Consider the following 67,928-nt stretch of genomic DNA (forward strand, 5'->3'; position numbering starts at 1 on the left):
GATAGGCTTTCACCATGTCGGCCAGGCTGGTCTCGAACTCCTCACCTCAGGTGATCCACCCGCCTTGGCCTCCCAAAGTGCTGGGATTACAAGCCACCGTGCCCGGCTGCTAATTTTTTTTTTGAGACAGGGTCTCACTCTGTCGCCCAGACCAGAGTGCAGTGGCACAATCTCGGCTCACAGTAATCTCTGCCTCAAGGCTCAAGGTATTCTCCCGCCTCAGCCTCACGAGTAGCTGGGATTACAGGCATGTGTTACCACATCCGGCTAATTTTTGTATTTTTAGTAGAGATGGGGTTTCACCATGTTGGCCAGGCTGAGGCCCAGCTAATTTTTAAAAATTTTTTGTAGAGATGGGGTATTGTTATGTTGCCTAGGCTGGCCTTGAACTCCTAGGCTCAAGCAATCCTCCTGCCTCGGCCTCCCAAAGTATTGGGATTACAAGTATAAGCCACTGTAACCAGCCTATAATTTTCTTTATGTCAGTTTCTCACATTTTTCAGTAAAGATAAATATTTTATAGTAGTGTTACTGTTACCACTGTGAATGGAGAAAATAATAATCACAATAGCCAATATGTATTGAAGGTTTACTATGTGCAGGGTAGCTTCTGAATGCTTTACTATGTTAACTAATTTAATACTCATAATGACTTTATAAGAGCTATTATTTACATTCCCATTTTGTAGATGAGAAAAATGAGGCCAGAAGGGTTAGGTTCACAGTCCTAGTAAATGAATGAACAGGGCTTTAACATCTTGCTGTCTGGTTTAGCAGGCCATACTCTTAACTATCATATTATTGGGATTTTTTAAAATCAATAATGTCTTCTAACTGGTTAATCTTAGTATATGAGAAGCTACAAATTTATTTTATACTTATTTTACATCAAGTTACTTCTCTGCATTCTAGTATTAATTCTCATCATTTAAAAATGGATTCTTACGAATTTTCTATTTGTACAATCATATCATCTACAAATAATGATAAATTTATCTCTCCTTTCCTAAAAGTTGTAACCCCTTTTTTTCTATTTCCAATCTTATTATATTGGATTTTTCAGAATAATATTAAATAACTCAGTGACGAGACAGATATTCTTGTATTTTTTTTTTTTTTTTTTTAAGGAAAGGTCTCACTGTGTTGCCCAGGCTGACCTTGAGCTCCTGGGCTCAAGGGATCCTCCCATCTCAGCCTCCTGAGTAGCTGGGACTATGAGCACTTACAACCATGCAGAGCAGCTCATTTCATCTTTACATAAGTTTTTTTTTTTTTTTTTTTTTTTTTTTTTGAGACGGAGTCTCGCTCTGTCGCCCAGGCTGGAGTGCAGTGGCGCAATCTCGGCTCACTGCAAGCTCCGCCTCCCGGGTTCACGCCATTCTCCTGCCTCAGCCTCTCCGAGTAGCTGGGACTACAGGCGCCCGCCACCACGCCCGGCTAATTTTTTGTATTTTTAGTAGAGACGGGGTTTCACCGCGGTCTCGATCTCCTGACCTCGTGATCCGCCCGCCTTGGCCTCCCAAAGTGCTGGGATTACAAGCGTGAGCCACCGCGCCCGGCGATCTTTACATAAGTTGTTGATCTTATATATACACATATATGATGAATATCAACACTATTAAGAATATTTATGGCCAAGTGCAGTGGCTTATGCCTCTAATCTCAGCATTTTGGGAGGCCAAGGTGGGCGGATCACAAGGTCAGGAGTTTGAGAGCAGTCTGGCCAATATGATGAAACCCTGTCTGTAATAAAAATACAAAAAAAATTAGCCGGGCATGGTGGCACACGCCTGTAGTCCCAGCTACTCAGGAGGCTGAGGCAGGAGAATTGCTTGAACCCAGGAGTCGGAGGTTTCAGTGAGCCGAGATCGCGCCACTGCACTTCAGCCTGGGCAACAGAGCGAGACTGTCTCAAAAAAAGAAAAAAAAAAATTTATAGAAAATGCAGTTAACGTACTATGTTCTCTTCTTTGACAATTAACAACCGTCAAATTTTTTTGTTTGCTTTTTGACCTATAAAGAAATTTCCTAATACCTTTGTGTTAATTATTGGTATAAACCCTAATTGGTTGTATTATATAATTACTATATTAACATACTGTTAAGTTTTATTTATTAATCCTAAATATTTTAGGAATCTTACATTTATATATATAAGTGAGGGTCTATAGCTTTTTTGGGAGTGTTATTTCTTACAGGTTTTGATATTAGATGTGTTCTGTTTTCATTAATAAATTGGGTAGTTTTCCATCTTTTTCTATGTTCAGAACAGTTCCTGCTTTCTATTCATTTTGACAGATAAACACTGTATAATAGAGATGACAAAAAAGAGAATGCAAATCTGCACAGATTATTTTGCCTCAGTAACTCTGCCATTTTTATAGCTGGAGGACAGCCTTGATTGTGAAAAAGCAATTTGGAGCAGTAGGAGGGTCAAACAGGCCATTATTTTGGTGTTGAAGAGTGTGGCTGGCTGGGCAGGCACAGAAATGAGTGAAGGTGGGCCTGGGGAGGGAGGCAAGCGCTGAGGGAGGAGGGGAGCACCATAGAAGATGCAAAGAGGTTTCCAGTGGGCTAGAGGTGTTTAAACAAGGACAAAAGAACAAGATAAGGTGGAAGAATTGGTCCTGAAAGTGAGGAAAGCCAGGGGGATAACTGGGAGCATTATCTGGGAGTGGGTACCCCTTTCCTCCAGAAAGTCTCCAGTGCTCTGGCCTGTTGGTCATTGGCTCCTGTTGGAGAAAGTAACATTATTTCTCACCCAGGGTATTTGCCCTTCTGTCCCACCATTTCCCTATCTTCATCTCAGCCAAGGCAAAAGTCCCATAGTATAACAGTGATTCACACGCGTCTGGGCCCAAAAGCTCAGCATGCAGAGCAGAGCAAAGCAGAACATAATGTAGACTTCACCAACTTTGACTTAACACCTAGGGACAGGACCTGTTCAAGGTGCTCTATTTCTCTTCATTCCTTCCCTTCTTGCTCCTCAACAACTCATGTAGAGAGACCCACGGTTACACGCTGTGTTTTATGGCACAGGAAAGTGCTATAGAAAAGGCTGAGAGCAACGTTATATGGAGTTACTGACAACTGTTCAGCATGATGCTAGCCACAATGCCGAGGCCATTTGGAATGAAAAGACAAAAGACAACACAGACCAAAGAAATTCAGCCCATGTAAACTTACTTTAGGGTCAGTCAGGAATTCTAGGCTCTTTTTACATGAATCCTTTAGAAAATTACTTTAACTGATGGCAAAACTGACATTATTTAGTTTTACAGATTGTCCTCTCTCCCTGTCACCCATGATGGATTAGTTAACAACCAACAGAGCAGCTACCTGCTTGACATCAGGAGATGCCAGGAGCACAGATGGTCCACAATCTAGACAATTAGCTTAAAAGAAGAAAAAACATCTAACAAGTCTTCTGTGAATGCAGAGTTTGGTTGGGCATAACTAGGGCAGAGAACAAGCAGACCTCCTCAACAACGCTTTCTTTTACCTCTTAAAATGCCAGTGAAGGCACGGCGTCATGACACGCACCTGTAATCCCAGCACTTTGGGAGGCCGAGGTGGGTGAATCACCTGAAGTCAGGAGTTTGAAACCAGCCTGGCCAACATGGTGAAACCCCGTCTCTACTAAAAATACAAAAATTAGCCAGGCATGGTGGTGCACGCCTGTGGTCCCAGCTACTTGGGAGGCTGAGGCAGGAGAATTGCTTAAACCCGGGAGGTGGAGGTTGCAGTGAGCTGAGATCATGCCACTGCACCCCAGCCTGGGCGACCGAGCAAGACTCTATCTCAAAATAAAATGAAAAATAAAATAAAATATAAATAAATAAAATAAAATGCTGGTGGAGTACTCACCCACTTGCTGATAACAATCATTTATTGAAAAGACCTGGAGGGAAGAATTCCAAATAAATTCTGTAGATACTCCATCTCTAAGGAGGGAGAGCCCATAGTGACTTCCTTCCAATGAATACAGTATGGAAAGTTAGGGCTGGGGAGAGGGTGGGAGAGAATTACTTAACAATGGAAAAACTGGATAAACTACTTCTTGTCAGGTGATCAAGGTCAACATTAAGTCATAAATCATGTTGATAGTGAGAGGTGACACGGTGCTGGCAGTCCTCACAGCCCTCGCTCGCTCTCGGCACCTCCTCTGCCTGGGCTCCCACTTTGGCGGCACTTGAGGAGCCCTTCAGTCCACTGCTGCACTGTGGGAGCCCCTTTCTGGGCTGGCCAAGGTGGGAGCCGGCTCCCTCAGCTTGCAGGGAGGTGTGGAGGGAGAGGTGCGAGTGGGAACTGGGGCTGCGCGTGGTGCTTGCGGGCCAGCTGGAGTTCCGGGTGGGCATGGGCTTGGCGGGCCCTGCACTCGGAGCAGCTGGCCAGCCCTGCCGGCCCCGGGCAATGAGGGACTTAGCACCCGGGCCAGCGGCTGCAGAGGGTGTACTGGGTCCCCCAGCAGTGCCAGCCCACCGGCGCTGCGCTCTATTTCTCACCGAGCCTTAGCTGCCTTCCCGCGGGGCAGGGCTCGGGACCTGCAGCCTGCCATGCCTGAGCTTCCCACCCCCTCCATGGGCTCCTGTGCGGCCCGAGCCTCCCCGACGAGCGCCACCCTCTGCTCCACGGCGCCCAGTCCCATCGACCACCCAAGGGTGAAAAGTGCGAGCACACGGCACGGGACTGGCAGGCAGCTCCACCTGCAGCCCTGGTGCAGGATCCACTGGGTGAAGCCAGCTGGTCTCCTGAGTCTGGTGGAGATGTGGAGAACCTTTATGTCTAGCTCAGGGACTGTAAATACACCAATCAGCACCCTGTGTCTAGCTCAGGGTCTGTGAATGCAGCAATCGACACTCTGTATCTAGCTACTCTAGTGGGGCCTTGGAGAACCTTTATGTCTAGCTCAGGGATTGTAAATACACCAATCAGCACCCTGTGTCTAGCTCAAGGTTTGTAAACATACCAATCAGCACTCTGTGTCTAGCTCGAGGTTTGTGAGTGCACCAATCGACACTCTGTATCTAGCTGCTCTGGTGGGGCCTTGGAGAAACTTTATGTCTAGCTCAGGGATGGTAAACGCACCAATCAGCACCCTGTCAAAACAGACCACTCGGCTCTACCAATCAGCAGGATGTGGGTGGGGCCAGATAAGATAATAAACGCAGGCTGCCCGAGCCAGCAGTGGCAACCCACTTAGGTCTACTCCCACACTGTGTAAGCTTTGTTCTTTCGGTCTTTGCAATAAATCTTGCTATTGCTCACTCTTTGGGTCCACACTGCTTTTATGAGCTGTAAGACTCACCGCAAAGGTCTGCAGCTTCACTCCTGAAGCCAACGAGACCACGAGCCCACTGGGAGGAACGAACAACTCCAGACACGCCACCTTAAAAGCTGTAACACTCACCACGAAGGTCTGCAGCTTCACTCCTGAGCCAGCGAGACCACGAACCCACTAGAAGGAAGAAACTCCGAATACATCCGAACATCAGAAGGAACAGACTCCAGACGCGGCACCTTAAGAGCTGTAACACTCACCGCGAAGGTCCACAGCTTCATTCTTGAAGTCAGTGAGACCAAGAACCCACCAATTCCGGACACAAGAGTATGTACCCTTGATATGATGTGATTAAAATAGCACCTTTTTTTTTTTTTTTTTTTGAGACGAAGTCTCTGTCTGTCACCCAGGCTGGAGTGCAGTGGTGCGATTTCGGCTCACTGCAGCCTCTGCTTCCCAGTTTCAGGTAGTTCACCTGCCTCAGCCGCTGAGTAGCTGGTATCACAGGCGCGTGCCACCATTCCTGGCTAATTTTTGTATTTTTAGGAGAGACAGGGTTTCACCATGTTGGTCAGGCTCGTCTTGAATTCCTGACCTCAGGTGATCTGCCTGCCTCGGCATCCTAAAGTGCTGGGATTACATGCCTGAGCCACTGCCCCCGGCAAAAACAGCACTTCAACTCTGTGACCTTCCTTCCCAAAACACAGTCTAATCATGAGAAAAACAGACAAATTCCAACAGAGGGGCATCCTACAATATACCTAACCAGTACTCCTCAAAACTACCAAGGTCATCAAAAACAAGGAACATCTGAGAAACTGTCATAGCCAAGAGGATCCTAAGGAGACATAGCAACTAAATGTCATATTACATGCTGCATGGGATCCTGGAACAGAAAAATAGTAACGATAACAGTGGACAAAAGCACCTCCAATCCCTTCCGGCTTCATGGTGCTTTTTTTTTTTTTTTTTTTTTTGAGACGGAGTCTCGCTCTGTCGCCCAGGCTGGGGTGCACTGGCGCGATCTCGGCTCACTGCAAGCTCTGCCTCCTGCCTCAGCCTTCTGAGTAGCTGGGACTACAGGCGATTGCTACCACACCCGGCTAATTTTTTTTGTATTTTTTTAGTAGAGACGGGGTTTCACTGTGTTAGCCAAGATGGTCTCGATCTCGTGACCTCGTGATCCACCCACCTCGGCCTCCCAAAGTGCTGGGATTTTTTTTTTTTTTTTTTTGAGACAGAGTCTTGCTGTTGCCTCACTGCAGCCTCCACCTCCCACCTCCTAGGTTCAAGTGATTCTCCTGCCTCAGCCTTCTGAGTAGCTGGTATTACAGGTGCACACCACCACGTCTGGCTAAATTTTGTATTTTTAGTAGAGACAGGGTTTCTCCATGTTGGTCAGGCTGGTCTCGAACTCCCGACCTCAGGTGATCCACCTGCCTCAGCCTCCCAAAGTGCTGGGATTACGGGCGTGAGCCACTGCGCCCAGCCTGGCCTTCATGGTGCATTTTTTTAATTTTTTGGTTTTCCGACTTTCTTTTACTCCTCCCCGCCCCCCCGACATTATTTTGCTCTTGTTGCCCAGGCTGGAGTGCAGTGGCGTGATCTTGGCTCACTGCAACGTCCGCCTCCCGGGTTCAAGCAATTCTCCTGCCTCAGCCTCCCGAGTAGCTGGGATTACAGGTGCCTGCTACCACGCCTGGCTGATTTTTGGTATTTTTAGTAGAGACGGGGGGGGGGGGGGGTTACCATGTTGGCCAGGCTGGTCTCGAACTCCTGACTTCAGGAGATCCACCCGCCTCTGCCTCCCAAAGTACTGGGATTACAGGCGTGAGCCACCGCGCCCGGCCGATTTTCCAGCTTTCATTCTTTTGGGCCACTTGCATTGCACCCAGGGTTCCCCAGAACTTATCCTACCCCACACCCTTTTCGTATTTCCTATGGCTCTGTCCCCAACGAGCTATGGTGATCTCAGTCGCAAGGCTTCGGTTCTTTTCTTCTGGCGACCTCCATCTCATCTGGTTGAGATAACTGTTCATTCAACTTTCTATTACACAGCGCCCCCTAGACGTTCAGTTAAGCATGACCAAACCCAAATCCTGATTTCCCAAACCCTCTTTTCGCATTTCTCGCTCACTGCTGGACAGAATCCTAGGCAGCATCCCCGACTTTGCTTTCTCAGGACTCCCTGCAAGTCGTCCCTAAGTTCTGCCAGCGGCGCCTGCGTGGGGCCTCTTGTACCGTGTTCTCCTCTCCATCTTTGCTGCCGAGCCCTCAACACCAGTGGGGCCCCTGCCTTCAGGAGTTTCCATTTCCCTCCCTATGTCTTTCCTTGCTTCCTTCCTTTCCATCTCTAGCAGCTAATGACATGAGAAAATGTAGATTCTCTCTGGCCTCCATGCCAGCCAATTTCATGACTGCTGCCCACTGTAATTAATGAATTCCTTTTCTCTATCTTGAGGTGTGTGTGTGTGTTTAGGCGTTTATTTACACCTTTTGTGTTTGAAACACAAAACACTACTTCCTAGAATCACTAGGAAGTAGTAGCTGAGTTAGCAGTTTATTTTAATATGTAACATAGTAAGGTGACAAAGCTCATTTTAATAGCACCAGCCATTAACCCAGTTTTCTCAATGTTCATATGGACGTAAATAATGACACAAGAAAAACACTTTTGAAGGTAGTTACGGGAAAAGCTGACATTACATGGCTGCATAATGCAACCAACTTAGGACCTGATAGTGAAAGCGTGAAGATGATAAAGAAGCATCGAACTGCGAAAGGAAAGGAAAATTAGAAAATGTTCATGCAGCAAAGCTGCGCGAAGTCCCACCGAGCCAGCCAGGAGTCGAACCTGGAATCTTCTGATCCGTAGTCAGACGCGTTATCCATTGCGCCACTGGCCCTGAGCTGAGAGCAGTGCCCTCCGTGATGGTACTTCAAGGTTATATTGCAGGGTTTCATGGGAGGCGTAGTCTCTCAACGGAGTTCTGCAGATATACTAAGCATTCTGGGAGATTGAAGTTCGTCAGGAACCAGACCCTGAGATTGGTGGATCCACGCCGTACGCCACTGTGCAGCCCGCGGATTGGCGGGAAAAGCCACTCCCCATCCCTCCCGTTCGGGAGCTGTGGCAGACGCTCTGGTTGTTAAGGCGACTCGTCCCGCCTTCTGGGGCTCTAGTTTGACTTTGTGATTGGCTACTAGTATCAAGGAATCCCGGCGTGGACAGCGCGAGGAGAAAGATGGCGGCGATGGCGGTCGGGGGTGCTGGTGGGAGCCGCGTGTCCAGCGGGAGGGACCTGAATTGCGTCCCCGAAATAGCTGACACACTAGGGGCTGTGGCCAAGCAGGGGTGAGGGCCGGACCTCCAAGAGCGGAATGCGGGGTCCGAACTCGGGGACGGAGAAGGGCAGACTAGTCATCCCGGAGAAGCAGGGGTGAGGGGGTCGGCTAGGATGAGGAGGGGAGGAGCCTCGGACCCAGTAACGTGAGGAAAAGAACTTGTAGGGGGCCTGTGGTCACTGAGTCCCAAAGTTGGGAGAGTTGTTGGGTAAACTCTAAAGGGCCCTGGAGGTCGCGCTTATTGTCTGGGAGTGGGAGGAGGTGTTAGGGGGCAAGGGAGAGAAGAGGCTAATCTTGACGGGGGAGGCATGGGCAGAACTGGGGCAAATCTGGATGTGATGGTCTTGGAAACATAGTGACACCTGAGGAGAAAAAAATTCTACTTGTGGATTTCCATCGTTTTCTCCTTACTCATATTTCCCATGGCTGTGTTTTAGAGAGAAATTGAGGCACAGTACAGCAGAGTTGATATCCCCCAAGGTGGTCTGAACTCAGCAGCCTAGTAGGGTGAACTGATGGCAGCCGAAAGGGCTGTGCAAAATCAAAATAGCCTAAATCCAGTTGCTTGGCTCTCTGGCACTGCTGCTCTCTTTACATGATTCTGGGTCTGTCGCGGTTGTAGGTTTGATTTCCTCTGCATGCCTGTCTTCCACCCGCGTTTCAAGAGGGAGTTCATTCAGGAACCTGCTAAGAATCGGCCCGGTCCCCAGACACGATCAGACCTACTGCTGTCAGGAAGGGGTAGGGACCATCCCATATGCCCCTTAATTATTAGAGGCAATAACAACTTCTGCTTTATCGGGGCCCTCATTCTCCTCCTTTTCTGACTTGGATATATTTGTTAGTCCCTGGGATATAGATAACTTGTTTTCTCCTTGCTTCTCTATTCTGCATCAGGCTATCCCATGTCTATGTAGAAAAAACCTTTGTCTCTCATTTCTACTCTTGATTCCCAAAACTAAAAATTGAACAAGTAAAGTGCTGAACCTTATTCAGTATTTGTCTTTCTTGGGTGGGGGAGTGCAGACTGGAATACGCTAATTGTGGGAAAGCTTTCTCCATGGATTCGTCCAGACTCAAAAGTGGAGAAGATTCGCAGGAACTCCGAGGTGGTAAGACTGTTTGACTTCTCTGCTGGATTTTTCTAACCAAGCTGGGTGGGGAGAGTGGTCCCCTCCCACCCCCAATAACTTAGTAAATCAACTGATATAATGAAATTAAAGTTATTAGGCTGGGTGCCGTGGTACACACCTATAATCCTAGCACTTTGAGAGACTGAGGCTGTAGGATCACTGGAGCTCAGGAGTTTGAGACCAGCCTGGACAGCATAGTGAAACCCCATCTCTAAAATATACAAAAATTAGCCAGGCATGGTGGCGCATGCCTGTGGTCCCAGCTACTCAGGAGGCTGAGGAGGGAGGATCAGTTGAGCTTGGGAAGGTCAAGGCTGCAGTGAGTGGAGACTGTGCCACTGCACTCCAGCCTGGGTGACAGAGTGAGACTTTGTCTCAAAAAAAAAAAAAAAAAAAGCTGTTTGCTTGTTAGCTCAACCTTTTCCTCTTCATCTCCATTCCAGGCCATGTTACAGGAGCTGAATTTTGGTGCATATTTGGGTCTTCCAGCTTTCCTGCTGCCCCTTAATCAGGAAGATAACACCAACCTGGCCAGAGTTTTGACCAACCACATCCACACTGGCCATCACTCTTCCATGGTATAGCTGAGGGGCTCCTTTCCTGCTGCATATCATAGTAGTCAGATTGTGCTAAGTACCTTCTTGTGCCTAGCCATTCAGTGAAGGGTGTGTTTGGCAGAATTGAAGTATCAGTATTGCCGGGCACAGTAGGTCATGCCTGTAATCCCAGCACTTTGGGAGGCTGAGGTGGGCAGATTGCTGAGCTCAGGAGTTCGAGACCAGCTTGGGCAGCATGGTGAAACCCTGTCTGTATCAAAACCAAAACCAAAACAAAAAAACACAAATTAGCTAGGTGTGGTGTCACACGCCTGTAGTCCCAGCTACTTGGGAAGCTGGGGTGGGAGGATGACTTGAACCTGTGAGGCGGAGGTTGCAGTTAGCTGAGATTGCACCACTGCACTCCAGCCTGGGTGACAGAGCCAGACCTTGTCTCAAAAAAAAAAAAAAGGTCAGTATTGCGCACCTCTCCATCTAAAAGTGGTATGAAGAGAGTTTCAAAACATGTAAATGTAATTATTTTGGAAACTTACGTAAGACAAGGCAGATATTTACATAAGGATCTATATATAAGGTACATGTTCACTTACAAAATTACAAATTGGGAAAAGCATATAAAGGGATTAACGAGGTCTGGATGAAGTTTTTTTTATTGGGGGAAACTTTCTGGACCCAATGAGTTCAAAAGAGAGTTCTAAAAGGGTGACCGTTCATGTGCAGTTCTGGATGCGGGTACCCTTGGTGGCACCAGAGGACCTGAGAGATGATATAATTGAGAATGCACCAACTACACACACAGAGGAGTACAGTGGGGAGGAGAAAACGTGGATGTGGTATGTCTCCCTTTGCTGCTGTACCAGGGTGCAAGGGATAGGGTGAGGGGAAGTACAGGGTGCAACCTGTAGGGAGGTCTCCTTGAGCTGTGGTGATTGGTCGGCCATATCTAGTTGACTGTACTTTTCTGTATTTGACTAAACAGGTGGCACAACTTCCGGACTTTGTGTGACTATAGTAAGAGGATTGCAGTGGGTGAGTGCATGAGAATCCTGGGATGGGTGTTGCTTCTCTTACCTCCTGTGAATAAGAATCAGGAATTTTGTATATAGTATACAATTTTGCTACTTCCCCTCTGTCTCAGACTGCCTTTCTCTTAAAGAAGTAAACAGATTTTGCACGAAGCAAGGAAGGGTTTCTTGCCTGGCAGTGGTTGACAGTTTTTCTTTTGCCTCATGTAGCTCTTGAAATTGGGGCTGACCTCCCATCTAATCATGTCATTGATCGCTGGCTTGGGGAACCCATCAAAGCAGCCATTCTCCCCACTAGCATTTTCCTGACCAATAAGAAGGGATTTCCTGTTCTTTCTAAGATGCACCAGAGGCTCATCTTCCGGCTCCTCAAGGTGAGTGGTGGGAGGGTTCTAAAGGTAGTCCAGCTATACATCTTGCCTTATTTACCTGTGTATGATCGTTTTTTTCCTGTGAGGCTCTCTTTTTCTTTGGTTTCTGGGGAGCAATTTCAGTGAAGTTGGGAGTCTTGAGAACAAAAAGGTAAATGCCAGTAGTAGCCCTAGAAACCTTTCAGAACAAACCAAACCTCATGAGAACTTTGCAGAAGGTTTCATTTAGGAAGTTACAGCAAGGATCCATGAGGCTCTTTGGGTGTTGATGATACTTTTATGGCATAAGAGGGCTTTTTCTTTTTTCTTTCTTTCTTTTTTTTTTTTTTGAGACAGGATCTCACTCTGTCACCCAGACTGGAGTGCAGCGGTATGATCTCAGCTCACCAGAACCTCTGCCTCCCAGGCTTAAGCGATTCTTCTACTTTAGCCTCCTGAGTAGCTGGGATTATAGGCATGCACCACTACTGCCCGGCTAATTTTTGTATTTTCAGTAGAGACAGGTTTTACCATGTTGGCCAGGCTGGTCTTGAACGCCTGACCTCAAATGATCCACCCGCCTCGGCCTTCCAAAGTATTGGGATTACAGGCGTGGGCCACCACGGCTGGCCAAGGGGGCTTTTTGTAAGTTTACTGAAGCCTCATGCTGCCTTTGTTGGTATTGCGACAGATGCTAGAGAACTGTTGGTCTGGGCCAGGTGCAGTGGCTTACGCCTGTAACCCCAGGACTTTGGGAGGCTGAGGCGGATGGATCATCTGAGGTCAGGAGTTTGAGACCAGTCTGGCCAACATGGTGAAACCCTGTCTCTACTAAAAATACAAAAATTAGCCAAGCATGGTGGCACGTACCTGTAGTCCCAGCTACTTGGGAGGCTGAGGCAGGAGAATTGCTTGACCCTGGGAGGTGGAGGTTGCAAGTGAGCCAAGATCACGCCATTGTACTCCAGCCTGGGCAACAGAGCGAGACTCCATCTTTTTTTTTTTTTTTTTTTAAAAGAGAACTGTTGATCTGGGCCTTATTTTACACTAGGGCTCTTTGGCCATATACCATAATATTCCAGAATCTTGGTTTTGAGGGCTGTGTCCGATGGTCTGACTTTTCTTACAGTTGGAGGTGCAGTTCATCATCACAGGCACCAACCACCACTCAGAAAAGGAGTTCTGCTCCTACCTCCAGTACTTGGAATACTTAAGCCAGAACCGTCCTCCACCTAATGCCTATGAACTCTTTGCTAAGGGCTATGAAGACTATCTGCAGTCCCCGCTTCAGGTGGGTCTGGAGTGCACTGAGAGGAGGAAGGTGGGGTGGAAAATGTTTCTTGAGAATATATGCCTCCAAATCTTACCAAAGCTCAGAAAGCAGTGGAAAGTTTTTGATATTTTAGTGCATTGTCCTTTGGCAGAAACTGGCTAACTTTGTCCTTTTCCTCATTCATCAGCCACTGATGGACAATCTGGAATCTCAGACATATGAAGTGTTTGAAAAGGACCCCATCAAATACTCTCAGTACCAGCAGGTACTATGTGGTGCCCAGGGTGAGGAAAGCACAGGGCCAGCATGACCTGGGGAGGATGGGATTACAACCATGGGATATTCTCTTCTCCCTCCAGGCCATCTATAAATGTCTGCTAGACCGAGTACCAGAAGAGGAGAAGGATACCAATGTCCAGTGAGTGCTTTCCCCCCACTCTCAGGGACTTGCATACCTACATCTGTATATGCCAAGTCTGCTTGACTCTTCCCTTTCTTTCTTAGGGTACTGATGGTGCTGGGAGCAGGACGGGGACCCCTGGTGAACGCTTCCCTGCGGGCAGCCAAGCAGGCTGACCGGCGGATAAAGCTGTATGCCGTGGAGAAAAACCCAAATGCCGTGGTGACGTGAGTAGCAACCTGCTTGCTGGGAAGTTAGTCCTCGTTGCCAAATTTCCTTAACATCTCTCCTTACCTTATTGTCTCTGTTTCAGGCTAGAGAACTGGCAGTTTGAAGAATGGGGAAGCCAAGTGACCGTAGTCTCATCAGACATGAGGGAATGGGTGGCTCCAGAGAAAGCAGACATCATTGTCAGTGAGCTTCTGGGCTCATTTGCTGACAATGAATTGTCGCCTGAGTGCCTGGATGGAGCCCAGCACTTCCTAAAAGGTGCCCCCAGGTTGGGGTGTAGGTGGAGGGTGATGATGGGTGAGACAGCAACCTGGGAGGAGGGTACAGGGTTTAGGGGAAAGTGGGTTGGACCTGGGTCACATCATATGAGTTTGAGAGCCACTGCTCCACTGCCTCTGTGCCCTTAGCAAATAAAGTCATCTCTCCAAACCTTAGTGTTCATATTTATAAAATGAAGGGAGTGGGCTGGGCGCGGTGGCCCATGCCTGTAATCGCAGCACTTTGGGAGGCCAAGGTGGGAGGTCAGGAGTTTGAGACCAGCCTGGGCAACATGGCAAAACCCCATCACTACTAAAAATACAAAAATTATCCAGGTGTGGCAGTGCACGCCTGTAATCCCAGCTACTCGGGAGGCCGAGGCATGAGAATCACTTGAAACTGGGAGGAGAAGTTTGCAGTGAGCCGAGATTGTGCCACTGCAGTCTAGCCTGGGCAACAGAGTGAGACTCCATCTAAAAAAAAAAAGTAAATATGACATATGTACCCTGAGCTTAGCTTTCATCAGGAACTTTTGTGGGACTTTGTGACCCCACAAAAGTTAAGAACCACCAGATTAGACTATCTTGGGTTCTTTCAGTTTTAATCTGTGTGACTCTGTAAATTAACCTAGAAGTGGAATCTTCCGTGACAGTAGTTGGAAGCAGGCTGGCTTAGTAATGTGACAACATGCATTTGTCTCTTTCTTCCATGCCCGTGCCAGCGTTGGTTGGTTTTGACATGGGAGGTTTGATCCTTCTGATCCTTTCAGTTAGTACAGACATACCATTTCCCTCCCTCTGGAACTAATTTGACTCTCCTGCTGTGCAGACGACGGTGTGAGCATCCCCGGGGAGTACACTTCCTTTCTGGCTCCCATCTCTTCCTCCAAGCTGTACAATGAGGTCCGAGCCTGTAGGGAGAAGGACCGTGACCCTGAGGTAAAGAACCACTCTCTCTGGAAAGAAGTGGTACTCTTTAGTCCTCTTCTTTTTCTGTATTTGTGTCAGCTATTTTCTTCTGCTGGGGATGAAGAGGCAAAGGAGAAGTTAGGGATTGGGGAAGCACTAAAGTAAAACATTTTTTAATCCTTGGGGAAGTTATCTCTTGTGTGTCTTCCCCAGCACTCTCTCTCTCTTTCTGTCTCTGACAGGCCCAGTTTGAGATGCCTTATGTGGTACGGCTGCACAACTTCCACCAGCTCTCTGCACCCCAGCCCTGTTTCACCTTCAGCCATCCCAACAGAGGTAGGTTCTTTTATGGCTGTCCTCTGACTAGAGGGGTGTGGGCTTCTTCCTTCCTCCTGCTTTCTTCCCTTGCTGTCCCTAGTCTGCCTTATCTACTCTTCCCTTCCTGGGTCTTGCTCATGCTTTATCAAGTTGTTTAGAGCTTCTGGCCCCTTGTCACCCACATAATTATTTCCTGACAGATCCTATGATTGACAACAACCGCTATTGCACCTTGGAGTTTCCCGTGGAGGTGAACACAGTACTACATGGCTTTGCCGGCTACTTTGAGACTGTGCTTTATCAGGACATCACTCTGAGTGAGTGTCTATGGCAGTGGATGGCAGAGTATGAGGGTGTGCTGCCTGGGCAGCTTATATGTACATGTGTCATTTAGATTTATGGGGGGCCCAGTGCTCAGGGAATGGAGATCTTTGTGTGATTAGAGAAGAGACCATCTCTAACATAGGCAAAAGGCACAGCCCTGGAGACCTCTGTTTTTTCATTATTTTGTCCACACAGGTATCCGTCCAGAGACTCACTCTCCTGGGATGTTCTCATGGTTTCCCATCCTCTTCCCTATTAAGGTATGAACTGCTTTTAAGACTCTGTAGTTAAGGAGTAACCTTTGTCTTTGGTGGTGTGCTTCTTTCCTTCTCCCAGGAAGATAGTTGACTATGACTTATGTTCTCCTGATTTCATATGCTCTTGGATCCCAGTGGTAGGTGTTGGGAGTATTTGGAGTGGCCTTCTGCCTGGCTTTCCCGCATCTACTCTGGCTACTCTTCTGTCTGTTCTCTACTTTGAGCAAGAGTCATCTTTTAAAAACTCAGATTTGATCTTATCTCTCTTGCTGTCTTTTTTTTTTTTTTTTTTTAAAGAGACAGAGTCTCACTCTTGTCGCCCAGGGGAGTACAGTGGTGCAATTTCGGCTCACTGCAAGCTCCACCTCCCGGGTTCATGCCATTCTCCTGCCTCAGCCTCCTGAGTACCTGAGACTGCAGGTGCCAGGCACCACGCCCGGCTAATTTTTGTATTTTTACTAGAGACGGGGTTTTACCGTGTTAGCCAGGATGGTCTCGATCTCCTGACCTCATGATCTGCCCACCTCAGCCTCCCAAAGTGCTGGGATTACAGGCGTGAGCCACCGCGTCTGGCTTGATCTTATCTCTCTTTTTTGCTTAAAACGCTTTAATGCCTTCCCATTATCTTTAGGATAAAAGTCAAAATCTGGGACGTTGCTTGTAAGACTTGATGTGATCGAGTGTTTGCTTGCCTTTGCAGCTACTGTCCCCTTGCTTACACTGCTTCAGCCTTATGGACCTTCTTTTTGTTCTAATTGTCTATCTTTCCTACCTCAGGCTTTCATGCCTCTCTCTTGCCTGTAAAGTTCTTTGCTTGTCTCTTCACGCAGTTAACCTATCTTCTAGGTCTTCTTTAAACATTTTTATTGTGAGATAAACTTTCTTTGATCTCCTAGACTAGGTTAGTGTTCCCTTTCATAGGTGTTTTTCTAGCACTCTGTACATGTTCACAGCTCTCACCACACCTTGGATTATTTGTTCAGTGTCTTATTGTTCAGTGTTCTGATAGGCTTTAAATAACTTTCATGAGCGTTGGGACGTTCTTGTCATGTTTATCATTTTATCTCCACACCTACCTTAATACATTGCCATGTATAATTCATTAGCTTCACCCTGAACCTCCCTGTCTTTCTTCTTACAGCAGCCCATAACGGTGCGTGAAGGCCAAACCATCTGTGTGCGTTTCTGGCGATGCAGCAATTCCAAGAAGGTGTGGTATGAGTGGGCTGTGACAGCACCAGTCTGTTCTGCTATTCATAACCCCACAGGCCGCTCATATACCATTGGCCTCTAGCCCTGCGTGCAAGTGTCCAGAGCCTTGGAAGCAGCTTCAGGTTCTGCTCCTGTAGTACAGAAGGTGCAGTACATCTATGGGCTGTGATTCCCCTTGCCCATCAGAGAGGAGCATTTCAATCTGCTTTCCTGCCTTACATCAAAGTGGGCAAGGGATATAATTAATTGCAGAGCTCAAGCCACCAATCTGTGAAGACCTCAGGCCAGGGGGTGAGGAATTAGTGCTGGATTTGAAGCTACGCACTCAGCCTCAAGAACTCCCTGGAATATCCCTGAGAACATGGGGTTTGAACGGATTTTCAGCCCTTCTTTGTTCTTGTTTTGATGGTTTTGTGTAAGAGGAAATACAAATAAAGTTATAGCCCTTTACTGCACTACCATGCTGCCCCCTGCCACTATTTTCCCACACCTCACTTAGACCCAGGCATGTTCAGATCTGTCCTGTTACCCTATCCAAGACCCAAAGGGGCCTAGTTGTATTCCCTACTCAGGAAGCTGAGCAATGACTATCGTAGTCCTGGATATAGGCCTTTCTGATCAGCTACAGTGAGCTCTTGTCCATTAGAACCTGCGGTTAGGCTTTTCTCTGGGAAGGAGGCATAGAGTTTGCCACCTTGGAAAAAGATGGAATAGTGAGTGAAGCCAGTTTCTCTTCTGTATTCTTGAGCTACTGCACGGGCAACTGGTTACTTCTCCTTTGTTACCTCTTGGGAAGACTGGAATCCATCCAGGAATCTCCAGCAAGAAGCTACCTGTTTTTTTGAATAAAACCACAGGGTTACAGTTTGAAGTCCTAAGAGATCATCTAGTCCAATTTTCCACTTGACAGAGGGGGAGTTTGAAATGGGTACAATGATGTGATATTAGTATCCAAGTCAGAATTGGAAGTCAGGTCCTCCGAATCTGGCTCTCCCCATGTTATAACCAGCTACATTTTTGGTAGCTACAGTAGACCACAGAAGTGTCTAGGGGCTCCTGGAGGCCCTTGGAAAGTGAGGGTGGACATCAGTTCCTTCTTTCCGGTTAGAGGACTCAGTACTGCTACATCCAAGGAGTCACCTGAGAAACTTTCAAATTTACCCTTGCAGTGGGAAATGTGGGGGCACTGATTTGAACGGAAGTTATGACCTGTGGGAGCAGGCCACGACGATAGGGCAGAGTGTGGACCAAGACAAGTCTGTGGCAAGATCTGCTTTTCCCAGGTCCCAAGCACCGAGGTCAGAGGTGGTCGGGAGGGTTGTTTAGGTAGCCGGCTCAGAACGGGGATTTCGAGTTCAGCATCTCTGGATGTTAAACAAACGCCGCTGTTCTCTACAAAGCTTAACGACCGACGTGGATCCTTCGGCAAATCCGAGTAGGGACGGCCAAGGATGTAAATTGTGCCTCCTCGATGGCTCCGCCCATCGCACTGGTCTAGTCAACGCGAGCACCAGGAGTGGCGTCGGTGGCTTCTTCACTCCCGTTTTCCGTCCCGTTTTCCCCGCCCTCCGCAAGTCATTTAACCAATGAGAGAGTGATGGGCGGCTACCAAACGACGCTTCCATTTTTTGGAGTCTCTGAGGTTAGCCAATCAATGGGAACTCGGTGGTTGCTAAGACGCATTTGAGTTTGCTCCACCCATACTTAGGACTTTAGCCAATGAGAACCTGTACTTTGGACGGTTGCCGCGAAACCAGTGAGGTTACTTCCAACGCCGGGGAGTTTCGGCGCATGCGCAGATTGGGGAAGGTTCTGGAAGACGGGAGAGCTGCCGCCATTTTGCGGGAAGAGGAGCCGGTCTACTTGCAGTGCTGCCTCTCTTGCCTAGACTCTAGGAAATATCCGAGCTTCACTCCCCACAGCATACTCAAAGGAACGGAGAGAACCGGGACCCCCCTGCGGGGACCCGGAACTGGTGAGAAACCCCAAAACCCGGTCCCCACCAGACGTCACCAATGCGTGGCGTTGCTGCACGGCGCCTCCCCCTGACGTCACGGGCGGAAAATGGCGTCACGAAGAGATTCAGGCGAACTTGTAACATTAAAAAAACCTTTGTTTGTTGTGACCTGGAAGTGTTAGCTACTTAAATGTAGCCCACTGCCACGATTTTAGAGGTGGGCACCCTCGTGGCTGTATCCTGCACCGATAAAGATGCGGTTTCTAGAATCCTGTGATTTTTCTTTCCGGGTCCCTGCAGCCGTGACACTTAGGGTCGCCCACACCGGAGAGGGGAGCATCGACGCTCCGCGGCCTGAGAGGACACGCATCATCAGTTTCAGCCACTCGCACCACCATTCAGAGAGAGAAGGGAATTGAGCTTTCTTCCTCAATCTCCAGTCTGTCGAAGATTCATGTTCACTATGTTGACCTTTATGGGCTTTTCCCATTTAACTTTTTCAAGCACTCATTCCAGTAGGCGTATGATGAGGCCACATATGAAGATGGAGCCCTGGGACACTGGCTCCCGCAGAGATTGTGCCAGTTGGTTGCCTATAGGACCTCTTTTTTTTTTTTTTTGAGGCGGAGTGTCGCTCTGTCACCCAGGCTGGAGTGGAGTGGCGCGATCTCGGCTCACTGCAGCCTCTGTCTCCCGGGTTCAAGCGATTACCCTGCCTCAGCCTCCCGAGTAGCTGGGATTACAGGCGCCCGCCACAACGCCCAGCTGATTTTTGTATTTTTAATAGAGATGGGGTTTTGCCATGTTAGCCAGGCTGACCTCGAACTCCTGACCTCAGGTGATCCACCCGCCTCGGCCTCCCAAAGTGCTTGGTTGACAGGCGTGAGCCACCGCCTATGGGACCATTTTTTAAAGCTACACAACATGGGGAGGGTAGTCCTTCAAGTAGCTTTTACCGTTCTCTTTGTTCCTCTTTTTCATTAAGCTGCCTTCAGTTTGTAGGTGTTTGTGCCCAGCTAAGTGATCGGACCCTGGAGATGGCGCTACCATCACCCCTGGGGCTCCAGCTTTTCGTGAATTGTTCCCGAATTGGTCTGACAGTGGTTCTCTCTGCTCCTTTAGCAGTGGGGTCTACCTGTTGGCTTGTGCTATGACGAGGTCTAGGAACTGACGTGATTGTGGGTCTCTAATGCTGTTTTTGGAGCAGGATGGAAGAAAACATGATATTCTGTATGTGAATGAGATTGAGTGGACCTTGACCCATAAGTTGGGAAATGAGAGAGTTTGAAAACTACCAGCCTGGGCCGGGTGCAATGGCTCATGCCTGTAATCCCAGCACTTTGGGAGGCCGAGGCAGGCGGATCACGAAGTCAGGAGATCGAGACCATCCTGGCTAACACAGTGAAACCCCGTCTCTACTAAAAATACAAAAAAAAGAAAAAACTACCAGCCTGAAAATGCATAGTGTTTGCTACCTTACTGCTTTTAGGACATCTAGAAAGACACTAAACCCAGTGAGATTGCACGTTTCAAAATATTGTGTTGTATATGTCTGTGCTTAAATAGATATATTTGTTTCTGAGTGAAAACTTTTTACATAGAGGTTTATTTGTAGAGGCTCGTAAACTTAAGTGAAAGTTTTAGTGTGTATGTTAAGTTGTTCCTTACCCTGCATTAGCACTCAACAATGAGCAGTTCTTGAAATCAAGCATTTCATTTGGAGGGGAGAAGGCAGATTGTAAAAAATAGTTTATAACAGAAAATTTGGGTAGACATGGCAGCCAAAATGAGTGAAACAGCTTGAGTATCAAAAACTTCTTTTTAGGCCGGGCTCGGTGGCTCATGTCTGTAATCCCAGCACTTTGGGAGGCCGAGACAGGCGGATCACCTGAGGTCAGGAGTTCGAGACCAGCCTGACCAACATGGAGAAACCCCGTCTCTGCTAAAAATACAACATTAGCCAGGTGTGGTGGTGCCTGCCTGTAATCCCAGCTACTCGGGAGGCTAAGACAGGAGAATTGCTTGAACCTGGGAGGTGGAGGTTGCAGTGAGCCGAGATTGCGCCATTGCACTCCAGCCTGGGCAACAAGAGTGAAACTCTCTCAAAAAAAAAAAAAAAAAAAAAAAAAACACAAAATAACTTTTCTTTTTAGAACTGTTTTCCCATAGTGAATCAATAGTGTATACTAGTCTAATATTTTTAAGCATACACTGTACATGCCTCAGATATAGGAGACTCACAATGAGGTTTAGCTAATGGGACTGATTATTTTGATAAACATATGAGAAGAACATTCATGTTCAGTGAGTATATATTTAAAAGTAGGTATCTTGGTATACTGTGTCCTTTTTTTTTTCCTTTAAAGTTAATTACAAACCATATGAGAAGTAACCTGATATAATAGATATAATGTTAGATTTGAAGTCGGAAAACCTTTCTGATCAAGAATTAGCTCCTCTGGTCAGATGTAATCCTAGCACTTTGGGAGGCTAAGGTGGGTGGATCTCTTGAGTCCAGGAGTTTGAGACCAGCCTGGGCAACATAGTGAGACCATGTCTCTACCAGAAAAAAAAAAAAAACCCAATATATGAAAAGTTAGCCCGGCATCGTAGTGTACACCTGTGGTCCCAGCTCCTGGGGAGGCTGAGGTTAGAGGATTGCTTGAGCTAGAGAGGCAGAGGTTGCAGTGAGCTGAGATTGCAACATTACACTCCAGCTTGGGCAACAGAGTGAAACCGTGTCTCAAAAAAAAAAAAAAAAAATTCTTCCCTTTGAGCTGTGTGACCTTTTCTGTTTTGGGGATTGAGACAGAATCTTAATCTGCTGCACAGGCTGGATTGCAGTGGCGTGATCTCTGCAGCCTCAACTTCCTGGGTTCAAGCAGTATTTCCCATTTTAGGCTCCCGAGTAGTTGGGACTACAGGCACGCACCACCATGCGTGGCTAATTTTTATATTTTTTGTAAAAATGGGGCCTCATTGTATTGCCCAGGCTGATTTTGACCTGGCCTCAAGCCATTCTCCAGCCTTAGCTTCCCAAAGTGCTGAGATTGCAGGCGTGAGCCACCGCCTCTGCCTGGCCCTTGAGCTGTGTATGACTTTGAGCAGTTCAAAAAACCTTAGTTTTAAAAAATTTGGGTATGAATCATATATTACCTGTCTGCAGCATTTGTTACCTTTGATTGCTAAATAAATATAAAGTGTTATTAGAAGAAGTAGAAGGCCGGGCACAGTGGCTCACGCCTGTAATCCCAGCACTGGGAGGCCGAGGCAGGAGGATCACCTGAGGTCAGGAGTTTGAGACCAGCCTGGCCAACATGGTGAAACTTCGTGTCTACTAAAAATACAAAAATCAGTGGGACGTAGTGGCGGGCACCTGTAATCCCAGCTACTCAGGAGGCTGAGGCAGGAGAATCGCTTGAACCTGGGAGGCAGAGGTTGGCGTGAACCGAGATCATGCCACCGCACTCCAGCCTGGACAACGGAGCGAGACTCCCTCTCAAAAAAAAAAAAAAAAAAAGCCAGGCGTGGGGCTTATGCCTGTAATCCCAGCACTTTGGGAGGGCGAGGTGGTCGGATCACCTGAGATCGAGAGTTCGAGACCAGCCTAACACGGAAAACCTGGTCTCTACTAAAAATACAAAATTAGCTGGATGTGGTGGTGCGTGCCTGTAATCCAAGCTACTCAGGAGGCCGAGGCAGGAGAGTCACTTGAACCTGGGAGGCAGAGGAAATTGAGTTTACTCATTTTTGTGTATACCGATTTGATTTGGGTTTAATTTCCATTTTAAGCCTTAAATTTGGCTCCAAGTAATTTTTCTCTAAGAATCTTCTCTCTCCGTAACATGCTTAGCACAGTGTCTAGCAGTTGTAGGTACTGTAAGTCATAGAATCATAGTTGTAATTATTACACTTATTAATTGTCAAAATAGGATATGGACTCTTAGGGCAACCAGGGCAGCATTGTTGCATAGTGCGTTAGCTGCTTTAAAGAGGACAAAGTTCCTCTTTTTTTTTTTTGAGATGGAGTCTTACTCTGTCGCCCAGGCTGGAGTGCAATGGTGTGATCTCGGCTCACTGCAACCTCTGCCTCACAGGTTCAAGCGATTCTCCTGTCTTAGCCTCTTGAGTAGCTGGGACTACAGGCGCCCGCCACCATGCCTGGCTAATTTTTGTATCTTTAATAGGGACGAGGTTTCACCATATCCGTCAGGCTAGTATTGAACTCCTGACCTCAGGTGATCCACCCACCTTGGCCTCCCAAAGTACTGGGTTTACAGGGTGAGCCACCACGGCTGGCCAACAAAGTTCTTAGAGTTATGAAAAAGTCTGATTATGATAGCCTCCTTACATAGAAATTCCTCAGGTTTTTTTTTTTTTTAACAGCATGATTGAGGTACATTTAATGGGCACACGATAAAACTGTATACATTAAAGTGTACACTTTCATGCGTTTTGATATGTTAAACACCCATGAAACCATCACTCCCAAAGATTTGTTTGTTTTTGTATTTTTGAGACAGTCTGGCTGTGTCATCTAGGCTGGAGTGCAATGGCATGATCTTGGCTCACTGCAACCTCTGTCCTCTGGGTTCAAGCAATTTAGCGCTTCAGCCTCCTGAGTAGCTGGGATTACAGGTGCTTGCCACCACACCCGGCTAATTTTTTTTTTTTTTTTTTTGAGACGGAGTCTTGCTCTGTCTCCAGGCTGTAGTGCAGTGGCATGATCTCGGCTCTCTGCAACCTCTGTCTCCTGGGTTCAAGCAATTCCCCTGCCTCAGCCTCCCGAGTAGCTGGGACTACAGGCGTGCGCCACCACACCCAGCTAATTTTTGTATTTTTAATAGAGACGGGGTTTCACCATGTTGGCCAGGATGGTCTCGATCTCTTGACCTTATGATCCGCCTGCCTCGGCCTTCCAAAGTGCTGGGATCACAGGTGTGAGCCACCATGCCCGGCAATTTTTTTTTTTTTTTGAGACAGAGTCTTGGTCTGTCACCTAGCCTGGAGTGCAATGGTGTGATCTCGGCTGGCTGCAACTTCCGCCTCCTGGGTTCTAGCAATTCTCCTGTCTCAGCCTCCCAGGTAGGTGGGATTACAGGCATGCGCCACCATGCTTGGCTAATTTTTGTATTTTTGTGTTTTTTTTTTTTTTTTGAGATGGAATCTTGCTCTGTCACCCAGGCTGGAGCGCAGTGGCGCGTTCTCGGCTCATTGCAACCTCCGCCTCCTGGTGGTTCAAGCAGTTCTTATGCCTCAGCCTCCCAAGTAGCTGGGACTACAGGTGTGTGCCACCATGCCTGGCAAATGTTTTGTATTTTCAGTAGAGAGGAAGTTTCGCCATATTGGCTAGGCTGGTCTGAAACTCCTGACCTCATGACCGCACCCAGCCTTAATTTTTGTATTTTTCGTAAAGACGAGGTTTCACCATATTGGTCAGGTTGGTCTCGAACACCTGACCTCAGGTGATCCACCTGTCTTGGCCTCCCACAGGAGGATTACAGGTGTGAGCCACAACTCCTGGCCCCAAAGTTGGCCCCAAAGTTTTTCTTGTGCCCTTTTAAAATCTTTTTCTCCCAGCCCTTCCCCTTACTCCTATCGCTAGGCAACCATTGATCTGCTTTCTGCTTTCTTTGATATAGTGATTAGTTTGCTTTTTTTTTTTTTTTTTTTGAGACTGAGTCTCGCTCTGTCTCCAGGTTGGGGTGTAGTGGCACGATCTTGGCTAACTGCAACCTCCGCCTCCCAGGTTCAAGTGATACTCCTGCCTCAGCCTCTGAGTAGCTGGGCCTACAGGCGCGTGCCACCACATCCAGCTAATTTTTGTATTTTTAGTAGAGACAGGGTTTCACCATGTTGGCCTGGATGGTCTCGATCTGTTGACCTCGTGATCTGCCTGTCTCAGCCTCCCAAAGTGCTGGGATTACAGGCATGAGCTACCGCGCCTGGCCTAGTTTGCATTTTTTAGAATTTTATGTAAATGGAATTGTTCATGGTGCACTTTCTTGGGGGGGGGTTGGGGGGCTGGTTTCTGTCACTCCATGTAATTATTTTGAGATTCATCCATATGTGGGTTGATAATTCCAGACCAATAACGTTTGAATAATTTATCGTATTGGTTTTCTTTGGTATTTTCTGTTTTTCTTATTTGACAAACTGGTGATAGACAGCCTCGGGAAAGGCAGTTTCTAGATGTGAAAGCTTGGGGGAGGCACGTTTTACCTTGCCTGCCAGAGAGAAAGGTTTCAAGATGGGATTGGTCGAGCCTGTCTTAATCATCACATTTCTGAGTTACCTAAACTATAGTTGGTATTGGATAGAAAATGCTCAGGGATAAGGCCCTAATTATTGGTGTTCAGGGTATGCGGAGAGGAAGACCTTAGGGCAAATCTGCATTTTGGTGTTGCTTTGACTTGCTTCTGATTTTTAGTCTTGCCTTTTTCATTTTGATTGGAAATAATGTGCCTATATTTGTTTATTATTTTTTCTTTTTATATTTTTCTCACATCTGTAGCAGCCAGGCCTATTTTTATTATTTAAGTTTAAACCAAGTATTTATTCAGAATTTTGAACAGTAGAGTGGAGACCTAATGTCCATTTTATAGTGAACAGTAGTTTGGCTACCATCATTTTCTCTTCATAGAACAGGATCGGTATTGTATTTTGTTTCTTCCTAGATACTCAGTTTTCTTCTATATCCTTGACTGTTTTTTTGTGTTGTTTGTTTTGTTTTAGAGACAGGGTGACACATTGCTGCCCAGGCTGGAGTACAGTGGTGTGATCTTGGCTCACTGCAACCTCCACCTTTTGGGTTCAAGTGATTCTCCTGCCTCAGCCTCCTGAGTAGCTGGGATTACAGATGTGTGCCACCACACCCAGCTAATTTTTATATTTTTGGTAGAGACAGGGTTTCTCCATGTTGGCCAGGCTGGTCTCAAACTCCTGACCTCAGGTGATCTGCCTGCCTTGGCCTCCCAAAGTGCTAGGAGTACAGGTGTGAGCCACCGCGCCCGGCCTGTCCTTGACTATTCCAAGCCACAAAGCCGAACTAGTTCAGATCTATAGGGTGTAAAAAGAAACCTAGAGTAAGTGACAGCCGGTAAGGTTTCTTTGCAGTTCAAGAAACAGAACTGAAATCTGTATATCCTGAAGTCTTTTTCTTGGAGTGGGAAAGAAATGTGTGGTGCTGGAAAGGGAGGAAAAATATAAAACAGGTTCTTACATATTAATATCCTCTCCCCAGATCTGACAGGATGGCATCTGATGACTTTGATATAGTGATTGAGGCCATGCTGGAAGCTCCCTATAAAAAAGAAGAGGTAATATTTTCCACCTCACTCCTGGAATTGGGTTAATAAGAAAGAGTAGTTGTCGATCATCACTTTCAACTTTCAACATTTTATGAATCCTCTTTCTCTGCTTATTTAGTGTGTAGAATAATCATAAAAGGCATAGTCTTAATAAGCTTTGCTGGAGACTATGGTTGAGAGCCATACTTTTAGAGGGGACCTCAGAAACAAGTGGGCACACAATGTGGTAATCTGTGCTTTGCTCCAAACTCGAAGTGACACAGTAGAAAGTCACTGTACCTCAGACCTAGCACCAATTTCTTTTTTTTTTTTTTCTTTTGAGACAGAGTCTTGCTGTGTCGCCAGGCTGGAGTGCAGTGGTGCAGTCTTGGCTCACTGCAACCTCCGCCTCCTGGGTTCAAGCGATTCTCGTGCCTCAGCCTCCCAGGTAGCTAGGATTATAGGCAAGCGCCACCACGCCCAGCTAATTTTTATATTTTTAGTAGAGACGGGGTTTCACCATGTTGGCCAGGATGGTCTCGATCTGACCTCATGATCCACCCACCTTGGCCTTCCAAAGTGCTGGGATTACAGGGGTGAGCCACTGCGCCCGTCCCAGTTTCTTTTTTGATATATTTTTTATAGAGACAGGGTCTTGCTATGTTGCCTGGGCTGGTCTCGAGCTCCCAGGCTCAAGCGATCTGCCTTGGCCTCCCAAAGTGCTGAGATTACGGGAGCGAGCCACTGCACCTGGCCCACTTAACACCAATTTTCTTGCTTGCTTGCTTTTCCCTCCCTCTGCTCTCTCCTCCCATCTCTCCCTCATTCTCCCTTCCCTTCCCCCACTGCTTTCTTTTTTCTTTTCTTTTCTTTTCTTTTTTTTTTTTTTTTTTTTTTTTGAGACGGAGTTTCACTCGTTGCCCAGGCTGGAGTGCAGTGGCGCGTTCTCAGCTCACCACAACCTCTGCCTCCCAAGTAGCTGGGATTACAGGCATGTGCCACCACGCCTGGCAAATTTTGTATTTTTAGTAGAGATGGTTCCTCCATGTTGGTCAGGCTGGTCTGGAACTCCTGACCTCAGGTGATCCGCCTGCCTTGGCCTCCCAAAGTGCTGGGATTATAGGCATGAGCCACCATGCCTGGCCATTTTTTTTTTTTTTTTGAGACAGAGTCTCACTAGGCTGCCCAGGCTGGAGTGCGGTGGTACAATCCCAGTTACTGCAACCTTTGCCTCCCAGATGCAAATGATTCTCCTGCCTCAGCCTCCCAAGTAGCTGGGACTACAGGCGTGTGCCACTATGCCTGGCTAATTTTTGTATTTTAGTAGAGATGGGGTTTTACCATGTTGGCGAGGCTGGTCTCAAACTCCTGGCCTCAATTGGTCTGCCTGCCTCAGCCTTTAAAAGTGCTGGGATTATAGGCGTGAGCCACCGCCCCCGGCCTAGCACCAATTTGTAACTCTCCTGGGAAATCTTAGTGGAGCAGATGTTGGGTAACTGAAGTTTGACATCAAAATCTGTCATGCTGATCCCTTCCTTTCAGGTAGTTTCCTTGATTCCTCTCTTACTCCGTTTGTTAGGAAATAAGGGTGCTGAAAATCTGGCTAGATAATCAAGTTGTTTGATTTCTTTCTTGTCCACCTTTGTTCCCTTTGCCCATTGGAATCTGTGTGTCTGCCACCTTATACCTTGTGACATTTTCCTGGTGAATGCCTCAGGATGAGCAACAAAGGAAAGAAGTTAAAAAGGATTATCCTAGCAATACCACCAGCAGCACCAGCAACAGTGGCAATGGGACCAGTGGAAGCAACACCATCAGGGAGACAAGCAAGTGAGTGTGGGAGGAAGAAATGGGTTGGCAACTTGGGGAAGGGAAACAGTTTTGTCCTTTGGAAAAATAACCAGAATAGGGAGATTGTTTCTGTTAAGACTGCTGACTGTTAGTAATGGCTCCACTTAGGTCATGAGAATAATGGTGACTTGATTTAATTATCCAGTCTTCCTTTTCCAGTGTAAATTTGTGGATTAGTCCTAGCATCAATATACTTCATTTGAATAAAATACCAAGAGGGGCCGGGTGTGGTGGCTCACACCTGTAATCCCAGCACTTTGGGAGGCCGAGGTGGGTGGATCACCAGAAGTCAGGAGTTCGAGACCAGATTGACCAACATGGTGAAACCCCGTCTCTACTAAAAATACAAAAATTACCTGGGTGCGGTGGCAGGCTTCTGTAATCACAGCTACTCAGGAGGCTGAGGCAGGAGAATTGCTTGAACCTGGGAGGCGGAGGTTGTAGTGAGCCGAGATTGTACCATCGCATTCCAGCCTGGGAAACAGAGTGAGACTCCATCTCAAAAAAAAAAAAAAAATAGCAAGAGGACCCCTGATTTGGAAACACCAGGTTTTGCTTGGCATTAGGGGGAAAAATGGCGTCTTCAGATGCCTGACAGCTTTCAGGGCTGTAAGTTGGTATTGTGCAATTGCTGTGAACTACTGCTGGATCATCTTCGGGTCTTTGGTCTTTTCATGCTTTCTGTTTCATTCTGGCCTTACTGTAATTCCTTTTCTTTGGCAGCGATAATGAAACCTTCTCTTTAAGAATTTACACTCCTGACCTGGCGCGGTGCTCACGTGGGGCTCACGCATGTAATCCCAGCACTTTGGGAGGCTGAGGCAGGTGGATCACTTGAGGCCAGGGGTTCAAGATGAACCTGGCCAACATAGCGAAACCTTGTCTCTACTAAAAACATAAAAAATTAGCTGGGCATGATGGTACATGCCTGTAATCCCAGCTACTCAGGAGGCTAAGGCATGAGGATTGCTTGAACCTGGAAGGCAGAGGTTGCAGTGAGCTGAGATTGCACCACTGCACGACAGAGCGAGACTCTTTCTCAAAATTAAAAAAAAAAAAAAAAAAAAGAATGTACTCTCTTTCACAGGAAGAAGAGGAGTCGGAGCCATAGTAAAAGCAGGGATAGAAAGCGCAGGTCAGTAATTCTGGGCCAGGCACAGTGGCTCGTATCTTTAATCCTAGCACTTTGGAAGCCAAGGCGGGAGGATCACTTCAGGCCAGGAGTTCAAAACCAGCCTGAGCAACATAGCAAAATCCTGTCTCTACAAAAAATTTAAAAATTACCCAGGTGTGGTGGTACATATTTGTACTCTCAGCTACTTGGGAGGCTAAGGCTGGAGGATTGCTTGAGCCCAGGAGTTCAAGGTTGCAGTGAGCCGAGATTGCAGCACTAAACTCCAGCCTGGGCAACAGACTGAGAACCTGTCTCAAAAAAAAATAAAAAAATAAAGAATTAAAACATTTAGCTTAAAACACAAACACATTGTACAACTCTACAAGTTTCCTTTATGTCCTTATTCTATAAGCTTTTTTCTATTTTTAAAATTTTTTTGTCTTTTACTTTTTAAACATTATTGTTATTGTTGAAAACTACAACACAAAGACACATGAGCCTAGGCCTGGAGGGGTCTTTCACCTCCACATCTTGTCCCACTGGAAGGTCTTCGAGGGCATTAATACACATAGAGTTGTACTCTGCTCTAACAGTGCTTTCTTTAGGAGCACCTTCTGAAGGACCCGCCTAAGGCTGTTTTATAGTTAACCGAAGTAGAAGTAATATATTCTAGAATGATAACAAATATAGTAAATACATGAATCAGTGACATCATTAATTTTTATCGTGAAGTATATACTGTACGTAATTGTTTTATTTTTAAACAATTTTTAATGATGTATAATGTATGTAGTTTCTGGTATGTGTGAAATTTAATACATATAATTTGTAAAGATCAAATCAGTGTACTTGAGATATTCTTGACTTAAATATTTATCTTTTCATTATGCTAGGAAACATTCAGATTATTCTCTACTAGCTATTTTGAAATGTATAATAGATTATTGTACACTGTAGTAATAACCCTACTGATCTGTTGAACATTGGGTCTTATTTTTTCTTTTTTTTTTTGTTTTGAGACTGAGTTTCGCTCTTGTTGCCCGGGCTGGAATGCAATGGCACGATCTTGGCTCACCGCAACCTCTGCCTCCCAGGTTCAAGTGATTCTCCTGCCTCAGCCTCCTGAGTAGCTGGGATTACAGGCATGTGCCACCATGCCTGGCTAATTTTTTTTTTTTTTTTTTTTTTGAGACAGAGTCTCCCTCTGTTGCCCAGGATGGAGTGCAGTGGCGCGACGTCGGCTCACTACAACCTCCGCCTCCCAGGTTTAAGAAGTTCTCCTGCCTCAGCCTCTTGAGTAGCTGGGATTACAGTCACGCACCACCACGCCTGGCTAATTTTTGTATTTCTGATAGAGATGGGGTGTCACCATGTTGGCCAGACTGGTCTGGAACTCCTGATCTCAAGTGATCCACGCATCTCGGTCTCCCAAAGTGCTGGGATTACAGGCGTGAGCCACTGCGCCTGGCCTAATTTTGTATTTTTAGTAGAGATGGGGTTTCTCCATGTTGGTCAGGCTAGTCTCGAACTCTCGACCTCGGATGATCCGCCCGCCTTGGCCTCCCAAAGTGCTGGGATTACAGGCGTGAGCCACCGCTCCCAGCCCTGGGTCTTATTTTTTCTATTAAATGATATATTTGTATCCATTCATCTACTTATGTTCATTCCACCCACAGCCCCCATCCTTCCATCCTTCCCAGCCTCTAGTAAACACTAGTCTTTCTGTCTTCATGAGATTCACTTTGTACATAATCGGATGTGCTGTACTTTTATACAACTGGGAGTGCAATAGGTAATAGTTTGGTTTACACCAGTATCACCACAAACACATAAGTAATACATTACAACATTACAGCGGCTGTAACATCACTAGGTTATACGAACTTTTCAGCACCATTATAATCTTATGGGACCACTGTTGTATATGCACTTGGTTGTTGGCCTAAACGTGATGTGGGCATGACTATAGTTGTTTCCCTCTGTAGTCATAGTCGAGATCGGGATCGGTATAGACGGAGAAATAGTCGGAGCCGAAGTCGAGGTCGGCAGCGTCGTCACCGTAGCCGTAGCTGGGATCGTCGACATAGTAGTGAGTCACGAAGTTGGGACCGTCGTCGTGAGGATCGTGTGCGTTACAGGAGTCCTCCACTTGCCACTGGGTATCACTTTTTGCTAATAGATTCACCTTTGTATAATAATCTGGATAAAACAACAAATGCACTATGAACCCTGCTTGAGGGTGCCTATTATAACACATTGTGATTGGCAGGATACTCAGGCACAGAAAGGGTTGGTATTCAAAATTTACTGGCGTGGTAGCTCATGCCTGTAATCCCAGCACTTTGGGAGGCTGAGGCCAGAAGATCACTTGGGCCCAGGCATTCAAGACCAGCCAGGACAACATGGCGAAACCCTGGCTCTACAAAAAATGCAAAAATTGGCTAGATATGGTCATGTGTGTCTGTAATCCTAGCTACACAAGGAGGCTGAGGTGGGAGGATTGCTTGAGCCTGGGAGGCAAAGGTTGCAGTGACCTGAGATGGCGCCACTGCACTCCAGCCTAGGTGACAGCGGAAACCCTGTCTGAAAAAAAAAAAAAAAATGAGACGAAGTACTGGAATCTGGTTTTCTCACCATGGAAGACCCAGCATTGGACCAATGAGAATAAGGTTTCACCTTTTTTCTCTATTCTTTAGTTATAGGTATGGACACAGTAAGAGTCCTCATTTCAGAGAGAAGAGCCCAGTCAGGTGGGTTGATAATGAACACTGTTTTAGGGATTATGAGGTATGAATAAAAGGTTATTTGAGCCAAATTACAGGAATGTGTAGTACTTGAGGGTTAGTTGGAGAACAATGACCAGGTATTGGGAGGCCTGGTATCAACACATTTCACTCTTTAGGGAGCCAGTTGATAATCTGAGTCCTGAGGAGCGTGATGCCCGCACAGTTTTCTGTATGCAGTTAGCTGCCCGAATTCGGCCTCGAGATCTGGAGGACTTTTTCTCTGCTGTAGGCAAGGTAACCCTCCCACCTTAGTTTTCTTCTGAGTAGCTTAGCTTGTATCTCCCTTTATGCCCAACTCAGGATTTCTTTTGTGTCCTGGATAGGTTCGCGATGTACGTATCATCTCAGATCGGAACTCACGTCGTTCTAAGGGCATTGCCTATGTGGAATTCTGTGAAATCCAGTCTGTGCCACTGGCCATTGGGCTGACTGGGCAGCGGTTGCTGGGAGTGCCTATCATTGTACAGGCTTCACAGGTGAGCAGGCTGAGAAACAGACATAAGATTTTAAGGGGAGAGGGAATGTGGGACATGACCTATCATTTCCTCCTTCCCCAGGCAGAGAAAAACCGACTGGCAGCCATGGCCAACAACCTGCAAAAGGGCAGTGGTGGACCAATGCGCCTCTATGTGGGTTCCCTGCACTTCAACATCACTGAAGACATGCTCCGGGGCATCTTTGAGCCCTTTGGTAAAGTGAGTAGAAGTGAGAGAAACCTCTGAAGGGAATTGGAAGAAGTGGGGAGGGTGAGTGTTTGAGTGTACTTCTCTGTTGTGCCTGGCTATGATTAACCTGCTGCATACATCATAGTGAGCATATGAGTCTATGCTGTGAAAGTTTGGCTCCATCTATTCATGTGCTTGGTGGACAAATAAGTTAGACACAATGAAATCAAATAATAGGCCAGATTAAGAAAGATTAAAAAATACAAAAATTAGCCAGATGTGGTGGTGCATGCCTGTAGTCCCAACTACTCGGGAGGCTGAGGTGGGAGGGTCACTTGAGCCTGGGAGGTCGAGGCTGTAGCGAGCCTTGAAAAAAAAAAAAAAAAAAAGGCCACCTTTTACCAAAATATTTCTACTGACTAATCTTTTTTTTTTCTTTTTCCGAGACAAGGTCTCACTCTGTCACCCAGGCTGGAGTGCAGTAGCATGGTCTTAGTTTTGTATTTTTTGTAGAGACGGGGTTTTGCCACGTTGCCTGCCCACGTCAGCCTTCCAAAGTGCTAGGATTACAGGAGTGAGTCACCACGCCCCACTGTTTCTTTTTAAAAGATTTGGGCCAGGCACTGTGGCTCAGTCTATAATCTCAACACTTTGGGAGGCTGAGGCAGGAGGATCACTTGAGCCTAAGAATTTGAGAGCAGCCTGGGCAACATAGCAGAACCTCATCTCTACAAAAAATAAAAAATTAGCTGGGTGTGGTGGCCTGTGCCTGTAGTCCCAGCTACTTGGGAGGCTAAAGCGGGAGGATTGCTTGAACCTAGGAGATCAAGGCTACGGTGAGCCATGATTGCACCACTGCCCTCCATTTTGGGCAGCAGAGTGAGACCCTATCGCAAATTAATAGTGATAATAATAAAAGATGTAATTTTTTGGGTAGAAAGCTAGAAATATTGGCAGATCGTGATGGCTCACTCCTGTAATCCCAGAACTTTGGGAGGCTGAGGCTGGTGGATCATTTGAGGCCAGGAGTTTGAGACCAGCCTGGCCAACATGGTGAGACCGCATCTCTGCTAAAAATACAAAAATTAATGATTGCACCACTGCACTCCTGCCTGGGCAACAGAGTGAGACTCTGTCTCAAAAAAAAAAAAAAAAAAAAAAGCAATCTGGGTAGGAAAGATTGAAGATGTGGGCTAGTCAGAAGTTTACTAATAATTTCTCACTATTCTACTACAGATTGATAATATTGTCCTGATGAAGGACTCAGATACAGGCCGCTCTAAAGGTTATGGTTTCATCACGGTGAGTCTCTAGTCTTTTAATTTTTTTATTTTACTTTGGGTTTGTCCACTTGTCTGATTTTGCAGCTTAGCTTCATCCTCCTCCTTTAGGAACTGTCTAAATGACCCATAAACCCTGGTGCCTGAAGCTTGGACTAGCCTTCTACCCCTTGAGATGAGTGCATTGCTTGAGATATTGGCTTTGCTCCTACACTCTGTCAGTGGCCCTGGTATGGGGGTGTTCAGGAGTTCAGCCAGCTTCCCTGGTGCTGCAACTTGGCTCTTTGGGTAATAGTAACCAGGCTGCAGCTAAAATGTTGGGGGTGTGAGGGAGGTTAGGTATGGGCTTTTAAGGACATGCTTTGTAGAATTGATGTTTCTCATAACAGGGATGGGAATAGGAAATTATACTTCCCTCTGGTGCTACCCCATTTGAAGCAATTTCTGCACTGAGAAGGATCACTTATTAACGTAGCACTATGGGGACAATAGTGAGGCCACCTAATTATGGGCAAGTTTCACCTTTTCCTGACATTCCAACAAAATGGTTGCCAATTCCTATAACTGGTTCTTCCAGCCCCATGTGACTCCAGGCTGAGAACTGGCTGCCAGCCACAGAGTCTGAAAGAAACTTGTATTTTCTGGGCTTAAACCAGGCAGCATACACCCCCACAGTTACCCACAGGGCAGAGGGCAGTAGGTTGTATTCTATCATTGGAATTGCTCACCTCAAAAATATCCAGTAAAGGCAAGCCATGTATAACACCTGCCTAGGAACTGTCAGTATCACATGCCAGGCCCTAAGGCAGGTTATACTGCTAGCTGGCTAAACAAAGCTAGCTGTGGTGTTGACAATTCTGTGGTGGCAAGTAACTTTTGTAACCTTTTCTAGCTCTCTGTGTGACTGAGATATGGAAAGGCTTCTGTGGGGCGTTTTTGCCCTTGCGTTGTTGCCTTTTGGGTCAACAACCTTGACACTTAAACAAACAGCAGACTGGGAATCCTCTTTGTACCAGTATGTTGCCGGGTGCTGCTGAGAAAAGGGACTAGAGAGTAAAGGCCTTCTGGTCAGCAGGTCACTTAGTCAACAGCTCTTGTGTGTATGTGGGGGTGTGCGTTGTGCCTTGCTGTCAGCACTAGGGTGTGTTCCCTCCTAAGCCTGGAATTAGGAGTTCCAGATTCCTAGTACTTAACTAAAATTTGGCCAGGCACGGTGGCTCACGCCTGTAATCCCAGCAGTTTGGGAGGCCAAGGTGGGTGAATCGCCTGAGGTCAGGAGTTCGAGACCAGCCTGACCAACATGGTGAAACCCCATCTCTATTAAAAAAAATAAAAATAAAAAAACTAGCTGGGCATGGTGGTGGGTGCCTGTAATTCCAGCTACTTGGGAGTCTGAGGCAGGAGAATTGCTTGAACCCAGGAGACGGAGGTTGCAGTGAGCTGACATGATGCCATTGCACTCTAGCCTTGGTGACAGAGTGGGACTCCGTCTCAAAAAAAAAAAAGGACTAAAACTTACTAGGACAGAGAACTGAATTAAAAGCCCAGGAGCCTTGGCTCTTAGCTTGTCTTCCATTTGATATACCCATTTGTGAAATAACTTGTCAGGCTAGGTTTCCTACAATAATAAACTTTTGCATTGTTAGATTCTTAATGGAGCTGGAAGATTGGAAAGTGACTGCCATTGAGTCCATTGGAAAAGGTCTTTTTCAGAGAACCATTTTGAGGTGATGGGCATAGGTCATATTTTCTGGGAAAGAAAAGTTTGTACCTCAGTGAGCATACAATTTTCCTGGGATAGTAGGACTAGGGAATGTTACTGGGTCTTTGAGAGCATGTCTTTAGTGAGTAGGTGACTAACATGGCCTGGGTTTCTCATAGTTCTCTGATTCTGAGTGTGCCCGGCGGGCCCTGGAACAGCTGAATGGCTTTGAGCTTGCTGGTCGACCTATGAGGGTTGGCCATGTGACTGAGCGACTGGATGGTGGCACAGACATCACTTTTCCTGATGGGGACCAGGAGCTGGATCTGGGATCAGCAGGTGGACGTTTGCAGCTCATGGCAAAACTGGCAGAAGGTAAAATATCTCCGCAAGGTGAAGAATATGGGGTTGAATTTTAGATGAAGGGTTGGGGCTTAGTGCCACCTTTTCTTTTCCTTTTAGGCTCTGGAATCCAACTGCCAACCACTGCTACTGCTGCTGCTGCTGCTGCTGCCGCTGCCCAAGCTGCTGCCTTGCAACTGAATGGAGCAGTTCCCTTGGGGGCCCTGAATCCAGCAGCTCTGACTGGTAGTCTTAGACATGGGAAAGGAAGGGAAGGTTTGGGGGTCTGGAAAGAAGGAGTGCGCTGTGCTTGCTCACTCACTCTGCCTGTCTTTGTTCTAGCTCTGAGTCCAGCCCTGAACTTTGCCTCCCAGTGCTTCCAGCTCTCCAGCCTCTTTACCCCCCAGACCATGTGAGTCTCAGGGTCTAGCTCATTCTAGCCTTTGATTATTCTCTTTCCTTTGGCTTCCCATTTACCTCTTCTTTCCACAGGTAAATCAGTGGCACAGCATACTGCCTCCTTGTGCCTCTGGATCCTGCCACTTCACATCTACACTTCCATGGCTCCATTTTGTGGACCAAGCCATCCTGAGGGCATGGACATTGTCTCTGAGGAAATTGGGGCCACCCTTAAGACACCAAGAAGAGCTCCTGCCCATGGTCCCACTGGAAATGGACTCTGCTGAGCAAAGCCCCCAGTTGAAGAGGAGAATCCACACCTACATTGAATACCTGTTTCTCCATGCATATCGTCTCTGAGATTACCTTCTTGCCCTTTCCAACACCTTAGTGATTCCTCCCCCATTGGGAAGGCCATAGGGCATTAACTGAAGGAACTGACCTCTCTCCTTTTCCTGTACCTTTACCCTTTAGTCTGTCAAGGGAAACCCTTAGGACCTCTGAATCAAGAGGACTGAGTTTGTAGGTGAACCTTGAAGGTGCTCTTTTTGTTACAAGGGCCCTGGGAGATAGCATGGACATGTGCATTGAGAAGCCAGCCTCAGACCTTAGCTTGAAGCAGCTTGAGGCCAGACCTACTGTAGGCTCAGCATCTTGCTAGGAGGCATGGAAGTGATCTGTCCTGCCAGGAGGCATGAGGAGTGATCTGTCCTGCCAGGAGGCATGAGAGTGATCTGTCCTGCCAGGAGGCATGAGAGTGATCTGTCCTGCCAGGAGACATGAGGGTGATCTGTCCTGCCAGGAGGCATGAGGGTGATCTGTCCTGCCAGGAGGCATGAGGGTGATCTGTCCTGCCAGGAGGCATGAGGGTGATCTGTCCTGCCAGGAGGCATGAGGGTGATCTGTCCTGCCAGGCGTTTAGGGGCTTTCAGGAATTTAGTAAAAGGTGGAGTATGCCTTTCCAGTATCTTCCATCTTCCTTTGTATACTTGTCCTTCCTCCCATTTCCTCCCTTTGGCCTGGGGTGGGAGGATGGAGGCTGCTACTCTACCACTTCCTGTGTGCCTCTACTGTGGCCTCAACCCTGGCAATGAAAGCTGCTCTCATCCCCTACCTGGGCGTGTGTGAGCCCTTCTCACCGGATTTTATACCCTTGTGTCTGTGTACATAAATATATATACATACATATATATATATATATATATATATATATATATATATATATAAACTTTGTACAAAAGGCAAGCCTCCTCCTTGTGGCTGCTGTTGCCCATTTGTGTGTGGTCTTTGTTGTGTGTCTGACAACTTCTCACGAGCCCAACTCATGATGTTTCTAGGGATATAAAACATTAGTAACACCACTGTGTTTATTTATTTTATTTAACCACCTTTAGAAAGAAAAATGAAAACTCACACCTGGGTGGGGTTCGCATTCTGTATCTGCATTACACTGTTGATCCTATGGTTGTCTTCTCCATCTATCTTCATCTTAACTATCTCCATCCCAACCACCCACTGGACAGAATTACCCAAAGAGCCAAGTTGCAGCACCAGGACAGACTTAACAGGCTCTTTCTCTGTGCCTAATGACAGATCTTATCTTTCCAGCAGATGGCACTATGACAGTACTACATTCTACACTTCTTTTTTTCTAGTGGGGGGGGTTGTGATCTTGAAGAGTTAAATACCAGAGCTAAGCTGAGCTTTCTTAACTCTATTGGCCTTTGTAGCTGCCTTTGACCCTCTTTGTAGTAGCAATCCCAATCCGATATCCAAAGGGGTTTGTGTCTTGTATAACAGCAGGGTTCCCCTGACCTGATGTCTACTGTCGTTCCTCTGTCAGTCCCCTCAACTCCTGCTTTCCATGTGGCTCTGCCTGGCATAACAGAGGCCTGAGACCAGTGAATTCTAGGGAACTGAGTATTCCAGAAATACCTCTGTGAAAGGGAAGGTGCACCTACCACTGCCTTAATAATGGGGTGGGAGAGTGGCTGTCTCACACAGCTTAGGGACCAAATGAGAAGGCCTGAATTCAAGGGCAGGGTTCTGTGGGGCTCCTTTTTTGATCTCTATGGCAACAAAATGCTAAGACTTTCTTATGCTAAAAATATGGATAATTGCTGTTAGGTTTTAATTTGTCAGCTCTCAGACTTCTAAGCCAGTGATGTTAGCCTCTGGGGTTGCTTTTAACACAAAATCATTTAAGTACTTGAAGCCTGCTTGAGTCATAAAAGGCCAGGGGGACTCTAGCTCCTAAGTCTGTTTGCTGCTTCTGTAACAATACCACAGACTGAGTAATTTGTAAAGAAAAGAAATGTAGGCTGGGTGCAGTGGCTCATGCCTGTAATCCCAGCACTTTGGGAGGCTGAGGTGGGTGGATCATGAGGTCAGGAGTTCAAGACCAGCCTGGCCAACATGGTGAACCTCTCTCTCTACTAAAAATACAAAAAGTAGCTGGGCATGGTGGTGGGCGCCTGTAGTCCCAGCTACTCAGGAGGCTGAGACAGGAGAATCGCTTGAGCCTGGGAGGTGGAGGTTGCAGTGAGCCGAGGTCGCACCACTGCACTCCAGCCTGGGCAACAGAGCGAGACTCCATCTCAAAAAAACAAAAGTGTATTTCTCACAGTTCTGGAGGCTGGGAATTTCAAGAGCATGGTGCCTGCATCTGGTGAGGGTCATCCCATGGCAGAAAGGCACAAGGTAGAAATGAGTACATGAGACAAAGGGACCATGGGCCAAACTTGCTTTATAACAGCCCTCTCATGATAACCTGCTCTGTGATAGTGACATTAATCCATTCATGAGGGCTCTGTCCTTGTGACTCAGTCATCTCGTATTAAGCCCCATCTTCAACACTGTTGCATTGGGAGTCAAATTTCCAATGTGAACTTTTGGGGGACACAAACCATAGCATTTCTGATTCTTCCAGGCCTAGATCTCACATGACGTTGCTGTTCTCCTGGTTACCACCCCCATCCCTTCCCCCATCTTATCCTAGTTTGCTTTCTGGACCTGCAGGGAAGGGAAGGAGGATGCACTGTTTTTAGGTAGAAGCTGCTGGCTATGACCCAGCACCCTTACAGTTATTGATTTGGCTTCTAATGCATCTTGAGAAGTGCAGTGGGTACCGTTTTTGTTAGTCATCCTGAGGCCATGAACTGGGTCTTCTCATGGCTGGCTTGGCTCCTTTAGACTATTATAAATATCCACAGGCCTTGCCTCCCTGCCTTCCTCTGCTTGGTTTCCTTATGTTTCCATCCCTAGGTACTTTGGCCTTCCTACACTCGGATCCTTCCACCTCAGTTCTTTCTTGTTCTTAGTTCCTCACATAGCCTCTTGCCGGGAGAGAGACAATGTTGGAAGTAAGGACATATCTAAGACAATTTCCAGTCTTACTCCATATAAGGTGATGGTATCTAGTGAGTGACAGTTGGTGTCGGTGTGTGACTCAGTGCCTTCTTGTTACTCATCCCTCCATACGGGGTGGTTAGAGTGGAGAGAAGCGGGCAGTGAACAGACTCTGGGCCCAGCTTAAGGTAAAAGAAACTTCCCTCAACATCTACCTGCACATGGTGGCTGGTGGGGTAGGGGTGACATTGTGACCCAGATCCTTTGCCAGCATAGTTAGAATTTCCCTACCAGTCGGCCGGGCGCGGTGGCTCATGCCTGTAATCCCAGCACTTTGGGAGGCCGAGGCGGGCGGATCACGAGGTCAGGAGATCGAGACCATCCTGGCTAACACGGTGAAACCCCGTCTCTACTAAAAATACAAAAAATTAGCCGGGCGAGGTGGCGGGCGCCTGTAGTCCCAGCTACGCGGGAGGCTGAGGCAGGAGAATGGCGTGAACCCCGGGGGGCGGAGCCTGCAGTGAGCCGAGATCGCGCCACTGCACTCCAGCCTGGGTGAAAGAGCGAGAATCCATCTCAAAAAAAAAAAAAAAAGAATTTCCCTACCAGTCTTCAGTTCTAGAAAAGATTCTCACCTGATTTTTGGCTTCCAGTCTATGCTTCTGTATTCATTAAGGTGGCGGCATTTCCTCATTTCCTCCCTGTTCTTTAAACTGCTGTGCTCTTGACACAGGAATTCTGCCAGCTTCCTCAGACTCCCAACAACCCCCAGATAGGAGTTACCAGTAGAAGCAGAAGCTTGACCTGTGAACTTTTAGTCCTGGAGCATATCATGAAGGGAACTGAGTAAAAACCTGAAGGATGGAATTATATCACAGTCCCTCTTCTCCCTGTAATAGAAAGGCTTTAGTGAAAATCAGGCAGCAATACTTGGACAGTGAAAAGAGACTCTGAAAGGTGAGGTGACAGGAGGTGGCATAATGGTCATTGTTAACATTTATGCAAGGTTGGTTGTAGGTTAGGCATTCTAATCATGTGTATTAAGTCACAAAATCCTCACAACAATCCTCTAAAGTAGTTTATTATCTTTACTTTGTAAACAAGGAAACATATCCAAATAGGTTAATTTTCCCCATAAGCACAAAGTTAGCAAGTTAGGGATTCCAATCCAAGTACTCTCACTTCAGATCCCTTGATCTTAACCTTACCTGCCTCTCAGCACCACCGTGGAAGACAAGGCCTTGGAGTCAGTGAGGAAGTGTCACTTTTCCTATCCCTGTACCCATAGCTCTCAGTAGACTCAGAATTTTTCCACTGCCATGTCTTTGCTTATCTTGAGTGACAGTGTTTGTGGGTGAACCTTGAAGGTGCTTTTTCTGCTACAAGGGCCCTGGGAGATAGCATGGACATGTGCATTGAGAAGCCAGCCTCAGACCTTATCTTGAAGCAGCTTGAGGCCAGACCTACTGCTAGGAGGCATGGGAGTGATCTATCCTGCCAGCTATTTCCCTTCCTTTCCTCCTTCTGCTGATCAAAGTCCTGTCCTTTAAGACCCTGAAGCTTTCCTAGGTGGAGTTAATCTCTCTTTTCAGTATTCTTTGTCCTCTTGTGGGTCATCTTACTCTACTTTTATTTAGTAAATAAAATAATTTCAATAAAAATTATTTTATTGAAAACTCCATTACTCGATGGTTACAGCCTGATGAGGCCAGACTTAGATGTCTTTCTCATGATTGCTTTGCCTTGCACATATCAAATGTCTGTAGAATTGAATGAATGCTGTCTGTGTTAAAGTCAGCACCAGGCTTTCCAAAGGCTGCCCCTTCTAGGCTGCTTTTCCCAGCAGCCTCATCCATTCCTTCCTCACTCCACCAGGAGAGAAGATGCAGCTTTACTCTTTTTGATGTTACCATGGTAGCCTGTGATACTTTCTTTCTAAAGTGCTGCTTGCCATCCACCAGAGACTGATGTTTCCATGGCAACCAGGTGAAGCTGGATACAGGAAAGGAATTCCGGTCTGAGAAGCTGCATATCTGAATCTTCTAGCTTCAGACATCCTTTCCCCTCTCTCCTAACTTTTGCACTTCATATCCAGGACTGGTTTGCTCTCTGGTGTGCCCTTGGTTGAGAGAGCTCTGTGAAAGTGAGGTGAAGCAGACCAACCAACTTAGATCATGTGAGAAGGTGGGTGCAAGGAAAGAGCTGATCAAAGATCACTTCAAAAAGTTGGATGAAGTCTATTAGTTGTTCAGATGATCTGCTCTCAAGAGCCCTTAAGGAGTTGGCTGGAGTTTCTGGAGAGCCATTAAGCAGTTATTTTTGAGAGCAATGGGTAGATGGATGAGGTGCCTGAAGACTGGAAAGGAGCCAGTCAGTGCCGGATTGTAGAAAGGAGAAACAATGACCTTGGAAATTGGAGACCTGTCAAACTTGCCAATGTTCCAGAACCGATGAGAGTTTCAGTCAGCTTTCAGGCATCAGGAAGCCTACTTGCTTAGAATCAGTGGTGCTAAGAATTCGCCTCCTCAACTCCTGAGCATAAGCAAGTTAGGGGACCTCCACCCTGTAGCTGAGTGTCACACTCTGGAACCACACAGCATGGTTCAGATCCCTCTTCCCTCACAAACTAGCTGAATAAGCTTGGGTAAGTTACTTCACTTCTCTCACGCTTCATCTGTAAACAGGAAATGATAACACCTATCTCATAGGGATGTTGTGAGAATTCATTGAGAAAGGTTTGGAACTTGGCTTATTACTGTCCTCAGTATTTTCACTCCTCTGGATGCCTACTCACTCAATTTTATAGCTGACTTCATTCTCCCCAACTTCAGAGCTAAAGGTTTATGGGGAAAAGCAAGGGCGGTGCAATGGTGAAAATAAATCTTCATTTTTAAATAAATAAATTGTTCCTGTGCTAAAGCCCCAAGCTTACAAGGTCTTGGGTCACACATAACCTGCCTAGTTTTCAGGAAAACAAATCCCACTAGCCCAGTCTCTTTATGCTTGAAGTTCTGTCCACATAGTTAGATTTTAACTGGTTTCGAAAAATCAAAATGAGCCCACCTCACAGTTACCTTCAAGGTACCTAACACCATTAGCTTTGTCTGGCAGGGGAAAAATACCAGGGCACTCCGTTTTGTTTTGTTTTGTTTTGAGACAGGGTCTGGCTCTGTTGTTCCTGCTGGAGTACAGTGGTGCCATCACAGCTCACTGCAGTCTCAACCTCCTGAGCTCAAATGATCCTCTTGATTAGCTGGAACTACAGGTATGTGCCACTATGCCCAGCTAAGTTTTGTATTTTTTGTAGAGATGGGGTCTTGCTATGTTGCCCAGCTGGTCTCGAACTCCTGGGCTCAAGTGATCCTCCCTCCTTGGCCTCCCAAAGTGCTAGGATTATAGGTGTGAGCCACCACAACTGCCTGAGAGCACCCTCTGTTACCACCCTTTCCTTAGCGTCTCAGCCTCCCCCAAGCACCTGTCTTTGTTGGTCTCCAGAGCCTAGCCCTACACTGGCATTTTCCTTTCTGAATAAGTATTTTATTTATTTATTTTTATTTTTTCTTTGAGATGGAGTTTCACTCTTGTTGCCCAGGCTGGAGTGCAATGGTGCCATCTTGGCTCACCGCAACCTCTGCTTCCTGGGTTCAAGTGATTCTCTTGCCTCAGCCTCCTGAGTAGCTGAGATTACAGGTGCGCGCCACCACTCCCAGCTAATTTTGTATTTTTAGTGGAGACAGGGTTTCTCCATGTTGGTCAGGCTGGTCTCGAACTCCTGACCTCAGGTCATCCGCCCGCCTTGGCCTCCCAAAATGCTGGGATTACAGTCCTGAGCCACTGCACTGGGCCTTATTTATTTACTTATTTTTAATTAATTAATTAATTTTTTTTGAGATGGAGTCTCGCTCTGTCGCCCAGGCTGGAGTGCGGTGGCACGATCTCGGGTCACTGCAAGCTCTGCCTCCCAGGTTCACGCCATTCTCCTGCCTCAGCCTCCCGAGTAGCTGGGAATACAGATGCCCGCCACTACGCCTGGCTAATTTTTTGTATTTTTTAGTACAGACGGGGTTTCACTGTGTTAGCCAGGATGGTTTCGATCTCCTGACCTTGTGATCTGCCTGCCTTGGCCTCCCAGAGTGCTGGAATTATAGGCGTGAGCCACTGCGCCCAGCTGGGCCTTATTTATGTATTTTTCTGAGACAGAGTCTCATGCTATCACCCAGGCTAGAGTGCAGTGGCATGATCTCTGCTCACTTCAACCTCTGCCTCCTGGGTTCAAGTGATTCTCCTGCCTCAGCCTCCCGAGTAGCTGGAATTACAGGCACCCGCCACCATGCCTGGCTAATTTTTGTAGTTTTTTTTAGTAGAAATAGGGTTTCACCATGTTGGCCAGACTGGTCTCAAACTCTTGACCTCAAGTGATCCACCCACCTCGGCCTCCCAAAGTGCTGGGATTACAGGCGTGAGCCACTTGCCCGACCTGAGTAAGTATTTTAAATCAGCACAGGTCCTCTGCTTAAAGTCAAGTTATAATTTGAACACAGAAATGGAAAATCATGCAGTAAAATACCATCGCGGAACTTTAATTGCCAATCTTTCCCCCAACCTTCCATCAAACGACAAAACCCAATAAAGTGTTACCTGTGAGTCCTATGGGAGGCATGTTGGACTTTGTAGACCATAACTTAAATTTTTATCTCCAAATGGTGCTATGCTTTGAAAGTTTAGCAAGCTGCTTTGATGCCTAAATAAGGGGCCAGGACATAGATTGCAAAAGGCATTGCTACTTCCACTGCTTCTCTGTATAATGCTTGAGAAATTACAAAGATCTTTGCTCTTTTATTTAGTCCTCATGACTTTGCTACAAGGTAGGTATTCTTCATTTTAGAGTTGGGATAGCATAGCTGAGTTCAGCAAACCAGACAGGTTAAGAGTGACTTCATCCACAGACCCCAATCCAGGAAACATCCTGAGCACTAACTGAAAAGCATTCAAGGGCTCACTGAATTTGCATTCACATCTGGAGTTTTCTTTTTTTTTTTTTTTTTTTTGAGACGGAGTCTTGCTCTTTCGCCCAGGCTGGAGTGCAGTGGCGCAATCTCGGCTCACTGCAAGCTCCGCGTCCCGGGTTCACGCCATTCTCCTGCCTCAGCCTCTCCAAGTAGCTGGGACTACAGGCGCCCGCCACCACGCCCGGCTAATTTTTTGTATTTTTTAGTAGAGACGGGGTTTCACCGTGGTCTCGATCTCCTGACCTTGTGATCCGCCCGCCTCGGCCTCCCAAAGTGCTGGGATTACAAGCGTGAGCCACCGCGCCCGGCCTCACATCTGGAGTTTTCAAGGCCACTAAGCTGTGGAAACTTGACATCAATATTCAAATAGATGAACAGGGACCTTGAGCATATCCATCAGGGAGTCACCAAGATGATAAAGGCCTGAGAAGCAGTATGCTCTTGTCTGGTGTTTGTGTCCTTTGACGACTGCACCATCCACCCAAATTTTGCTGCCTTCTTTATAGGAAGGGCCTTTTCCTCATGTGGTGGGCTGCCCACTGTTTCTCCTCTGTGCATTTGCTCATGTAGTTTGACCACAAGGAATGCTTTTCCTTCTTTCTCTCAACTATCTATAGCCTACATACCCTTTAAGGCCCAGTTTCTAAAATATGTCTTCCAAATTTACTGTTTCTTCCATTCAGAATTCCTGGAGCACATGAGGTAGCCCCCAGTTAGATAGAATGTGGTATTGTTTGCTGCTATTTTGCCTGTTTTGTGCTGTATCACCTCATCCATCTCCCCAGCTTAATTGTAAGCTATTTGAGGGGCAGAGATTGTGTCTTATTTGTATTTGTTTTCCCCACTGGGCCCGGCACAGTGATTAGCATATTGCAGATGTTTAGTACTTGAGAGAAACAAAATGTCTTCTAGCATTTGTGGATGAAAGATTAAAATGTCCAGGAAAATTTACTTAGATTGATGTGGATTGAAACTATATTAGATTAATAAAAAGATGTGTGTGTGTGTGTGTGAACTTCCTAGGAGTGAGGGCTTAACCCAGAGGACTTCCACGTATGACCCTGGCAGTCTTTCAGAGGAGAAAAGCCCCTGTTCCAGTCTCTCTAGAGGGGTCAGATGCAGCACAGCCTAAAAGCTCATCTGTAGGCAGAGGCCCAGAGTGGAGAGATTTCCAGATGCAGGACTCCCCGTTCCTCTGACCCTCAGGGGAGAGCACACAAAGTCTATACTCTAGGCCAATGAGGGGGTCTTGTGGGCAAACGGGAGTGGGAGTAGTAGGGGCTGGGCAGGGGCTGGTAAGGGAACACGGACTCCAAGACAAAATTGCAGTGGTTAAGAGATGCATGAGGACAGAAAGGACCTTACCTGGCATGGCAGCTCAGGCCCCAGTGCCCTCTGCTGACCTCTCACCCCAGCCAAGATCAATGGCTCTACTTTGCCTTGAGAGAGAAAGAGAGAATGGCCTGGCTCTCAGAGAAGGCCTCACCTCTCCCAAGTCTGGCGGGAGCCTGGCTTCAGCTTCCGTCTGTTCTGAGCTATTCCCTGTAGGCGTCTGGAGGGAACACACAGATGGGTCGGGCTGATGGGACTGGCTGAGTTGGGGGAGGGAGGCTCGTGGTGCACGGCTCCCCTCGTGGGGGAGGTCTTGCCATCATGGTCTTCCATACACGAAAGACATGTTTTAAGCTTCTGCCACATAAAAGGCACTGGGCCTTTCTTGTTCCTCATCCTCCTCTCTGGCCACATCTGACCATTGGTGATACTCTCCTAGAAACCCCTCCTCTGGCAGCAGTCACAACAGGCTCAATCCTAGTTCTCCCACTACCTCTTTGGCAGCTGCTTCTCCACTTTCTCCATCTATATATCCCCAGGATCTCCTTGTTCCCTCTTCTTTCTCTGGACCCCTGAGGCTTTGTTTTAAATTATTTTCTTTTTCTTTTTTTTTGAGATGGAGTCTCACTCTGTCGCCAGGCTGCAGTGCAGTGGTGTGATCTCGGCTCACTGCAACCTCCACCTCCTGGGTTCAAACAATTCTCCTGCCTCAGCCTCCCGAGTAGCTGGGATTACAGGTGCCCACCCCTGCGCCTGACTAATTTTTGTAGTTTTTAGTAGAGATGGGGTTTCACTATCTTGGCCAGGCTGGTCTTGAACTCCTGACCTCATGATCCACCGGCCTTGGCCTCCTGAAGTGCTGGGATTACAGGCGTGAACCACCGTGCCTGGCCTATTTTGTTTCATTTTTGAAGTGGTACTAAATGACACAGTTAAAAGTTCCAAAGGTAGGCCAGGTGCGGTGGCTCACGCCTGTAATCCCAGCACTTTGGGAGGCTGAGGTGGGTGGATCATGAGGTCAGGAGTTCAAGACTAGCCTGGCCAAGATGGTGAACCCCCTGTCTCTACTAAAACTACAAAAATTAGCTGGGCGTGGTGGCGGGCACCTGTAATCCCAGCTACTTGGGAGACTGAGGCAGGAGAATCGCTTGAACCCAGGAGGTGGAGGTTGCAGTGAGCTGAGATTGTGCCACTGTACTGCAGCCTGGGCGACAGAGCAAGACTCTCTCTCAAAAAAAAAAAAAAGTTCCAAAGGTAGAAAAAGGGCATACAGGCTGGGCGCAGTGGCTCAGGCCTGTAATCTCAGCACTTTGGGAGGCTGAGGCAAGCAGATCACCTGAGGTCGGGAGTTTGAGACCAGCCTGACCAACATGGAGAAACCCCGTCTCTACCAAAAATACAAAATTAGCCAGGCGTGGTGGCACATGCCTGTAATCCCAGCTACTCGGGAGGCTGAGGCAGGAGAATCGCTTGAACCCAGGAGGCGGAGGTTGCAGTGAGATTGTGCCATTGCACTCCAGCCTGGGCAACAAGAGTGAAACTCCGTTTCAAAAAAAAAAAAAGAAAAGAAAAGAAAAGAGGGCATACGGCCGGGCGCGGTGGCTCACGCCTGTAATCCCAGCACTTTGGGAGGCCGAGGTGGGCGGATCACAAGGTCAGGAGATAGAGACCATCCTGGCTAACACAGTGAAACCCCGTCTCTACTAAAAAATACAAAAAATTAGCCAGGCGAGGTGGCGGGCGCCTGTAGTCCCAGCTACTCGGGAGGCTGAGGCAGGAGAATGGCGTGAACCCCGGGGGCGCGGAGCCTGCAGTGAGCTGAGATCGCGCCACTGCACTCCAGCCTGGGTGACAGTAAAACTCTGTCTCAATGTCTCAAAAAAAAAAAAAAAAAAGAAAAAGAAAAAGGGCATACAATGAAAAGTCAGCTTCCCATCCTGGTCTTCTACTCACCCAGTTCCCCTTCCCAGAAGCAGCTAGTACCATCTTTTTTTTTTTTTTTTTTTTGACAGAATCTCACTCTGTTGCCCAGGCTGGAGTACAGTGGCATGATCTCGGCTCACTGCAACCTCCACCTCCTGGGTTCAAACAATTCTCCTGCCTCAGCCTCCTGAGTAGCTGGGATTACAGGCATGTGCCACCATGCCCACCTAATTTTTGTATTTTTAGTAGAGATAGGGTTTCTCCATGTTGGTTAGGCTGGTCTCGAACTCCTGACCTCAGGTGATCTACCCGCCTTGGCCTCTCAAAGTGCTGGGATTACAGGCATGAGCCACCCTGTGCCTGGCCTGTAACAAGCCCTTTTGTGAATCTGATGAAATTCATGAACCCTATTCTCAGACACATGTATGACTACACAAATACATCAGATTCTATGTACCATTTCACAAGACGCAGACTCCATCAGTAGTCTGGGGTAAGGATCCCAGCCTGTACTGCACCTTCTCCCTTAGTATAATTATGGATCCCCTTGCAAAATGAAAATGCAGGGCTCCTTGTTCAAACAATTTTAAGAACATAACAGCAGAACATTAAACTAAGCTTAGGGCCCTATGTGACTGCACAGGTCACCTTTTCCCCTTGCTCTTCTACTACTATCTTTATGGTAATTATTCTCAAATCTGTTTCTCTTGTCCCAACTTGTTCTGAATTTCAGATTCGGCTCCAGAGAGCTGCTGAAATTCTATGTAGATGTTCTTCTAGCATCTCAAATTCAGTGTCTCCAAAATGGAGCTCCTTACTCTCACTACCTCCTCTGCCCCCTTACTCCAAGTTTTGCACCATCCTCTCACCACCTACAACTTTTTCCTCTCTTTATACTCATCCACTAAGTTGCCAAGTCCCATTAATTCTGACGCTCAAACCCATGCCTCCTTCCTTTCCCACTGCCACCCCCCTCAGGATGGTCTTTCATTATCCTCCGTATGTATCACTGTTACTGGTCCCTAAACTCAGCTCCTCAGGACTTGCCTCTGCAGCTCCAATCCATACACACCTCTTCCAGCCTCCTCTTCCCAAAGGACCATCCTAATCATGACTTCCACATTCAGAGACCTGCAGTGACTCTCCCAGCCTACAGAGTTGGGCACAAACTCTTTTTCCTGGCATTTAAGGTCCTTTACAGTGGGACTCCAAACCTTCTTTTCATGCTCATCTCTTACCCCTCCTCTTCATGTCCCTGAGGTTTCAACCCAACTGTACAGCCATCTGGTCCCTTAATGGGCCCAGTGTGTTTTCCTGCATTTTAAAATTTGAGCTGCCTCTGTTCATGGTCTTCAGAATTTAGAACTTGCTTACTCCACTACAGCCATGTAATTTCTCTGGACCTTTCACCACAGCTACTGCACATGGCCCTGCCCATTGTTTCCCTGCATCTTGACTGCTGTCCCCTCTTTCTCTTCCTCCCATCCTTATTGGAAAGGGAGCCTCAGATGCAAAGCTGGATAAAATCACCATTAAGTAGCAAGCAGAGCCGGGCGCAGTGGCTCACGCCTATAATCCCAGCACTTTGGAAGGCCGAGGCGGGTGGATCACCTGAAGTCAGCTGTTCAAGACCAGCCGGGTCAACATGGTGAAACTCCATCTCTACTAAAAATACAAAAAATTAGCCGGGCGTGGTGGCGGGTGCCTGCAATCCCAGCTACTCGGGAGGCTGAGGCAGAAGAATCACTTGAACCCGGGGGGTGGAGGTTGCAGTGAGTGGAGATCGCGCCATTGCGCTCCAGCCCGGGCGACAAGAGCAAGACTCCGTGTCAAAAAAAAAAAAAAGAAAGTATCAAGCAGACAGAATCGCAACTCTGCTGCTTACTGGGTAACCTCAGGCAAGTTACTTACACTGTTTCTTCTACTGTTAAACAGGTAGTAACACCTTATATAGTTTGTTTGTTTGTTTTTTGAGATAGAGTCTTGCTCTGTTGCCCAGGCTGGAGTGCAGTGGCGCGTTCTCAGCTCACTGCAACCTCTGCCTTCTGGGTTCAAGCTATTCTCCTGCCTCAGCCTCCCTAGTAGCTGGGATTACAGGCGCCTGCCACCACACCCAGCTAATTTTTGTACTTTTTAGTAGAGATGGGGTTTCACCATATTGGCCAGGTTGGTCTCGAACTCTTGACCTTGTGATCCACCCGCCTTGGCCTCCCAAAGTGCTGGGATTACAAGTGTGAGCCACCGCGCCCGCCCCCCCCTCCTTTTTTTTTTAAAGAGACAAGTTCTCGTTCTGTCACCCAGGCTGGAATGCAGTGATTGCAGCTCACTTCAGCCTTGAACTCCTGGGCTCAAGTAATCCTCCTGCTTCCTGAGTAGCCAGGACTACAGGTGCACTTTTTTTTTTTTTTTTTTGAGACAGGGTCTTGCTCTGTTGCCCATGCTGCAGTGCAGTGGTACAATCACAGCTCACTGCAGCCTTAACCTCCTGGCTCAAGTGATCCTCCCAGCTCAGCCTCTCAAGTAGCTGGGACTATCTGAATGACACCACGCTCAGCTAATTTTTTGTAAAGACAGGGTTTTGCCATGTTGCCCAGGCTGGTTTCAAACTTCTGAACTCAAATGATCCCCCTGCCTCAGCCTCCCAAAGTGCTGGGATGACAGGTGTGGGCCACCATGCCTGGCCAATTTTTATATTTTTTTTTGTAGAAACTGTCTCTCACTATGTTTCCCAGGCTGGACCTTATATAGTCTTTAAGGAATTAACAGATAAAGTGTATAAAGTCCTAAGGATAGTGCCATTATTCATCTTATTATTTAACTACTCATGCTGGGATGGTCCCCTTGGCTCCTCCCCAGCTACAAGGACTCAGGAAGCATTGCAACCCTCTTTCCATCAAGTTCTGGGAGGCTGTGTGGGGTGGAATGGAGGCTGGCCCTCAGGTGCTCAGGTAGCTGTATTGTACGTCTAGGGGTGGTGAGGGGAGCTGCTGCCTCTGCTCCCTTTGTTCAAACTCTCATGGCTCAGGCAGCAGCAGGCGTGGGCGTCCCCAGGGGAGGCAGTGACAGTTTCAGTACTCACACGGGCTTTGCAGGTGACAGCTGGGGCTGTGGAGCCCTGCCAGAGGAGGCACAGACAGACCCCATCACGCCACAGCTGATGGGCTTCCCTGGTGGATCTGGGCCCCACTTTGAACCAGCCCAAGTCAAAGCTGAGTACCTCTGGGAGCTAAATGTGGCCTCTAGCCTGTTCCCTGCAGGATAGAGTGGGGTAAGGAGAAGAGGCTCAGAGTCTAGAGATCTGGTCCCACTGTGTCACTAATTTACAAATGACTTCTAGGAGGTCCCTGTTCCTCTCCAAGCCTGTTTTCTCATTGGCAAACGCACGAAGTGGACCTGATTATCTGTAAGGGCCTGTGGCCCTATGACATGGACTACCCCAGGCCAAATCAGTTCCACAGCCTCCTTAGAGTTAGGTTCCTTGCTCCTTCTGGGCCTGAGTTTTCTGGTGGGTAATAGCAGTTTCCATCAACACCCATTCCTTCCCCAGAGACTCCGAGAACAGAGTCAAAAGTGAACAGAGGCAGTACAAAAATTCTTTATTGAAAAGGGAAAGGGTGGCCCCTTGCTGGTGCCCCCCTGGCCCTGGCCAAAAGGGGTTGCCACTGCTCAGCATCTGAATGCAGGAAGTCTGTCCACCCCTTACCTTTAATAACCTTAAAGGGGAAGTGCCGTGGTGGACTGGTAAGTCAAGAGAATCCATCTCAGCAACAGCACTTCCAGGCTCTTGCCTTTAAGAACTCCTTAAAGGCAAAGTGGACACACGCCGCAGCAGATGAGAGCCAGAAGGTTTTCCGGAAGGTCCCTGGAGGATGTGTTTCCGTGTCTTTACCTTTAAGACTCTCTTAAAGGTGAGGCATGTTTAGGCAGCGTACAAAGGAGGCAAACTCCGTCAAGGAGTCTACAAAGCACTTTTCCAGATCTCGCTTTTATAATCTTACAGATGAGGTGGCCAAGCACGAATTAATAAAAAACAAAATACCTTGCAGAATTATCTTTCTTCCCGACCCAGAAGAACCCGCCCCGCTCACCGGCCGCCTTCAAGTCTGCGTCCTCGCCTTCTAGGCGCCCTGAGGCCCGAAGGTCCGGCGAACGCGTGGGGGCGGGTGTAGAGGTGCCGCCCAGCGGCCCCGGGCCGCCCCCGGCGGTCACACCGGGGCATCCTGGGAGTTTTTGGTTTCCTAGACGGCCTCCACCGAGGAAGCCGGACGGGGGCGGGGCGGGGCGAAGGGGCGAGCGGAGGGCGCGGTGACCATGGCGACCGCAGTGGCCATGGCGACCACGGCTCAGAGCACAGAGAGGTCGTGACACGACCTGGAGCGCTGCTTGAAGAACTTGGCGTTGCGCGGCACCAGGTTGGCGAGGAACCGCTTGGCTTTCTTGGTGAGGCTCTCGCGGCGTGCGGGCGGCGCAGGGCCCTCGGGGCTGCCCGGCTCGGGCCTCCGGCCTCCGGCGCGGCTTCGGCCCCGCCGCAGCCGGATCTGGCGCACCGCGCCCTCGAAGAGCTCCCGCGTGTTGTGGTGCAGTGCGGCCGACGTCTCGATGTGCTTGCAGCTCAGCGTCCCGGCCAGGTGGCGGCCCTCTGCAGGAAGGGACCGGCTCAGGCGCCCGCAGAGCTGTACGGGACCCGGGCCAGGGTGGGTCTAGGGAGGGCCTGGGCATGCGGTGGCAAGGGATTGGTACTAGTGAATCTTGCAACCGAGAGAACATGGCTGAGCTCACTCATATGGTGGGTCTGTGGAGGTGCGAAGGAGAGGGAGAAGGAGGCCTAGGAGAGAGGTGAGGGGAAGTGACAAGAAGGGATTCTCAGGGTCCTCGAGTGCGGCATTGGGAGTGTGCCCTTAGCATGGGTCTGATTGCAAATGAGTGCGTCCGCGATGGTAAAAAGGCCTTAGGGAGAAGAGGTGACTTGGAAGGGAGAGCATTCCCCTGAGATCGCAAGTATGGAATCTGTTCAGGATACACACCCTCCAATGATACCTCCCGGGAGCGGGCCAAGTCGCTTTTGTTTCCAACGAGGATAACGGGTAGGTCGTGGTGCGGCCTCCCAGCCCGGAGCCTAAGTAGGGTCTCTGGAACTTTGGAGAAACTCCGTCGGTCGGTGACTGAGAAGACGATGAGAAAGGCGTCCCCTGTCTGAAGGCAGTGGTCCCGCAGCCACCCTTCTGCATCCCCCTGCAGACAGGCAGAGGAACGTTAGGGCTGGAGGCCTAGGAGATCCTGTCCAGCACCTACACCTCAAAGAGGAGGAACAGGGCTGTGAGGGAGAAAGAAGCCACCTGCTTAGGACAGCAGAGCTAGTTAATGGCAGAATCTCCCTACCCAGAGTGTTTGTGGAGGAGGAAGAAATCAGTAATATGAGGATCCTAGACTAGGGTAGCCATCCTAATTTCTTAAGCTTAAGCTCTTGATTCAAAAATGAATATTATTCACACGTCTGTAATTTGGCCTCTTATTTCTACATAGTAACCTTTACGTCCAAATATTCAGAAGTCCTCACTTTTTTCCCCCTTCCCTGATATTCCAGATCCCTGAGCTCTTGTCTTGTCACATCAGATTCCTTCAGGCTGAAAAATTTATGGATGGAGTCGATTTCAGGGTGTCCAGCCTAGCTTGGAGCTGCAGGGTTTGTCAAATTCCTATCCTAAGTTTGCTCTGAGTCAGAAGATCCTGGAAAGACTGTGGCTCTTAACAGCCACGGGCTGTGGTGTGGGCCTTTGCTTTCTGAGGTGATATGAATGAAAGGTCAGGTTCCAGTACATGTGGAAACCAGGACCAGCAGTCCCACCAGCCTTCAGCCAGACTTTGCCCTTCCCCAGTTCTCCCAGCTTCATCACCTGCCTGCAGCCACATCTTAGTTCTCACCTGTTCCCAGATGTCATAAACGACTAGAGTCACTTCCTCCTTATCCACCATGATGCGTCTCTCATAGGTATCCTCTGTTGGGAAATAGGGAGAGGGTATAAAGTCCATTAGGAGGTTTCCCAACATTTGTGAGACCTGGTAACCAGGGACACCTCAGATCTCAGCACCAGGGAACCCCGCCCCTCTTCAGGGAGGCTGCCACAGAAAGCATTGGAAAAGCTTCTCTTAAGCTCTGTCCTTCAGGGGCTGCTTAGGTCATGAGCATTTCCTTCCCTGACCAGGGCCCCAGAGCCCCCTCAACCCCTGGAGGGCTTCCCCAAATACCTAGGTTCTCCGGTTCATGAGCACTGTCTCCCTGGAGACCACCAAAAGTGCCTGCTAGGGTGCTCTTGCCCACACCGCTCTCCCCCACTAGCATGACCTTGAAGATGCCATCCTTTTGAGCAGGGGCTGCCTCCCCTGAGCCCAAGGAGTCAGACGAGCCAGAGGATGAGGCCTGAGGTGGCCAGTCAAGTTCATCTACAGCCTGGGCCCGCCGGAGCTGGTGCTTGTAGGGGACAGGCATACTGCCTCTTCGTCTGGGGGCCCCAGGGGCAGAGGGTAACCCGCTCCGGTCCAACTCTGCCAACAGTTTCTCTGGCTTCTTTAGTAGGGTGGCATCTGCTTCTAAAATAAAATGGGAGGGCAAAGAAAAGGAAGCTATGAGTGGGATATGCCCAACCATATGCAGAAGGCTCAATCCAGGCTGTTCCAGTATCAGAGGCCCAGCTACACCCACTTGATGACCATTACCCAGAAGGAACTGAGAATGTCTGGCCTGACCTCTTACACTAAAGTCTCCAGAAGCCTGAACTGGAGTTGACATGATAGCTTCTCCAATGCGGTCCCAACCCCAACCTATTCAAAACGTGCCCCATGCAGGGAAGGGACCTGAATGCAGGCTCACATACCCACTCACACTTTACACTGATACACAGGCACACCCCCAGGCTAGGCCTCTGGCCCTGTGGTGTGGAGTTGGGGGAGGTTTGGGGAAGCTGCCTCTTTTTCCATCAAGAGGCCCTTCCTCCTCCTGTTTCCAGCACTGGTAATCCCTAAACTGAGGAGCAGAGAGGATGAGAAGCTGAAGCTGCTGCCCAGTGTCTGGGGAGTAGGTATAGCAGAGTAAAAAACTTTGTAGTGAGCTTCTTCCTAGGAAAGGGCCTTTGCTTTTTGAGATGATGTGCATGCTGGGTCTCTGTGGGTTCTCTCTCTGTGTGTGTGTGTGTGTGTGAGAGAGAGAGAGAGAGAGGGGCTGCTGCTTCCCGTGGCCCTGTAGGTGAGCATCCCTCATTGCGTGGTTGGGTGTGAGAATCCTGCATCCCTGTCTGTCCCTGTGAGTGGGAGAGAATATTGTGTTCATAGAGCAGTAGAAGTAGAGAGAGAGAGAGAGAGTGTGTGTGTGTGTGTGTGTGTGTGTGTGTGAGCGAAAGGGAGAGTGACAATGCGCGGGTCAGGGTAACTGGAGGAGGAACAACAGACACAACAAAGGGGGCTGGAGGGAGGCTGGAAATAGCCCGGGATCAATACTTGGCCAGCAGCCAGGGCCTCCAGCAGCCAGAAGAACCCTTACAACAGTTCCCTAGGGTAGCCCCTGCCTGTGATTCCCAGGCTTGTGGGCTGCCCCTTTCCTCTCCCCTTCCTTCTTGCCTGTTCCAGCCTCAGGAATGAGGCTGAGCTAGGGGCCATGTACCAGTTTCTCAAGCAAAGCCCTGGGAGTGCTGGGGGAGGGGGCATTTAGGCAGCTCTTCCCCTCCACCCTAGCCCAACCCCAATCCCTTGTGTGAGCAGGGGTCTTCTCCACTTTCTCAATTGCTCTTCCCCTCTTGCTGACTGAGCTCAAGCTCCCTCAACCCCTAGTTGTGACCTCCCCACCAAAGCTTCAGCTCCCACCCCCATGGTTTCAGCCGGAACCTGCCCAGGTTAGCCCTCACCTGGTGTGGGCGTCCCTGGAGGGGAGGCCCGGCGGCTGCCAGAGGGGCAGAGTGCTGTGGTTTCTGTGTCCATGTCCATGTCTGTGTCCGGGTCCGTGTGCATCGGTGTGCGTGTGTGTGTGCAGCCCAGCAGCTCGCAGCACCCTCTCCCTCACTCAGCAGCACTGTCAGCTTTTCCCTTTAAATACCACCCCCCCCACACACACATGCCCTCCCCACTAGACACCTGGGGAAATTGTCCCACCCCCTGATGAGGTCACACATGCTAATGAGCAGTGATGTCAGCGGGATTCCCTCCTTTCTGCCCCCTCCCTTTTCTTTGTGTCGCTTCCCTCTGGGAGCACACACACTGCAGAGCTTGGTTGAGTTACGACAGAACAGTCAAGGGGCAGAACAGACAAGGGTTGCAGGGGGTGTCAGTGGGTAAGGGAGCTCAGGGTGACAGAAGGCAGGGACCTGGGGAGGTGAAGGTCTTTCTCCAGCAGCCAGGACTATGCATCGTTTGTCTCTGTATTTCCAGACCCCTAGCCCAGTGTCTAGCCCAGAGAGCGTGCTCAGTGGCTGCACAGGGGCAAGAGGCAGAAAGACTAAAAGCTGGTCTGAAAGACAAAGAGATATAGGCCAAAAGAGGTGTGGGGACTGAGGGTCAGCCACCCTGCCACCTTTTCCTTCTCCACCCTGCCTCTTCTGGGCTAAGAGCCACAAAAGTACCCATTTCCCAGCCCCTTGGCAGATGCGGGCTCTGAGGAAGGAAATTCAGCTGCTTCATTTGGGCAGCTTCATTTTGCCACTAAGTTCAGGTAGGGGCAAACCATTGTGGAGACTCTTCCACCTTCTCTCCGTGCCAGGCCCACCAAGCCAACGATAATCAGAGCAGGAAAAAAGGCTGAGACAAAGCTAGCTATCTCAAACACGAAGTTCTCAATCTTAAGTGGGTGGGAAGGGGGAGTACCAGCTACCCCCCAACTCCCCTACCCACTGTTAATGTTTTTTGGTGCAGCTGCCAGGCCTTCTGGGCTATGCAAGGCAGATACACAAGGGTGATGTCTGCCTGTTTGTAGGAAGCCCAGATAGCACATCTCTTTTACTGTTCTTTTTCTGCCCAGTTCCCTTTCCCTTCAGGTTCCTTCTCCTGCCCGTTTCCTTCTTGTCCTCCTTCCTGACTCCCTTAAGCTCCCAGACACACATTCTCATTTCCTTTCCTTGCCCCGTTTTTGCCAGATGCTGTGCTAAGTACTTTCTTGCATTATCTCCTTTCATCTTCTTGAGCCCAAGGCCCACAGTGGCAGGTGGGTGCCCTGTCCCTAAAGCAATCTTGCAGCTGGAAAATGGGAACACCAGGAATCCCACCCACATCTTTCCAGTGCCAAGGACTTTTCATTTCCACACTGTGCTGCTTTCCTTCTCTTAAATATTCCAACTGTCTCCTATTATTGGGAACAGTCTATATTGCAATCCTCAGTGGACTCTTCCAGTGGAAAAGGCAAAGAATAATCTTGGGAACAATGTGCAGTGACACTTCACTTATTTGGAGGTCAGCTATAGGGCAACAGTGCAGGGTTTGAGGGAGCAGAAAGGACCCCTCAGCTGCTAAAATACTCCTGTGCTTTACTCACTGGGTAGATTCTCCAGTCCTCAGTCATGGCCTACTTACTTTTACTTTTTACTTACTTTTATTCACAATTTTAATGTGTCCATGTGTGTTCCTGTACTAGTAGATTAGAAACACATTTAGAGTAGCAAGTGACCCCTTTAGTCAGGGAGGCAACACCACACACACACAAAATAACATTTAAAGCACTCATATGCATTTTATAAGTGGTCTAAGGTCATTTAGCATAAAAGCAAATAGCTCCCCGTGCCCCTACTGTTACAACTTCAGAAGACACTGCTGGAGAAAAGCCATTGGTTTCTGTGAATGATCAGTTATGCAGAAAATTATTATATTGCAGATATGCTGAAGACAAGTGTAACATTTTAGAATGGCTTCCTTCCAAAATGAGTATTTTTATTTTTTTCAGAGAGAGGGTCTCACCCTATTGCTCAGGCTGGACTGCAGTGGTGCGATCATGGCTCACTGTAACCTCAACCTCCTAGGTTGTGCACTTGCCCGTATCTAGGCTCCCTCAGGAATGGGAGGTCCCGTGGAATGGTGGGACAAGGGTGAGATTTGGAATGGAGCCATGCCAGGTCTAAATCCACCACTTGGTAGAGACTGGGCCAGTCTTCTGATTTCCCTGAAGCTCCTCCTGAGCTTGCAAAATGGGGTTTATGATGCCCATGGCCCAGCTCTGTTGGGCGGGTTCACTTCAGGTGATGAAGAATCTGGCATCATCAGGCACTCACTTTCTTTTTTTTGAGACGGAGTCTCGCTCTGTTGCCAGGCTGGAGTGCAGTGGCGCGATCTCAGCTCACTACAACCTTTTCCTCCCAGGTTTAAGTGATTCTCCTGCTTCAGCCTCCCGAGTAGATGGGACTACAGGCACGCACCACTATGCCCAGCTTATTTTTGTATTTTTAGTAGAGACACGGTGTCACCATGTTGGCCAGGATGGTCTTGATCTTTTGACCTCGTGATCCGCCTGCCTCAGCCTCCCAAAGTGCTGGGATTACAGGCGTGAGCCACCGCGCCCCATCCAGGCACTCACTCTTTAACCACCTGGGTGCTTCTGCAGCCTTGGGCTGTGTGGCTGGGGGGTCCTTCTCTCCTCCTAATGAGGCCTGGAGCTTGGTTCGGGCCCATGTTTTTTTTTTTTAATCTATTTATTTATTTTGAGACCAGGTTATGAGACTGGCTAGTTTTTAGTATTTTTGGTAGACACAGGGTTTCATCATGCTGCCCAGGCTGTTCTTGAACTCTTGGCCTCAAGCGATCCGCCTGCCTTGGCCCCTCCAAAGTGCTGGGATTACAGGCGTGAGCTACTGCGCCTGGCAGAATTTTGTTTCTTAAGGACTGAGTTCTGGTATTTTCTTTTCTTTTTTTTTTTGAAGGAGTCTTGCTCTGTCACCCAGGCTAGAGTGCCGTGGCGCGATCTCCGCTCACTGCAACTTCTGCCTCCCAGGTTCAAGCAATTCTCCTGCCTCAGCCTCCCGAGTAGCTGGGACTACAGGTGCATGCCGCCATGCCCGGCTACTTTTTTGTATTTTAGTAGAGACGGGGTTTCACCGTGTTGCCCAGGCTAGTCTCGAACTCCTGAGCTCAGGCAATCTGCCTGCCTTGGCCTCCCAAAGTGCTAGGATTGCAGGCGTGAGCCACCGCGCCTGGCCCTGGTATCTTCTTTTATCTTAGACTCTAGACTCTGATTCACAGCCTGAGCCCTATCTCATGCTGAAAACACCTCCCACCTTCCCACCAAGAGCCTTGACATGGGTCCCACACCCCTAAGACCAAACACCTTGGATATTGGTATCTATCTTGATGGAATTTTAGGTTGCCTCATTTCTTTTTTTCTTGGGCCCTGGTGGAAATTAACCTGAGTGACTGCTCCCCAGTGCCATCACTTGAGCAGGACACTCTGTCTTAGTTTCTCCATGCTGCCTGTACAAGGTCAGTCCCCTATCCCGGCTAGCTTGGGGCTTCACTGTGGCTGACAAGAGTATTATTACTGCCTACACCTCATACAGCACACAACCAGAACCTAGAGAAACTTCTTTCAGGCCCACTGATCTATAAGCACAGGCCTCCTTAGTGAACTCTGCCCTAAAGTCCTCCTTCCAGCATTTGGAAGCATTCCACCATGAGGAGCAGTTTTACTTTAAGTCTTTGTCCACTTTCAGTTTGCAATACCACTAGGAGAGAAAAGGTCTGGATGAAGGGATGAAGATATCAGGCTGCAGGTATTTGAGGTGGCTATGGGGGAAGAGAAGAGCAAAGGAGAGGGCAAAGACCAGGCTATGGAGAGGCAGGGGAGGGAAAATCACTGCTTCACTATTTCCATTGGGCCTGACGCTGAGTGGACCCAGGATTGTTTGCATTTGGGAAGGAGGGCCCAAAGGGAGAACAGTAAGCAAGAACCAGGTTCTCCAGAGCTCTCTCCCCAGTTTCTGGAGAGGGTCTGCAGTGAAAGGAGCTTGGGTCTTCCCTGAGCCAAGGTGCCAGGGTCCCAGAACTGCACACGGGCCCACACCCCTCTCTGCTACTTCCTCAGGCTCTTGCTCACTAGAAGAGAGGAAAATTGTGCAATTTGTGCTGGGTTTGAGGATGCTGACAGGGTGTAATCAACAGGGCCTCTCCACCAGGTGTGGGGCTAGGCTGGGTGATGGGCTCTGCCAGGCGTGGAGCTAGGCTGGGTGACAGGCTTTGCCAGGTGTGGGGCTAGACAAGGAGAGCCCGAGGGGAGCCTCTTTCCCCAGGGACTGGCTCCGTTAGGGAATTCCTCAGTTTTGTTCCTGAGGCATCACTCCCACCCCCAAAGCTTCCTTCTACATCTTTTGTCTCGATCTTCCTTCCAAACTCTGGGGCAGCTTCTGTCGCTTTGCTCACTAGGGGCTGGGTTCCAACATTGCTTGCGAATCATTCCCTCCATCACCCACCCCAGCTCAGCAGCTCTGGCTGCTGCTTGTGCTCTCAGGCCCGAGGTCTTGCCTATAACCCTTGCCCTCTTGTCTCCTCAGTTTGCTTTTTCTGTGGACACTCCCCCTGTCTAGAATTCACAGCTCTATTCCAACTGCTGACAGCATTCTTTAGGTTCCATTTTGGGCCCTCTTCCAGGAAGACCTCTTGGATTTGGCCATGGTGATGCCAGCACTGCACACCCTGAATGTTTGTGAATTTTCCCTCCACTCGCCTTTGCCTGCCTTGAGGTATCCTGGCTGAGAATTCATCTGTCTTGCATAGGACAGACTGCTAAATGCCTGGTGGGTGTGGAGGGTGGAGGGTAGGAGTCATGACTCCTGTGTCCCACCAGGGACAGCTGCTCCTATGATCTGGGCTCAGGGAATGCTCCATAAATGAGAACCTTTCTGACCGCAGGGCCCAGCTGGCTCCCCTGACTTCTATCCTGGCAGTGAGGAAAGAGGCCCTGGAGTCAGTCACTGCAGAGCTGGGCCCCAGGCATTTGAGTGGAAATGGAGAGGGTTGATCCTTAGGGTTCCTAGAATTTTCTTACCTTCTGTGTGGTATAAAAATCAAGAGTGCAGTGGTTGAGAGATGAACAGGAAGAGGGCAGGAGGTAGAGGGCCAAGCAAAGGGCTCCACAGGGAGGAGTGGGATGAGGTGAGCATAGACTGAGATGGGCAGAGGCGGGGCTCAGGCTCGCAGCTAATTTGCAAAATTTTGAGATGTATGATTCCTTTATTTTTGACCTCAACTTACTGAGCAATGCCATAGCTATGGAACAGAAGCATTTGTTGCACTCTTTTTGTAAGCCAGGCCCTGTAGGAGGGATTGTGGATGGCAAAACCTCAGGTTCTGCCCAAATCCTCCCCTTGGGGCTGGAGGGTCTCTAGTTAATTGGCATTCCAATGCTTAAGGCCACTTTTGGGTAGAGGTTTGGCAAGGATGGAGTGTCCACACCTATGATCCTCTAAGAACTTTACTTTTTAAAAACAGCCACCCAAATGGTGGTGGCGTGGGGAGCAGGTAGTGGTGAAGGGACTGGGGTTTCTGGCCATGGCCATGTACAGAGGAGACTCTGTGAGCCCTCTCCCTGCCTGAGGGACACCTAACTTTATAGCAGCTACATAGGGTCAATGGGAGGCCCACCAAGTCCCTGAAATCCAGGGACAGGGAAGGAAGTGGTGGAGGGGAGGCTGACCCACCTCTAAAAGGTTGTGCCACTATGAGTAGAGCCCCCAGGGGAGAGGCCCCAGTAGAACCCCCATGTCCTCTCAGGTAAGCAGTGGCTCATCCTCTGCCTCAGCTACCCACACCCCCGGCTCAGCCAGTGGCACCAGTAGCACATCGTCTTCATCTTCCGGGGCCAGGACTGCTGTGTGGGGTCCAGGGGGACTCCGGGTTGGTCCTGGGGGCCCCAGGCTGGGCAACAGGCGGCCTCGCAGGGCCTGCACCACTCCAGACAATAGTGATGGCTCTAGGGGCAGTGAGGGCAGTGGCCCTGGGGCTTCAGGGACAGTAGTGGGGGCTGGAGACGTGCTAATAGACGGGAGGGGAGCCTTGATGGGCAGTGGGGGTGCCTGCTCCCCATCTTGCCCACCCACTGCCCCGCCCTCACGGGCTGGACCTGTGCCATCATCTAGGGCCTCAAGGGGAGCAGCGGAAGGTGTGACCTGGGATCTGGCCTCAGAGGCCCGAGCTGGGGTGTTGGTTCGAGGGAGCAAGCCCCAGCGGCGGAGGCGGCGTACCAGGCGTCGCATCATGCGGCCCCGCTGACGACGGCGGGCACCTGGGCCACCTCCTGGACTCATATCCTGGCGTAAGATCTGTAGCAGAGAACGCAGGTTGCCCAGCACTGAGTTCTGCAAGGAGATGAGGAGGCCTCAGAGTCAGAGGGCCAAAGGTTGAATGAAGGAGGGTACAGGGGCGGGGCCACAGCAGAACTGGGACCAGGAGGTGCTAGGGTTGTGGGGAGTGACTTACATCATTAGGATTCTCTGTAGGAAAGTCTTCTACAGGTGGGATGGCACCCTGGGCAATGAGCTGCCCGTAGGAAGGGGGTGCCTGCTGCTGCACAATCTCAGCCTCCATCCGGGAGAGGGGGGCAAAAATGCTAGAAGGAATGAGGACTGCTCAGTCACTGGTAGTTCTCAGCCAGAGTAGACCACCTCAGCCTGGACAGTCCTCCCACTTCCACACCCGGGCCAGGCCAGCTGGAGCTGTGCCATGGCTTTCCCAAAGGTCATCTGAGTCCCTCCTCCCTTGAAACTGCTTTCAGGATCTGGACCTGTCCCTTACAGGACACAACTGACAAGATGATCATGGGAGCCTCTTCCCAAGGTAGGCACTTTCATGGTCTCCTGTAGCTGCACGGCCCAGCCTCACCCTCAGGGTCTACTCTTCTACTGCCAGCCCCACTCCCACTGACCTGTACTCCTGGGTGCGAATGGCATAGAGCTTGCAGGTGCAGCCCAGGGCGATGACCAGGAGCAGGCCGCACACTAGGCTGCCAATGACTGCAGCTGTAATGACCTTGCGGGGCAGAACATAGGAGCAGTCCCACTCATCACTGCCGTCCGCACAGTCTGGCTGCCCATCGCATACCCATGTCTCATACACGCACTTCTCGTCCCGGCATCGGAAATTGCCAGGCTGGCAATGCCGACAGCGTCTCTCGTCTGCTCCGTCAGCACAGAAAGTCTGGTAGTTGCAGCGGTCAGCAGGCAGGTAGCAGGCTGTGGCACCAGAGGTGCCAGCGGCCCCGCAAGGGAAGTGTCCGGGTGGGCAGCCTGGGCAGTCCTCCTCATCTGTGCCGTCAGCACAGTCCCATGAGCCATCACAGCGCTGTGCCTCACTGTAGCAGCGCTCACCTAGGCCTTCGCCAGCCCCCAGGCCAGAGCCTAAGCCACAGGGTCTGTCCCAAGGCAAGCAGTAGCCCCGCACATGGTAGGTGGCATTGAAGCCACGACCATTGCTCCAAGCAACTGTGTGGTAGGACACAACAGCCTGGCCAGACAGTGTCTCCACAGTGACAGCCTTGCCATTGCTGAAGTGGGTGAGACTACGCAGTAGTCGGGAGCTCTCAGGGGGCCCAGGGCCATCATACACATGCACTGCATCTCCAAAGCCCAAGTCCAGGGCTGTGAAGCGCACAGCCAGCCGCCGGCCATCATGGGGGTCCAGCAGCCAATGGCAGGACTGGGGGTGGGAGACTGAGGCAAGGTGTGTATATCCAGGGGAGGAGAAGACCCCATAGAAGTCCTCCAAGGTGAGATTGCAAGGCAGGGAGGGGACGGGTCTTGGGGTCAGGCCAGGGAAGGGGTCTGAGCTGCAACCTGCTTCATCAGAGCCGTCGCCACAGGCATCAATCCCATCACAGCGCTGGACAGCAGATACACAACGGTGGTTCAGGCACTGAAACTCTTCCTGCAGGCACATCAGCCAATCTGCAGAAGCACCATGGAGAGGGGCTGTGAAGCACCAGAACCCTCAGGATCCTCCCCTCCTGCCTGGGGCTTTCACTGCCTGCTCCTCAGACATCCCTGTCCAGCCTACCTTGGCTGTAGGAGAGCAGGAAGCCCTGGCCAATGGGTGCTCTGGCCCCGGCATAGCTGTAAGTGATGGTGACGTTGCCCCCGGGCAGCTGCAGAGGGCTGGGAGGTGCCTCACACAGGGAGATCAGTGGCTGGAGAGGGGAGTGTAGGGTTAAGCGCTCTGAGCCACAGGCCAGGTGTAGCTTCTGGAACCTATGGGAGTAGAGGAGAGCAGGACATGAGATACTCTTGACTGCTGCTGGCTTTCTCCTCCCCTGGTGCCACCAGGCCCCTTGTATCCCAGGAAGCACAAACATCTGCTTATCCATGATCTAAATGGCCAAATGAAAACTCAGTTAGCCTATTTATTTATTTATTTAGAGACAGAGTTTCGCTCTTGTCACCCAGGCTGGAGTGCAATGGCGTGATCTTGGATCACTGCAACCTCCACCTCTCGGGTTCAAGTGAGTCTCCTGCCTCAGCCTCCCAAGTAGCTGGGATTACAGGCGTCCACCACCACACCTGGCTAATTTTGTATTTTTAATAGAGATGGGGTTTCACCATGTTGGTCAGGCTGGTCTCGAACTCCTGGCCTCAGGTGATCCGCCCACCTTGGTCTCCCAAAGTGCTGAGATTACTGGTGTGAGCCACCGCGCCCTGCAGCCAAATTATTTTTAAGTCAATGTAGTCAATGGGGATCTTCCTAACATGGGCTGGTGTTGCCATGAGACCATAAAATATATCCTAGAGCCCTTTGGAAAAATTGACTTGTGTTCTGGGACTGAGTTAAGAAGAGGTGCACTGCATTCCAGTTGTTGTAGCACTGTCACCCAGGTATGGTATAAGCAGTAACTGGTGATTACCATACAGTTCAGTTAACCAGAACTCACCATCTTATCCCACCCCACTGTGCCAGATGTGAGACCTGGGTTGGTTCTCCATGGCATTCTGATCCCTTTGCCCCACGAGCCTCTCCACAGATTGCCCTCTCTCTTTGCCTACCGCTTTCTGGGTAAATTCATGGAAAATGAACTATGTGAGGCAAATAGCCAGGTACTTAATATGATCCCCAAACAATGACCAAGGTCAGGGGAGCCTGGGGAGACTTGGAACATTTAAAAGATCCAGAGAGGCTGAGGAATGTTCTAAGCTGATTAAGGAGTAGTTCTGAATCTCAGGCAGGACATGCAATGAATGGAAGGACTCTTCAGAACAGTTCTATCTGAGCTGAGGACCGTTTGTAGAGGGGCCTCTGTCCTTTGGAGATGCGCAGGACCCAAGCTAGATGTCCACTCCAGCCCAGCTCCACCTCAAATCACTGAGTCTGACCCAGAAAAAGTCAGGCTTTTAGGGCATACTAGGCCAAATCAAATTCTACTCTTTCCCTGTTGACAAGGATGGAAATTCCATAGAGAAGTGATCCCTGAATGGGCCAGGCCCAGTGGCTCATGCCTTTAATCCCAGCACTTTGGGAGGCCCAGGCAGGCGGATCACTTGAGGTGAGGAGTTCAAGACTAGCCTGGCCAACGTGGTGAAACCCTGTCTCTATTAAAAATACAAAAAAAAAGTTAGCTGGGCATGGTAGCGGGCACCTGCAATCCCAGCTACTCAGGAGGCCAAGGCAGGAGAATCGCTTGAACCTGGGAGGTGGAGGTTGCAATGAGCTGAGATTGCGCCATTGCACTCCAGCCTGGGTGACAAGAGTGAAACTCCGTCTCAAAAAAAAAAAAAAAAAAAAAAAAAAGAAGTGATCCCTGAAGACTTCCAATGGAGGGGAAGGGGCAGGGGAGAAGAATGGGTTCTTGCTCTTGTTCCGCTTCTCACCTGATGGTGACAGTCTGTTCCTTGCTGCCCAGGATGAGCCAGGTGCAGTTGGCGGGGGAGGTGCGGCTGTCCCGGACCAGGGGCCTCTGTAAGGTGCCCTGCACTTCTAAGAGCACTGCTGGGGGGTCCTCACAAGCTGGAGAGAGGAAGGTAGGACACTGGTAGTAGACAGCCCCTTTGCATCCCACCCTTCCCCTTCTGCTTGGAGGTTTGAGGTTTCCAAAAGTCTGGGCTCTGCAAGGAGGAGCAGAGTATCTGCCCCTGCCCACACACATCCTAGAGTTACAGCCCTCTAGCTTCGCTCTTTCTCTCCACATTCTTCATAGCTTCACCAGTAAATACTAATACCACGAACAATTCTGACGTCTGCTTTGTGCCAGCCACTGAACCAGGAGGAGCAGGAAATACTGCCTCTACCCTCAGGGAGACTACATCCTGGTTAGGACGATCAAGCATAGATATTCCCAGAAAAAATAAAATAGTACATAGCAACTACCAGATGAAGGTCCACACCGAGCCTCAGTTTCCTTATCTATAAATAAAGGCTAAATTATCTCCCCTCTAAAACTTTGGTAGGTCCCATGGAATTCAGGGAACAGAGAGTCCCTCTCGAGTGCTCCTTCATTCCCAAGCCCACGGAGCCCCAGAGGTTCCCTCAACTCACCATGATTTGGAAAAATAATCCGGTCTGGATGGGCCAGAGCGCCCCCTAGAGGAGGAACGAGAAAGGGCAGGAGCGTGAGACACTCCTTAGGAGTTTTCTTCTTCATCTGAGCAACTCAAGGAAGCCATCCGGGACTTCCGGGCAGTTAATCGGCAGAGAGAGTGGGGGGTGGGAGAGGGCTGCGTGCGGCGTGGGACTTCCATGGAAGGAAGGTCGGGCAGCAGGGCCTTGTGGGGTTGGTGAGGTGATCTAGGGGAAGCCGGAGAGAGGACCGGGGCCCAGCGGAGCAGCTTAAGACTTCCTGGGGGTTGGGGCCGGCAGTGCTGGGGGTGGCGGCAGGGGCTTTGGGGAATGGGCAGGCAGGATAGAGTGCGGGGCCGCACTGGAGGGAGTTAGAGCTGCTGGCCCCGTGACAGAAGGCTGGGGGGTGGTCTCGTTTCGGTTCTTACCAAGGAGGAGGAGGAGGAGGAAGAGGGTGGCCGACAGCATCCTGGGCTGTCCAGAGGTGCCGGAAGCGTCCCGCAGCTTCTGTGGTCTACCCGATGGGGTCGCGGCGGAGCCCCGGGCGCCCAGGCTCCCCGGTGCCGCCTCCCCAAGGGGGCTCCATGGCCCGGGCTCGACCCGTGCTCTGGATGCCAGGGCTGGGGGCGGGGAGGCGGCGGCAGCCCGGGAGTAGGGGCGGTGCCTTTCGCCAACTTTGGAGTTGTTTTCTCCGGCCGCCGCCGCACTCTCTCTCCCGGGGCCGGCTCCTGAAGTCCCGGGTCTCGGCACTGGGGCGCGTCCTCGCCTACAGCCCGCCCGCAGGCCGCGAGCGCCCCTGGCCTGGCCTCGTCGCCACCTGCCGGGGTTTAAGACCACTTCCTCTTCGGGCCAAACTTTGCCGACTGTCAGCCCCCAGGGCCAGCCGGATGCTGCTCCACTCCTCCAGCGCGTCCAGCCAGCGGAGCACGACAGGGAAGCGGGGGAGGGGGAGAGGTGGCTCGGCCCGGCGCCCCGGCCCTTGCCCAGGCGGTACCCCCGCCCGCCCAGGGGTTGGAGTAGCCGGGGCGGGTGACTAGCCCGGTCCCACCCCTGCCAATCAACGCACGGGCCACACCCACTTGCTCGCTTTAACCCCTTTCCCGGCCCTGCTGGACTTGTCAGACGGGCCTTTGACTTGAAGCTTCAGCTTCCACATTTAACCCTGCTTTGTTTAATCCTTGGGGTGTAACACGTTTGTCGTTACAGGACACGTTTGTCGTATGTTTGTCACACGTTTGTCAAAGGACGTCTGCTTATTCCATAACTGTGATGTCTTTCCTTTGGGCCCTAAGCTCTCAGTACTTTTCTTGTCCCAGGATCTGGGATCCAGGAGCACTTTTCGGAGTGAGACTTTATTACAGCTATTACCACACGGTATGGTAACTATTTGTTCGTCATTCCCGCCCCCGCCCCGCCCCTTCTCTGCAAACTGAAACTTCCCGTAGGCTGGGACCTAGACTATTTACCTTTGCACCTACAGGGCTTCTCTCCTGCTGAGACACAGGAAGAACTCAATAAATGGTAAATAAATGAATAAGTACGCCTTCTCCATTTGCTGGCTGTGACC

The 67,928-nt window shown here is 49.0% G+C and overlaps 4 protein-coding genes, 1 long non-coding RNA gene and 1 other non-coding gene across 17 annotated transcripts; 3 read left to right on the forward strand and 3 right to left on the reverse strand.

Moving 5' to 3' along the window:
* Window positions 1-8,114: 8,114 nt before the first annotated feature.
* On the reverse strand, window positions 8,115-8,187 carry TRNAR-ACG (transfer RNA arginine (anticodon ACG)). The gene has a single exon. It is a non-coding gene; the product is annotated as a tRNA-Arg (tRNA).
* A 131-nt stretch (window positions 8,188-8,318) lies between these two features.
* On the forward strand, window positions 8,319-17,327 carry PRMT5 (protein arginine methyltransferase 5). Of its 5 annotated transcripts, none has more exons than XM_055291849.2 (17): window positions 8,319-8,636; window positions 9,249-9,367; window positions 9,653-9,738; window positions 10,203-10,337; window positions 11,037-11,149; window positions 11,296-11,345; window positions 11,552-11,715; window positions 12,821-12,982; window positions 13,152-13,229; window positions 13,324-13,382; window positions 13,469-13,591; window positions 13,678-13,853; window positions 14,682-14,791; window positions 15,004-15,097; window positions 15,280-15,396; window positions 15,599-15,663; window positions 16,802-17,327. In XM_055291849.2, exons 1-17 carry the CDS (start codon window positions 8,527-8,529, stop codon window positions 16,952-16,954), a joined length of 1,914 nt encoding a protein of 637 aa, XP_055147824.1. In that variant the 5' UTR covers window positions 8,319-8,526; the 3' UTR covers window positions 16,955-17,327. The 5 variants fall into 5 exon arrangements, with proteins under 5 accessions (XP_055147824.1, XP_055147826.1, XP_055147825.1 ...); XM_055291850.2 differs by having other exon boundaries at window positions 8,500-8,721; XM_055291851.2 differs by lacking the exon at window positions 9,653-9,738 and having other exon boundaries at window positions 8,443-8,636; window positions 10,249-10,337.
* Window positions 17,328-18,657: 1,330 nt separating this feature from the next.
* RBM23 (RNA binding motif protein 23) lies at window positions 18,658-45,565 on the forward strand. 8 transcript variants are annotated; one of them, XM_055291868.2, is made up of 14 exons: window positions 18,660-18,847; window positions 26,073-26,148; window positions 27,836-27,948; window positions 29,057-29,104; window positions 31,069-31,242; window positions 31,780-31,833; window positions 31,986-32,103; window positions 32,193-32,345; window positions 32,427-32,564; window positions 33,771-33,836; window positions 35,696-35,891; window positions 35,979-36,104; window positions 36,201-36,270; window positions 36,351-45,565. In XM_055291868.2, exons 2-14 carry the CDS (start codon window positions 26,083-26,085, stop codon window positions 36,352-36,354), a joined length of 1,326 nt encoding a protein of 441 aa, XP_055147843.1. In that variant the 5' UTR covers window positions 18,660-18,847; window positions 26,073-26,082; the 3' UTR covers window positions 36,355-45,565. The 8 variants fall into 8 exon arrangements, with proteins under 8 accessions (XP_055147849.1, XP_055147848.1, XP_063465496.1 ...); XM_055291869.2 differs by lacking the exon at window positions 18,660-18,847 and adding an exon at window positions 18,879-19,046; XM_063609425.1 differs by lacking the exon at window positions 18,660-18,847 and adding an exon at window positions 19,084-19,268.
* Window positions 45,566-51,449: 5,884 nt separating this feature from the next.
* REM2 (RRAD and GEM like GTPase 2) lies at window positions 51,450-55,976 on the reverse strand. The gene is made up of 5 exons (XM_055291876.2): window positions 55,765-55,976; window positions 54,116-54,457; window positions 53,792-53,865; window positions 52,894-53,101; window positions 51,450-52,508 (listed from the first exon to the last, which is right to left on the reverse strand). The coding sequence occupies exons 1-5, from the start codon at window positions 55,865-55,867 to the stop codon at window positions 52,213-52,215; spliced, it is 1,023 nt and encodes a 340-aa protein (XP_055147851.1). The 5' UTR covers window positions 55,868-55,976; the 3' UTR covers window positions 51,450-52,212.
* A 5,061-nt stretch (window positions 55,977-61,037) lies between these two features.
* LRP10 (LDL receptor related protein 10) lies at window positions 61,038-67,386 on the reverse strand. The gene is made up of 7 exons (XM_055291847.2): window positions 66,790-67,386; window positions 66,341-66,385; window positions 65,677-65,812; window positions 63,875-64,065; window positions 62,748-63,765; window positions 62,303-62,432; window positions 61,038-62,181 (listed from the first exon to the last, which is right to left on the reverse strand). The coding sequence occupies exons 1-7, from the start codon at window positions 66,827-66,829 to the stop codon at window positions 61,594-61,596; spliced, it is 2,148 nt and encodes a 715-aa protein (XP_055147822.1). The 5' UTR covers window positions 66,830-67,386; the 3' UTR covers window positions 61,038-61,593.
* LOC134731417 (uncharacterized) lies at window positions 66,516-67,895 on the forward strand. The gene is made up of 2 exons (XR_010113646.1): window positions 66,516-66,552; window positions 67,568-67,895. It is a non-coding gene; the product is annotated as an uncharacterized lncRNA (long non-coding RNA).
* Window positions 67,896-67,928: the final 33 nt, after the last annotated feature.

The sequence above is a fragment of the Symphalangus syndactylus genome, chromosome 9 (genome assembly GCF_028878055.3).
Source record: "Symphalangus syndactylus isolate Jambi chromosome 9, NHGRI_mSymSyn1-v2.1_pri, whole genome shotgun sequence".
Taxonomy (NCBI): Eukaryota; Metazoa; Chordata; class Mammalia; order Primates; family Hylobatidae; genus Symphalangus; species Symphalangus syndactylus.

Coding starts and splice junctions, on each gene's coding strand:
- RBM23 (XM_055291868.2), top strand. CDS start 26,083: ATGGCATCTGATGACTTTGATATAGTGATTGAGGCCATGCTGGAAGCT. Junction 32,104..32,192: donor TTTTCTCTGCTGTAGGCAAG/GTAACCCTCCCA, acceptor TGTCCTGGATAG/GTTCGCGATGTACGTATCAT. Junction 32,565..33,770: donor TCTTTGAGCCCTTTGGTAAA/GTGAGTAGAAGT, acceptor ATTCTACTACAG/ATTGATAATATTGTCCTGAT.
- REM2 (XM_055291876.2), bottom strand. CDS start 55,867: ATGCACACGGACCCGGACACAGACATGGACATGGACACAGAAACCACA. Junction 53,866..54,115: donor TCATGAACCGGAGAACCTAG/GTATTTGGGGAA, acceptor ATTTCCCAACAG/AGGATACCTATGAGAGACGC. Junction 52,509..52,893: donor CCGGGAGGTATCATTGGAGG/GTGTGTATCCTG, acceptor CCCTTCCTGCAG/AGGGCCGCCACCTGGCCGGG.
- PRMT5 (XM_055291849.2), top strand. CDS start 8,527: ATGGCGGCGATGGCGGTCGGGGGTGCTGGTGGGAGCCGCGTGTCCAGC. Junction 9,368..9,652: donor CCTACTGCTGTCAGGAAGGG/GTAGGGACCATC, acceptor GGGGGAGTGCAG/ACTGGAATACGCTAATTGTG. Junction 11,150..11,295: donor GAGGAGAAAACGTGGATGTG/GTATGTCTCCCT, acceptor TTGACTAAACAG/GTGGCACAACTTCCGGACTT.
- LRP10 (XM_055291847.2), bottom strand. CDS start 66,829: ATGCTGTCGGCCACCCTCTTCCTCCTCCTCCTCCTCCTTG. Junction 66,386..66,789: donor CCTCCTCCTCCTCCTCCTTG/GTAAGAACCGAA, acceptor TTCCTCCTCTAG/GGGGCGCTCTGGCCCATCCA. Junction 65,813..66,340: donor GATTATTTTTCCAAATCATG/GTGAGTTGAGGG, acceptor TCCTCTCTCCAG/CTTGTGAGGACCCCCCAGCA.